Source organism: Rattus norvegicus, chromosome 8 (genome assembly GCF_021556685.1).
Source record: "Rattus norvegicus strain SHRSP/BbbUtx chromosome 8, alternate assembly SHRSP_T2T, whole genome shotgun sequence".
Lineage (NCBI taxonomy): Eukaryota > Metazoa > Chordata > Mammalia > Rodentia > Muridae > Rattus > Rattus norvegicus.
Window position 1 is genome coordinate 47,951,535 of NC_141541.1, and position 72,089 is coordinate 48,023,623.

The 72,089-nt window shown below is 38.5% G+C and overlaps 5 protein-coding genes across 5 annotated transcripts; 2 read left to right on the top strand and 3 right to left on the bottom strand.

Annotated features, from left to right (window-relative positions):
- The first annotated feature begins 10,106 nt into the window (after window positions 1-10,106).
- On the top strand, window positions 10,107-11,030 carry Or8g2 (olfactory receptor family 8 subfamily G member 2). The gene is given in 1 exon segment (NM_001000599.1): window positions 10,107-11,030. A coding segment is annotated over 1 exon segment (924 nt).
- A 17,182-nt stretch (window positions 11,031-28,212) lies between these two features.
- Window positions 28,213-29,145, top strand: Or8d6 (olfactory receptor family 8 subfamily D member 6). The gene is given in 1 exon segment (NM_001000791.1): window positions 28,213-29,145. A coding segment is annotated over 1 exon segment (933 nt).
- A 12,373-nt stretch (window positions 29,146-41,518) lies between these two features.
- On the bottom strand, window positions 41,519-42,448 carry Or10d5 (olfactory receptor family 10 subfamily D member 5). The gene has a single exon (NM_001000476.1). The coding sequence runs from the start codon at window positions 42,446-42,448 to the stop codon at window positions 41,519-41,521; it is 930 nt and encodes a 309-aa protein (NP_001000476.1).
- Window positions 42,449-49,229: 6,781 nt separating this feature from the next.
- Or10d5j (olfactory receptor family 10 subfamily D member 5J) lies at window positions 49,230-50,168 on the bottom strand. The gene is given in 1 exon segment (NM_001000790.2): window positions 49,230-50,168. A coding segment is annotated over 1 exon segment (939 nt).
- Window positions 50,169-61,678: 11,510 nt separating this feature from the next.
- On the bottom strand, window positions 61,679-62,617 carry Or10d5b (olfactory receptor family 10 subfamily D member 5B). The gene is given in 1 exon segment (NM_001000477.1): window positions 61,679-62,617. A coding segment is annotated over 1 exon segment (939 nt).
- Window positions 62,618-72,089: the final 9,472 nt, after the last annotated feature.

Consider the following 72,089-nt stretch of genomic DNA (forward strand, 5'->3'; position numbering starts at 1 on the left):
TTAAATCAGGATCTGATAAGCCATCTAAACAGTCCCATAATTCCTAAAGATAAAGAAATAGTCATTAAAAGTCTCGCAACCAAAAAAAGAAAAAAGAAAAAAAAAAGAAAAAAACCAGATGGCTTTAGGGCAGAATTCTATAAGACCTTCATAAAAGACCTAATACCAATACTGTCCAAACTATTCTACAAAATAGAAACAAAGGAACACTACCCAATTCCTTCTATAAAACCACAATTACACTTATACCTAAACCAACAGAGAAAGCAAACTTCAGACTAATTTCCCTTTTGAATATAATGCAAAAATATTCAACAAAATTCTTGCAAACCGAATCCAAGAAACATCAAAACAATCATCCATCATGATGAAGTAGGCTTCATCCCAGCTATTCGGGGATAGTTGGATATATGGAAATCCATCAGTGTAATCCACTATATTAAACAAACTCAAAGTAAAAAAAACCACATGATCATCTCAATAGATGCTGAGGAAGCATTTGACCAAATTCGACACCCCTTCATATTAAAAGTCTTGGAAAGATCAGGAATTCAAGGCCCATACCTATACATAGTAAAAGCAATGTACAGCAAACCAGTAGCCAAAATCAAACTAAATGGAGAGAAACTTGAAGCAATCCAAAAATCAAGAAGTAGACAAGGCTGGCCACTCTTTCCTACCTATTTAATATAGTACTTGAAGTCCTAACCAGAGCAATCAGACAACAAAGGGAGGTCAAAGGGATATAAATTGGAAAGGAAAAAGTCAAAATATCACTATTTGTGGATGATATGATAGAGTACTTAAGTGACCCCGAAAACTCTACCAGAGAACACCTAAAAATGATAAACAATTTCAGCGAAGTGGATGGATATAAAATTAACTAAAATAAATCAGTAACCTTCCTCTACTCAAAGGATAAAAAGGTTAAGAAAGAAATTAGAAAAACAACTCTGTTCCCAATAGACAAAATAATATAAAATACCTTGGTGTGACTCTAATCAAGAAAGTGAAAGATCTGTATGACAAGAACTACAAGTCTCTGAAGAAAAAAAAAATGAAGACGATCTCAGAAAAAGAAAAGATCTCCCATGTTCAGGGATTGGCAGGATTAATATTGAAAAAATGGCTGTCTTATCAAAAACAATGACTTTATGAAATTCATAGGCAAATGGTTGGAACTGGAAAATATAATCCTGAGTGAGGTAACCCAATCACAGAAAAATGCACATGGTATGCACTCATTGATAAGTGGCTATTAGCCCAAATGCTTGAATTACCCTAGATGCATAGAACACATGAAACTCAAGACGGATGATCAAAATGTGAATGCTTCACTTCTTCTTTAAAAGGGGAACAAGAATACCCTTGGCAGGGAATAGAGAAGCAAAGATTAAAACAGAGACAGAAGGAACACCCATTCAGAGCCTGCCCCACATGTGGCCCATACATATACAGCCACACAATTAGACAAGATGGATGAAGCAAAGAAGTGCAGGCTGACAGGAGCCAGATGTAGATCTCTCCTGAGAGACACAGCCAGAATACAGCAAATACAGAGGCGAATGCCAGCAGCAAACCACTGAACTGAGAACAGGAACCCTGTTGAAGGAATCAGAGAAAGAACTGGATGAGCTTGAAGGGGCTCGAGACCCCATATGTACAACAATGCCAAGCAACCAGAGCTTCCAGGGACTAAGCCACTACCCAAAGACTATACATGGACTGACCCTGGACTCTGACCTCATAGGTAGCAATGAATATCCTAGTAAGAACACCAGTGGAAGGGGAAACCCTTAGTCCTGCTAAGACTGAACCCCCAGTGAACGTGATTGTTGGAGGGAGGGCGGCAATGGGGCAATGGGGGGGAGGATGGGGAGGGGAACACCCATAAAGAAGGGGAGGGAGTGGGGTTAGGGGGATGTTGGCACGGAAACTGGGAAAGGGAATAACACTCGAAATGTAAATAAGAAATACTCAAGTTAATAAAAAAAAAGGCTGTCTTGCCAAAAGTAATCTACAGATTCAATGCAATCCCCATCAAAATTACAACTCGATTGTTCAAAGAATTAGAAAGAGCAGTTTGCAAATTCAACCAGTCTCTAGAACTTCTAGGGAGGTAGGTTCTTACCTACTGCTCTGAGTGTAGCAGATCCTCTGATATGCCTCAGGATATAGCCTCTTCCAAGGGGCAGACTAGCTAGCAGTCTCTCCCAGCAGCATATTTCTGATATTTGATGGTATGACTCCAGCACATAACTGACCATGGCAGATTCAGAAGTGCATTTTCTTACTACTGTATAAACATAATATATATTCAGATCTAGAAAGCAAAACTTGTAAAAATTACTTTCTGAATAATAACATATTAGAATTATTAAATGCTCTCATATTTTAAGAAGACTATCTACCGCCAAAAGAAAAGGGTAAATTGGGGACAAAGAAGGTGACTTCCAAAAAATAAATTCCCATTATTTCCCTTACCCAATTAAATTCCCATTGCTTCCCTTGAAACTGCAATCATAAAACCAAGATTTTGCTTCTGAGATTATGCTCTTCATATCAGGCCATCTCAGTGGCTCTAAGTGGCCTCGAAAAATACAAAAATACGTCAAGTCCCTTATGATGCCCTCCTGGTGGTAGCAGCATCTGGAGAATATTTTCTGTATGCACTAAAAGCACGACCAAAGAAGCTGGTTTCTTATTACTACTTCTAGATCGTAAGTGGTGATTGTGTTGTTTCTTATTCCTGAAAGCTCCAGAGCTTTGAAAAGTTTCATTAAGAATAATTCACACCCAGGGTCAACTAGATAACCTTGGTTAAACTCAGTTGGTCACAAAACAAAACAAAATGGCATGATCTTGGAAAGGTGACTTGTAGGAAGTACAGAAAGGTGGGGTTAATGGGCATTTAAGAGAGGGGGAAAAGGTGGGGATAAGAGTAATCAGGATGTATTGCATCATGTATAAAATTATTCTTAATTATACATGTATAAAATTATTAAAGATTAAATTTAATACAAAATCCTAACTTCATAATATTTAATGTGAAAGTTATAGTAAACTATCTTATTTTAATGGAGATATTCCTAAATAAGTACATGCTAAAACCTATATCCCATCTTGGCTGCCCCATACCAAGATCTGCAGCCCTCTCAAGCTGAATTCCCCAGCATGAAGGCTCCTTTCAATGCATGGCAGCTCTCCCTTTCTCTCCTTCCTCTGTCCCCTTGCCCGGGAATCCAAAAGGCTCGCCTCTGTCTCCCTGCCCAATCATTAGCCACATGCAACTTTATTTACCAATCTGAACCAACTAAGGGCAAGGATCCTCAACCTCCCTTGTGTAGATATGTGGATTCCCATGCAATTTGAGGGGCCAAATCCACAACACACATTTGCTAGATATGTCTGTGGGATAGGAAGGTTCAGCCCATACTTGCACTTTGGTTGGCGCCAATTGTAGGGTTATTGGGGTCCCCTGTGTATGCTCTGCCACATGGCTCAGGCCGCTTGGGGAGGCAGGAAGTTGACTGTACTTACCAGACACCTCCCCCTGGTGGGCTGTAGGAAGACACATGACACCACTCCAAGGGTGGGGAAGCACAGTCTGAGTGCAAGACACAGCCAGAGCTGGCTGGGGGGAGGGGGGTCCCTGGGCCTGCAAGGAGGCAGGCAGTCTGGTTCTCAGGCTCTTGGGCATCCAGGCACTGCTGGGATGCTGCGGATGAGCTGAGAATAGAGTGGCAGACTTCAGAGTTGGATCTAGCCTGGGACCGAGGTAAAAGAGGGGACGCTCCAGCTTGTCCCCGTAGGGACAGTTCTTGGATTGACTGTGGTAGACTACAGGTCACTGGGAGCACAGGAGATTAGACAGCAGCTCTGTAGACCAAGGCCTTCTGTGGCTCCCCATGGCGGATACTGAAGAAAAGACACAGTTCGTGGTTTTAAGGCCTTTATTGTCATGGTGGAAAGTAGATGAGTAAAACCATACCCTACTTCTCAGAGTGAACCTGAGATTAAATACGTCTTGCAGGGAGGATTGTCTGGCAAGCGAAATTCATTAGTCAAGCCTCCAGGTCTTTATCATTATAATGGAGATCTGTCTTGAGCCTACAGGACCCTGGTCACATCCTCCACCTGTGGAGAGACTTGTGGGCATTGCCCTTAGGAGGGCTGCCCGCTAGTGACCACCTGGTTTCCTGGGAGTCAGGCGAAACACCTCCATCCCTTTCAGGGTCACCAGGGTTTCAAACCTCCTCAACAGGGAACCACCACGGTGCCTTTCATGGTCCCACACATATACAGGAATTATCAAGTACAATTGCAAAATTACTCATATTATAAAAACATTAATTTAAATTTTTTCATAGAATACCCTGCCCACGGCTTCCAGTCTCGGAACGGGCAAAATCTACAGAGACTTGTATTTCAATAAGTAGCACTTGTGCCCACATGTCTGCCCAGCCAATCCTTGGGAGGTCTCACCACTCTAGCTCAAGGGATTAGCAGCCAGATCCTCCCTTTTGTGGTAAGAGACCCTGTGTTCACCAGTTTACAACTTCCAAGCTTGGCTGTGCTCCCCTCATAGCACTCAGTAGGCATTTTCCCTTATTCCTTCTGGAATCAAAATGGAAAACTTTCACAGCACAACACAATTTGCAGTGGGGTGAAAAATCTGTGGTTCATGTGGAGCGGTTCCCCAGAATATTGCCACTTAAGAAGAGAATGTGATTTTGTAACTTCATGCTGGGTTAAGGTAAACTGTAACTCCTATGCACATAGTATGTATAAGACAACTGGGGGAAAATAGGAGAGAGATGGCAAAGACTGTGAAGCACTGTCGTTAACCAGCACATCTTCCTCAGTGGGAAGGTTAAAAAACAAACAAAAACCGAACCAAAACAAAACAAACAAAAATTTCACAGTGTAAATATATTTGATCACTAAGTACTGTGATGAAAGAAGGTAATATTCTTGTTCAGGATGTTTCATTTCTCTGATACACCTATATATTATTGTCCACAAGGAAATGTGTTTTATATAAAGCATTTTCAGAAATGATCAGTTGTCACTAGAAGGAAACTTAGATACCATCATTTTGACACACACACATACACATACAAACATTCAGTCAAAAGGTCACCCACGGTGAAACTGCAGATACTCAGAGGTATTAATGTCTTTTGTTTATTGACTGTGCTATATGGAGTGTCTAGCTTTGGTCTCACACAATGGCTCTTTATGTGAAGGCATTCATCTCCAGTGCATGACAGTCAGTCATAAATCTACAGAAGGAAAAAAGAATGACTCATCAACACAGGAATGATGGAGCTGCTTGGGGATCCCATGGGGGTTGGCGAGACCTCCAGAGCCAGGGTCTAGCCTGTTTAGTTTGGACTGTCTTTTTAAAACTACGTGCTACATTTCTCCAATGTTGTTACTAAGAACTTAGCATTTGGATTTAGCATTGCATCTAAGAAAAATGATACTGTCAGATGTGACTAAAATATAATACATAAAGTGCTAATAAAATAAACAGAATTTCAGTAGCTATTAAAACATTTTTAGAAAGACCTATGTCATGTTAGACTCAGCCTTTATCTTTGTCTTTATTCAGGATGCTTTCCACACAGAAGATTCCATCCATTTCCAGCATTCATAAACCTTTCATTGACAAACATAAGTGGTTCCTTGCCAAGCCTTTCCTCCCCCTCCAGGTTTTAACTAGGCATCCCCCTATAGCATCCATAACACATGCTATAGAAATGATGCTATGTCTCTATGGGGTAGATGTCATATGATATGTCTTACATTGTGTTGCTGTTGCCTAGCAACATTTTTCTTGCTTCCTTTTAATAACTGTTCCAAGTAAGGACACCAGTGGAAGCTCCTACTCATGATATAGCTGGTATAGCTGGATCCCTGTTCTTTCCTGGCTACCAGGGACACCTCCAACACCCCCAACTATTCCCAGAATGGAGGCTATCAGCCTGTGTCAGTCAGCACAAGACCCATAGAGTAGGGCTGTCACAGGTCCTCTGCAGTCTGAGTTTTTATCTGTTTTATATTTTTAATTAGTTTGCTTTAAGTTAAATATTTTATACAATATATTTTGATCATCTCTTTCTCCATTTTGAACTCTTCCCAGATGGGAGGTGTTCATCTCCCACCTCCCACCTCTTGCCTCCCTACCCACAAATCCCCCCCCCATCTCTCTCTCAACAAAAAAGACTCCACTAAAACAAAGAAAAAACACATATACTGAAAGAAAACAAAATGAAGCAAAAAAAAAGAAACATGAAAAGCAAAGAAACAAAAATCAAAACTGAGTTTGTTTTATGCCGGCCAATTATTCCTGGGCATCGGCCCTGCCCTGGAGAGTCGTTGATATACCTGGTCATCCTCCATTTTTTCATTGCCAGAAGTTTTCAATTGCTAATAGCTTTATTTTTAACAACGCTGTTTAAAAGTTATGTTATTTTAACCAATTGAAGAAATACCCATACAAAACACATTAAAATTCTATATCAAATAATTTAAGAATTCAAAGTAAATTCAGTTACAAAAATTTATTGCATACATTTACCTCAAAAGTGTATGTTAGTGATTAGGGAATAGAGTATTAAATGTAACTTTACTTTAACAAATAATTTAGCATGAAAATAGAGTCTATAATGAAATATTCACGGTGTCTGTCCACATTTATTTTTAAATTTAGAAACTATCCTAATATCTGCCTATTAGTCTTGTTACAAACTCCTTGTATATCTTTAATAATATCTGAATATTTCAATGTGGAATCAAAGGGAAATATGTTTGTATTCACAATTTAAAATATTCTACTAATCGTTGTTTATGAATATTTTATAATATTTAAATACTGTTAAATTAGTGAAGTCAACAGAGGTAAACAAAAACACAGGAAGCATATGGCTTCTCTAGTTTCCTTTACCTGTATTCATGTTTGACGTATGAAATATATCGTTAAAAATATATTTTACAATTTTCATGACATTTTAAAATTTTTAAAGGCTTTGTCTTAAAATGTCTAGAACCCCAACAGTGAGAGCACTCACATCCTTCTGTTGTAATTCAGAGTCTAACTAGAAGAGCAAATAATCTCAGACAATATTACATACTCAACACTCAGTAGGGAAAACAGGATTTCTAATTGTTGACAGTTTTCATTCCAGTTAATACCTATGGGACACGATTCTTCTGAGAGGTCATTATTATTTTTGTTTTGAACGTGACTGCGATTAGCTCTAACATACAGAAGTGTAGCATCAACTGACATATACAGAAGAATGAACGACTGAGGCGAGAGTTCAACTATCAAGATCAGAGACTCAAAGATCCTTGAAGCTATCTCCTCACATTATCAAATACAATTTTCTATCCAGTGAAAATGAGAATAAAACCCTTCAACACTGAACTTGCTGCAAAAAAAAAAAAAAAGGAGGGTAAGTATGAACTCCCATCCTTGTCCTTTAAAACCTTAAGGCCTTCTGCTGGAGTATCTCTCCTGGTGCACACAAATGTGCATGGCTGTTGTTCCATAGCCACACTCGCTCTAGAGACCACACTTGTGCTCAGCAGCACAGACTCGTGCCAGACATGTTATTGTTCAGCCATTTTTAACTCTACCAGTGTAAACTTGGTGCCCCATTCTTTTTTTTTTAATTAATTTTTATTGGATATTTTTTATTTACATTTCAAATGTTATTCCCTTTCCCCGTTTCCCATCCATAAGCTTCCTATCCCATCCTCTACCACCACCCCCATCTTCTATAAGGGTGTTCCCCCTACCCAACCACCCTGACATTCCCCTACACTGGGGGGTTCAGCCTTAGCAGGACCAAGGGTTTCTCCTCCCATTGGTGTCCAACAAGGCCATCCCCTGCTACATATGCAGCTGCAGCCACGGGTCTATCCATGTGTACTCTCTGGGTAGTGGTTTAGTCCCTGGGAGCTCTGGTTGGTTGTTTTTGTTGTTCTCATGATGTTGTAAGCCCCTTCAGCTCCTTCAAACCTCTTTCTAACTCCTTCAATGAGGACCCCTTCTCAGTTCAGCAGTTTGCTAGCGTCCCATTCTTAAGGATTGTTTTAAAACTATGTTAAGTTTCTGTGAACAATTTTATTGACCACATTTTTGACACATGCTATATCCAAGGCAATATGCCAATCACTATTCACAACTACAATGGGAGCAACAGAAAAGCTGCTGACTAACTCAGCAGGACATCCCAGAGACAGATAACACATTCCCATGGAAACAACGTGGGTATCAATTAAGTTCATACTGTGACCCAGAAACTGTGTGCTAATTAATTTAATTTTTGACGTGTCAGGTATTTGAATGTCTACTTTCTGGATGGACAGAAGAATCTAAGACCACAGATTCCTGTGGTCATAGTGCCAATAGGATTTAGAGAGATTTGAACTTAGACTGTATAGTCTAATGATATTAGCATTATCAAGTCACAAAATACTAGAATTGGAAAAGATCTTAAAGTTGACTTCATATACAGACCACTACATCCTTGACCAATATCTGAAAAAGAAAATTGTTACATAGAAAGAAAATATTGTGCCATTAAGAAATTTATGGAAGATGCTCTTTTTGTTTCAGAAGCAACATACCTCTCTCCCTTACTTCAGGTCATTAATTTTACATTAAGCCTTTGAAGGCAGACTCAGTGAGACCAATACTTTTTAATCTAGGCAAATAAACTGCATATTTAGATACACATGTCATGTGATATGTGGATTTTTTTATTATATTGACAAATTACTCTCTATCATTTTAGATATTTCTCGACTAACGATAGTCATTGATTTCTTTTCTGAAATTATCTGGTTTCCATGTTCTTTCAAAGTATCCCATTCTGGTTTGAAAATAATAGTACAGATGTTGTTGAATGTTAAGACTATGGTTTTTTCCTGTGTCCTAGAATCTACATGTTTACTTTTCAGATGTAAAGTAAATGTGTGCGTTGGTCATTTTGAAAAGTTACATCATACCATTAACTTTAGTGAATTGAAAACATCTAACTTTATTGTGCAAGTGCTCTGGTAATCCACAAGCCACCATCAATAACATGTTAGAGGGTGTACATAAACATCATGATCACAAAATCTGGCCAGTGAAAAGTTCATCTTATGTTGGTCTTCCCAAACTATTCTCATATGAGGAGTAGTCTGAGCTCTACCAATTCAACAATGAAATCTAGTTAGCAGGGGTCATTATGGTCCATTGAGTCTTCACCAAGGAGGCAAAGTATGTAATTAAATTTTGCTATAGTAATTCTCCCCAGAAACTATCCAAGTTAAAACAAGAAAACACAACTCCTCTGCTGTCAAGATATAAGAAGAACATCTGTGTGGGAATTAAGTTCTGCCTTGCTTGGTGGCAGGATTACATACAGTATATGAGGGTCACGGTGTAGATGTTTCAATGGAGAAACAACTATGTTAAGTCAGCCAGTTGGTCAGCTAGTTAAAGTCAGAATTACTGTAAGGAAATAGGATGAATCTAGTAACAAATAGATGAAAGAAAACATTTCTAATTCTTTTGATCTTGTCTGATAAAATTGAATTACTATGCATTATAAACAGTAATATTCATGACAACATATATTGCAGAGAATTTGAAAGGAAGAGAAAAAATCATCAAAAATAAAACAAATAAACCTTTGTTTTCAACTGAATTTAAAGGACAAACCTTGCACTCATCCTAAAAGGTTATGATCAGTATACTGTCAAGGTCCTAGATGTCAGTTTTTCTTCCTCCAATCATGTAGTCATCTGTTGTCCCAAGGAAACAGAAGTAGTCTGCTTTGATGAGGGATGATGGATCCAAAGAATCCTTTAATTCTCTGTATTGTTGCATCTCTCTGTGTCTCCCCAAACACACACACACACACACACACACACACACACACACACACACAGAGTGAGAGAGAGAGTAAGAGAGAGAGAGAGAGAGAGAGAGAGAGAGAGACGCCAACACATAGACAGTGAGAGAGAGAATACAGATGATGCAGAAAAGTATACTCATCTCTCTGTTTCAAACTAGAAGCTTCAGACAATGTAATGAGAAGATAATGGAGTCTGGAAACCATTCGATGGTAATCGAATTTATCTTGGCTGGATTCTCAACCAAACCAGAGCTGCGGCTGCCCCTGTTCCTCCTCTTCCTTGGCATCTACCTCCTCACAGTGCTGGGGAATTTGGGCATGATCATCCTAATTATACTCACCTCTCATCTGCACACTCCCATGTACTTCTTCCTCAGCAGTCTGTCCTTCATTGACCTCTGCCACTCTACTGTCATTACCCCTAAAATGCTGGTAAACTTTGTGTCAGAGCAGAATATCATCTCCTACCCTGAATGCATGACCCAGCTCTACTGCTTCCTTGTTTTTGCAATTGCAGAGTGTCACATGTTGGCTATAATGGCATATGACCGCTATGTTGCCATCTGTAACCCTTTACTTTACAATGTTGTCATGTCTCATCATCTCTGCTTCTGGCTTACAGTGGGAGTTTACACTTTGGGTGTTATTGGATCATCGGTTCACACAGGCTTTATGTTAAAATTGCTTTTCTGCAAGACCAATAAGATTAACCACTATTTTTGTGATCTTTTTCCTCTCTTGGAGCTATCATGCTCCAGTATATACATCAATGAACTCTTGGTTCTTTTCTTGAGTGCATTAAATATCCTGACACCTGCATTCGCCATCCTTACGTCCTATATCTTCATAATTGTCAGCATCCTCCATATTCGCTCCACAGAAGGCAGATCTAAAGCCTTCAGCACCTGCAGTTCCCACATCTCCGCTGTTGCCATCTTCTATGGTTCTGCTGCATTTATGTACTTACAGCCATCATCGCTAAGTTCAATGGAACAAGGGAAAGTGTCATCTGTATTTTATACTACTGTTGTCCCCATGCTGAACCCATTGATCTACAGCCTGAGAAATAAGGATGTCAAAACTGCTGTAAAGAAAATTCTTAACAGATGAACATGGCGGACTCATGAATGGATTGTTGTCATATTAGAAACATGTATGTGTTTTGCCTGTATATGATGTGTGTTAGTCCTACTTTGCTTACCTACACTCTGGTAACCCTAAGCTCTTACAGTGTCATTATAGTCAGAACCATCCACATTCAGTTCACTGAGTTAAATCTAAGCAAATGCTTCACCCATATGATGGTGGTTATGACCTCTATTTTGGAGCATCCATGTACCTAAGACTAACGTAAGTCAGTTTCAGTCACCAAGGCAATGTGTTGTCTGTATTTTATTCTATCTTTGTGTTCTACTGAATTACCTGACCTATAGTAAGTATTAAAAAGAATTACATCAGTGTTGCCTAAAAGGGATACTGTTAACAAAAACTATTAAAGAAAAGATGATCTTGAAAACCTGTCAATGATTATTATATTGTTTGAGTACTCTACCGCATGTTGATGCATATATCAACCTCATCCCTCATTTCCATAATCTTGTCTTCCTATGAACGTTCATGTAATTTGCTATGTGGAACTTTGAGTTATTGGTATCATTGATGCATATATTAGAATAAATACTAAAATTACAAAGGACAGGTAATCCCAAATCCATTCGTGTTGCCTGTCTTTTTTCTACCAACTGATATAAATTCAAGCGAACTCTCAATCACAATGAAAATTCCATTATCCAAGTGTAAACACTAAGCTCCTTTATTATATGCAGTCAAAGATAACATAGATCAGGGTGAATAATAGCTTTAATTTCTAGGTTGAAAGCTGTATCTTACTGTGGCAACTTAATCAGAACTTAAAATATGAGCTAGAGATCTAATTACATGCTGTGATTGTGTCAGTCAGCTTGCCCTGTTTGTTTTTCAATGATCTAACTTCTATCTGTTATCTAGCTGCACTGAAAGTTAATTGATGCATGCTGTCTCTGGCCAGCCACATGGTTCCATGTATGCCTCTAGGATGTAAATTGCTTCCTGCCATTTGAAGTCCAATATTAATTCCTCTTCTAGAAATTTGAATATTATCTTTTAAGATGAACGTCTAAAAACTCTGTAAAATATATTATCTTAGTTAGGGTTTTGTTGCTGTGAACAGAAATCATGACCAATGCAAATTTTATAAAGGACAATATTTAATTGTGGCTGGCTTACAGGTTCAGAGGTTCAATCCATTATGACCAAGGCGGGAGCATGGCAGCATCCAGGCAGGTGTGGTGCAGGAGGAGCTGAGTTCTATATCTTCACCCTAAGGAAGCCAGGAACAGCCTGCATATCCTCAGGCAGCTAGGAGGAGGGTCTCCAAGCCCACCCCATAGTAACACACTTCCTACAACAAGGCCACACCTTCTAATAGTGTCACTCCCTGCACCAAGCATATGCAAACCATCACATGTATGTATAGTTAAACTCTATAATGTTTAACTTTGAAAAATTCCTCAAGGATTTTTTTTCAAGATAATGAGCACCATCTTACTGATTATGTACAAAAACATTAAAACCTTAACCCTGCATACTTCTGTGACAATTCCTAATAAAACGGTAACAAGTTCTTTTTTTCTTTTAATCATTTTATTTATTTACACTTCAAATATTGTCTCTCCTCCCAGAGTTTTCACCTCATCCCACCTCCCCTTTGCTTCTGAAAGATGCTCCCCTCCAACCTCCTTTACTCACACTCCCAACATCTCCCTTCCCTGGGGCATTAAGTCTCTATAGGATTAGGAGCATCCTTCCCACTGAGGTCAGGCAAGGCAGCCTCTGCTACTTATGTGCCAGGGCCGTTGACCAGTCCATGTATGTTCTTTGGTTGATGGTTTAGTCTCTGGGAGCTCTATGGGTTGTCCTCTTCTTCAGCTCCTTCAATCCTTGCCCAAATTCTTCCATAGGACCCCTCACTTCAGTCCAATAGTTGGCTTTTATAGTAAGATCTGATGATTTTTTTAATTACCTCAGTTTCTGTTGTTATGTCTCCTTTTTCATTTCTGATTTTGTTAAATAGAATTCCCTTTAATTAGTTTGGTTAAGGATTTATCTATCTTGTTGATTTTCTCAAAGAAACAGCTCTTAATTTTGTTGATTCTTTGTATCATTCTCTTTGTTTGTAATTGGTTTCTTTCAGCCCTGAGTTTGGTTATTTCCTGCTCTCTACTCCTCCTGGGTGTGTTTGCTCTTTTGTGTTCTAGAGCTTTCAGGTGTGCTGTTAAGTTTCTAGTGTAGGATCTCCCCAATTTCTCTATGAAGTCACACAGTACGATTAATTTTCCTTAGCACTGCTTTTATTGTGTCCCATAAGTTTGGATATGCTGTGCCTTCATTTTCATTAAATTCTAGAAAGTCTTTAATATCTTTATTTCTTGCCTGACCAGTTATCATTGAGTAGAGAATTGTTCAGTTTCCATGAGTACGTAGACTTTCTATTGCTTTTGTTTTGATTGAAGATCAGCCTTAGTCCATGGTGATCAGATAGAATACATGGGATAATTTCAATCTTTTTGTATTTGTTGAGGCCTGTTTTATGACCAATTATATGGTCAGTTTTGGAGAAGGTATCATGAGGTGCTGAGAAGAAGGTATATTCTTTTGTTTTAGGGTAGAATGTTCTGTAGATATCTGTTAAATCCATTTGGTTCATAACTTCTGTTAGTTTCACTCTGTCTCTGTTTAGCTTCTGTTTCCATGAGTTGTCCATGATGAGAGTGGGGTGTTTAAGTCTTCTACTATTATTGTGGGAGGTTTGATGTGTGCTTTGAGCTTTAGTAACATTTCTTTTCCAAATGTAGGTACCCTTGCATTTGGGGTGTAGATGTTAGATTTGAGAGGTCATCTTGGTGGATTTTTTTCTTTGAGTATGAAAGTGTCCTTCCCCGTCTCTTTTGATAACTTTTGGTTGAAAGTCTAATTTATTAGGTATTAGAATATGGCTACTTCTGGTTATTTCTTGGGACCACTTTCTTGGTATCTTCTATGACTGAGATTCTCTCTTCCATCTCACTTGTGTTCCTGGTTAACCCATTTCTTTAGTTTTCTGTTGTGATGAACCTTAATTAGGTTAAATTGGTACTCAGTATACATGTCTCCTACCAACTTGACATCATACATGTATATACTGTCCAATGTTTAAATAAAGTTAAATATATCTACACCTTCAAATATTCATCATTATTTATGGTAAAAAATAGTTTTAAACATTCTCTTCTAGATAAGAACATTACTGAACACCAAAATCTTTGCTCCTATCTAACTGTAACTCAGTATCCATTCAATAACCTCTTCCCACCTAACCACATACCTTTCCCTCTGGTAAACCCCATTTTAATTTCAGTTCCTATGAAGTCAAATGAATGATGTCCTATGGTGTTTAGTTTTCACAACAAAAAATAAAATGTCTTCTTACAAAAATATACAAGAATTTTCACAACAGTTTCCTTCACAGTGATGTAAAAAGGTAAAATAAGTAAGTAAGTAAATAATAGAGGTTGATAGAATAAAAATGATGTCATATTTCTGCCATAAAAATGTTACCAGGATATGAAAGGCTGTTTACTGACCTCTATGTACAGGCCTTAACATACCTACTTGCATGCATGAACACACACACACACACACACACACACACACACACACACACCCTAAATAAATAATTAAAAATTTTAAATGTGTATCCCAGACTGGCCTTGACTCATGATCCTCCTGCCTCTGTCTCCTTCAGCAAATCCTACTGTTGTGTACCACCACAAGAGCCTGATATAGCTGTCTCCTGAGAGGCTCTATCAGAGCCTGACAAATACAGAGGAGGATGCTCACAGTCAGCCATTGGACAGAGAAGGGGTTTCCCAGTGGAGGAGTTAGAGAAAGGACTGGGTAGATGAAGGGGTTTGCAACCCCATAGGAAAAGCAACAATATCAAACAACCAGACCCCCCAGAGCTCCCAGGGACTAAACCACCAACCAAGGAGTACACATGGAGTGACCCAGACTCTAGCCGAATATGTAGCAGAGGATGGCCTTGTTCCGCATCCATGGGAAGAGAGGCCCTTGGTCCTGTTAAGGCTTGATGACCCCAGTGTAGAAGGAATGCCAAGGCGGAAAGGCAAGAGGGAGTCTGCAAGAGGATGGGGGAGCACCCTCATAGAAGCAGGGAAAGGGGGGATGGGATAGAGGGTTCTGGAAGGGAATAACATTTGAAATGTAAAAAAAGAAAATATCCATTAAAAAATGTACCTTCACCCCCCAAAAAATTTAAATGTAATTAAGTACCAGGCATGGTACATTAGAGCTGGAACTCCTGTAGAGTTGCATACAATCATGTAAATAAATGTCACAGAAATCAGGGTGAGCTTGGCAGGTAGAGGTAGGCAGATCTCTTAAGAGTTCAAGGGCAGCCTGGTCTAAAAGTGAGTTACAGGACAGTCAGGAATATTACACAAAGAAACTGTGTCTCAGAGAGAGAGAGAGAGAGAGAGAGAGAGAGAGAGAGACAGAGACAGAGAGAGAGAGAGAGACAGAGAGAGAGAGAGAGAGAGAGAGAGAGAGAGAGATATCATAATTGACTTACACAGACGAAACTAAAAGAATGTTCATGTAAAGTAAAACTGATCTAATGTCAATCAATGAGACTGAGGTTGGATCTCAGAGGTAAAATAATTTCTTAATATGTGCAAGGACCTGAACTCATTTCCCAGCATGAAAAAATAAATCACATTGCTGGAGAAGGAACAGACATGGACCTGGGAATAAACTTCTATTGAAATATTTATATTTTTTTACTGTGACTATCAATCTGCACATATTTTCTTCACCAAAGAGTTATACCTTTTGTTACATGCAACATTTAATTTACATAACTTAAATTTTCCTAAATTATGAAGAATCATGTTAAATGTGCGTTGTTCTCAAAATGAAAAATCTAGAATGTTCAAAATGGCTGTAATCTCCTTTTACTGGCATTGGTTCCACATAAAACATTCTTTTTATTATTAGAAAATTGATTATTTTTCATTTTATTTCATTTTTCTAACCTAGCCACTTATACTTATGCCTCACAGTCTCTCTACAGGACAATGATGAATCATGCAGACAGAATTAAACACGTTCCTGTAGCAAAGTGGTTTATTTAATCAGTGCATTGACCTTCTAGTTGTAGACCTGTCTCCCATAGAGCTCGGCCGGGTCAACTAATGGATATCATCTTCTACTGTCCAAATGATGCTGTCATTTAAAAAAAAAATAGCATCGTGCTGCAAATCAGCTTAATAGGATGAGCTGCTGTCAAGTCTGTTCCCAACAGAACAAACCTGTCTGTGTGAAGACAGAATGAGAATTCTATAGCTGGAGAGTGGGAGCAGAGCCCAGCCTGTCACGAACAGGGTCTTGAACTCATGCTCGCTGCCTTTATAGTAATCTCCCAGACCTCTCCTGAAAAAGGATTGACCAAGCTATGGGATAGTATCACTCAAAAATTAGTCTGTTAGAGCTAGGAAAACAAAGGCTGCACTGTCTGTGGTGAAGTGGTTTCCAATGCAAATCTTTCAAATCCAGGTCCTAGGTACTTTTGTTTCTGCTTTTTCACTAACGTGACTCAAAAGGAAGCTGGGCACACTGAGGAGAGAACACAGGTGAGTCTTCCTGCAGCTTTGAAAACTCTCATTTTATATTCTGCACCCTAGTATGCATGCAATTTCTGTGTAAAATTACTGTGCTCTCATCCTTACTACTTTTTTGGTTTCCTTCTTTCTGCTGTTCTTTTCTTTAAGACAGGATCTCGCTGTTTAGGGTACAGTGGTTTGAACTCAAGACAATAGGATTTCTGCCTCTGAATACTGTGATTACAGCTCTAACCTACCATGCTTACTAGCCAAAAAATACATAAAAACACTGTTTTTTGTTTGTTTGTTTGTTTGTTTGTTTGTTTGTTTATTGATGTGCATGTGTGCTTGCATGTGTGTACATACTTATGTATCCGTGGGGGGTGGGGGGTGGGGGGTGGGTGTGTGTGTGTATGTGAATGCTCATACACATGAGTGTGTGCGCACACATCACTTTCAGGAAATCAGTTCTCTCCCTCTACTATACGGAGGCAGCAACTCTCTTGATGCTTTACTACTGGGCTCCATACTCCAGATTAACTATATATGGCCCTCCAAGTACTTATATTCTCTCTTCCTCCCATTTTACCACCATAGAAATGGTGAAGTATAGATGCAGACTGCCTCCCATTGTCTGCAAGACTCTATTGGAGAGAATTAATTTCCCCTTTGAAAGCATTTGCCAATTAGAGACAGATTCAGAGTTAGGAATGTGGGCTCATGTCTAGTCCCTGTCCACATGTGGCTTAGACCTATACTATGTTTTCTTTTGTGTATGCATGTTTAGTTTTAATTAATTTTTCAAACAATGTATTTTTCACAATTTTCTCCTTCCTAATTCCTCCTAAAACCTTCCAGAAAGCTTTCCCAAACCAATATGGAGCTGTGCTGGATTTACCATTCGAGCACATTTAAATAGTTTCCAGCTATGTTGAAAGACCATCTGTGTTCAGGGAAGACTAATATTTAGCAGTAAGTGTGGAAGCAAGCTTCCCTGTCTTCCAATTTACTAACAGTCCTTAAGATAATAAGAACAACAACAACAACAATAAATAAGTCAAGCTTCCTTCATCAGGGCCCTGTAGCCTGGCTGTATTGTCCTGAGTATCACACTATACTGAGGAAGGTAAACTCTTCTGGTTGTTTACTGACGGATAGAATTTCTATTACTTATATGAGTTGGATGTTCCCATTATTTATCTGGTTACCTATTACAATATTTTCTCTTCCTTTGCACATTTGTGGGAGTCTTTATAATTCTAAATACTGATTCTTCCTATGTATATAAGGTTCAATTGTTTCCCAGATAATAGCTTTTTTTAATGCATGATGGAATTTGTTGCATGGATTCTTACATAGCTAATAGATAATTTTACTCATCTTCTTTAAAAATCATTCTTATTTCAAGTCATCATATATATATATATGTGTGCGTGTGTATATATATATTCATATATATTCATTCCACAGAGACAAACATTATGAGTATTGTTTTAATAAAAAGTCATTGTTGAAGTAAGTTGCCTCATATTGAATGTGCAGATGGTTCTTTTGAAAAGCCCAAACCTTAATAAGATTTTCAAAATGGAAAATGCCGTGTGCTGGAAATGTATTTAATATCCCTATATTACAGAATGGCAATAGCTAGCCTGGCTAGCTCGTAAACATGCTCTTACATTTTGAATCAATTTGCTTGAGGGAAAATCATCTAATACCAAGATTACTTTATGCTAAAACATTAAACATATCAAGGAAGTGGTTGCATTCTGTGCCCATGTGAAGCAGAGAGCAGAGCACTGGTAGAGTGTCAGCTGTTTGCACTTGTGATAATGTGGTTGACTGGGAGCTCCAGGTAACTGCTGTTGCCTAGCAACGCAAAGAATGTTGTAATGCTATTAGCTGAGGAGGATGCAAAATTCAGTGTTTGAAATAAAATTTCTGGTAAATAAACATTACCTTTGAGCCATCAAAAAAAATCAGAAGATTTTAAGAGAACCTCTCTTATGTGTATAGTTCATTTGACTGACAAGAAGGTCAGTTCCATTTATTATCTGTTGTAAGATTTTGCTTTTCTGTTTTCTATTACAAATGCAATCACAGCAGACAAGCTTGTATTTTTATTTGTATAAGGACTAAAGCATTTTATACTCTGATGCATAATTCTTAAGAGGTGTCACTGCTATAAGATCTATATTGTGTTTTTCATTTTCTTGGTGAATGCATGATGGTATTTCCTTGTAATTAAAAATAACCTTCTCTTCATCACTACTGATGCTGAGAATAGATTAATGCTTTATTAATCCCCATATACTCTTAATTTTAAAAAGTATTCTATTCCTATTTAGTAGTCTTTTATAGTGCATTGTATTTTTTCTTGCAATAAATGGTATGAGTACAAAATGAACATGTTTGTTCTGTTTGTGTGCACATTCTACTTTTTCAGCCATACCTCATTTTGTGAATCATGGTTAGACATGTTAAATCTTAAAAGATCATGCTTACCATTTCCTTGTATTCTACTTGATAAAAAATTACCTTCCGCCCAGACACAGTAATTGTCCCTCTAATTTTTCTGTAATTTATTTCTAGTGTGTGTGTGTGTGTGTGTGTGTGTGTGTGTGTGTGTGTGTGTTGTATGAGAGTGGGGTCAACTTCAGCTTTTGAAGGCAGAACTCCATCCAATCCATTCCAAGGATTAAAATGTCATTTCACACTATGAACATGATGTACTTCCCCATTTATATATGTCCTTTAATTTTTGTTAAGGATGTTCTGGAATTTCAATGAAAAGGTTTTACCTATATTTTTATTAAGATATTATATTATTTCTATAATGGAGGAGTTAATGGATGGACTGACGGATCTGAAGGAGTTTGCAACCCTATAGGAAGAACAACAGTATCAACCAACCTGAACCCCAGAGTTCCCAAGGACTAAACCACCAACCAAAGAGTACACATGGAGGGACACATGGCTCCAGCCGCATATGTAGCAGAGGATGGCCTTAGCTGGCATCAATGGGAGAGGAGGAGGCCCTTGGTCCTATGAAGGCTCGATGACCCAGCTTAGGAAAATGATAGGGCAGGAGGCAGGAGTAGGTGAGTAGATGGGGGAGCAATAGAAACAGGGGGAGGGGGAATGAGATAGTGGGGTTCTGGAGGGAAAACCAGAATGCAAATAAATAAAATAACCAATAAAAATTAAAAAAAATTATTTCTAGGTATTCTGTGTTTCTGATGATGTCTTGGTTTCTTTTCGCATTTGCTGAAGTAACATATTTAACCAAAACAATTTAAGGGAAAAAGGATTTTTTTTTCTGTCTCACAGTTCAAGGAAAAATCATTTTAGGCAAGTCAAGGCAGCAGGAGCGTACGGGGGCTGATCACAAAGTATTCCTCATCAGAAAAAGAGCAATAGGACAATGCATGTTTTTTCAGCTCAATTTGTGAATTTTCAGCAGCCAGGAACCCCCAACTCAGAGAGGGGGCGGGGCCACAGATAAGATGGTATAACCAAGATTACCCCCACAGGTATGGGCCCAAAGACCCATTTTTCAGATATTTCTATATTCTATCGAGTTGGCAGGTAACACCAGTCTCCACGGATGCTGTTGCATTGTGCTCAATTGTATTTCCTATACAGTTTTGTTGCATATTGAGAATTTAGCTCAACCACTGATAAATTCATAAATTGATTGAAATAGATTTGGGGGGAATGATTTTCAATGTTTCATGTAAACAATAAAAGCAAGAATAAAATAGGATATTTATGCTTACTTTCCCCTTAATTTTCATCATCTGAAAATCTCTAATATATTAAATATGATTAGAAAAGTGTATATGGTTGCTTTGGTATACTCATAAAATACCTTCAATGTTTCCTTATTAAGTGTAGTGCCAGTAGCTGGTATTTGAAGCCTTCCTTTAATTGAAAAGAATCCATTCTTTATTTAGTTAAAGGGTGGGTCATGAATGGGGATAGTAGTTTGGCTACTACTTGGACTAGGTCTGTTAACACTATTACGTATTTTTACCTTTTTACTCTGTTGATATTAATACCTAAGTATTTACAAACATTAAATTGAACTTTCAGTATCAATATACATCTTATATCGTAATGGCATACAGTATACTTTGAGTATTGAAGAATTTGCTGATATTTTATTTAAAGTTTTCGCTCTTAAGTTCATGAAAAACATCAACCTACAATGGTTGTTTTGCCAACATCCTTGTCTGCTTGCGGGTCTGACTGTACAAACTCAACTGTTTGTTAATTTTCTTTCTTTATGATATTTGGCATTGCTGTTTCTTTTAATGATTAAAATATATAGAGCCACTTATGGTAGGATATTATTTTAACCATTATCTGCATTGTAAATTATTTATGAGAATAAAACTATAAACTCACACTTATTATGTGTTATATATAGTGTCATTATGGAAGCACTCAATTTTCTTACATTAACAGCTTAGTTACTAGAAGTTTAAAACTTTCTAGAATCTGGAATTTCCACTCACTTTGGCTGGTTTACACAGGGCAGAATGCTCACAGACTGGGAAATACATAGAAAGTTTACACAGCAGATTGCTAACAGTCTGGGAAATATATAGGAAGAACAACAATATCAAACAGCCAGACCCCCAGAACTCCCAGGGACTAAACCATCATCTGAAGAGTACATATGTAGGGAACCATGATTCCAGCCGCATATGTAGCTGAGGATGGCCTTATCTCTGGCATCAATGAGAGGGAAGCCCTTGGTCCTGCAGAGGCTCAATGCCCCCAAAAAGGAGAATGCTAGGGTGATGAGGTGGAAGTAGGTGGGAGGCTGGGGGGGCATCCTTATAGAATCAGGGGAGGGGGGCTAGGTGGTTTGTGGAGGGGAAACGTGGAGGGGGGATAATATTTGAAATGTAAATAAATAAAATAGCCAATAAAAATATTGTCTAGTTTCCTCTACACTGCTACAAATGTCAGACATGTTTCATTTGTGTCTAAGTATATATGTGTGGGGCACCACGGAGAGGAAGCATATGTGGGGAAGAGGGAAAAATTCTGTATTCAAACTTTTGAGTATTGCACTGATAGGTCTAATAAAACATATGTAAGGCATTCAGAAACAAAAGTACACTTTGTGTTTCTGCATCATTATCTACAGGGGTAGATTCTGTAGGTATTTCTGCCTAACTTATTCATAAATTCATTTAAACTTCTAACAGACATTTTAGAGAATTCAACATTTAAAATCCCAGAATTTATATTTGAAAGTGCAGAAGTCCAAGAATACGGAAAAGTGCTGAAGAGTTGGGCAAATGGCTCATCAGGGAAAGTCTTTGCAGGAGAAGATTCACAAGCACAAGGACCAGAGTTGGCGATGCTCAGAGCAAATTCATAAAATCCAAGAGAACCTAGTGGTCATCTTGTAAGAGCAGCTGCTGCAAATAGAGACAGAAATCCCTAGAGTAGGCTGACTAGCTAGCTATCAAGCTCCAAGTTCAGCCAGAGACTGTCTCAGTATAAAAGGTGTATAGCATTGGAGGAAGATACTGAACTTCAATCACAAGCCCACCATGACATGGCACACATATATATGTTCACCTGTAGACATATGTTCATATACACATCTGTTAAACCACATACATAGATACACATCGTACAGTACATATGCAAATGAGCTGAATAATAGGTCTTAGGTAATTCAAAACATACAAAGACAATGCCATATCAGAATCAAGATAAACAAAAATAGATCCACATAGTGGTGCCAATTTACATCAATAAAGGTTCTAGTCAAGCCCATCTGATGACACTATTCATGCAGGATCATGAGTGAATCTCAATGTAATTGTGCTGGACAAAGAAGCCAAGAAAAGGCTACATACTTAATCACCATATAATTTCAGAAATTCAAATTTGCCAAAACAAAAGTGGATTCCACGTTGCTTAGGAATGCAGTGGAAAATAGTGGATAGAAAGATTGTAAAGTACTTGATAAATATCATTAACAGGGAAACATGTTTGCTTCGTTATTCAGAAAATGACTTCATAGTCAAAACTGTAAGTCACAATAATCTAATAGGCACTCCAAATGTACTATTTGTTGATTAACAGTTACATACTCATAAAACTGTTAAAATTTTGATGAAGGAATGAACAAGAAACTCAAATACTTTAGAAGCCTGACAAAGAACAGCTCAGAAGTTCACATTTAGGTCTGAACTGAAAGTCACATGTACATGTGTTCTTTCCGTAGACGTACTTTTGAGAAAATTATTTAAACCCCAGGATATTTCAGTTGGCTACATTTTCTTTCTCATCACATATAATATTCCAAATACCAAATAGACTGAAAATAAATGAGATAGTCTCCAAATTTGGAAGTAGTGAAGTAGGGCTGAAATGAAGAAAACTTAGAAAAAACTAAAGATTGATGTTTAATATTGGTTTTGATAAAGCAACTTGATCATCCAAAATGTTCAAAAAGTTTTATATTTATTTTGGAGGCAGTTAATGTTTTCAGAATATATGATATACTTGATAGAAATTGGCTACATTTTACTCAATACTATGTACAATGAATATACATCAATAAATATTGGCAAACACTTGTAATTTATTATTGGCTCATTATTAATATCCCCAACACTCATGGGAGGAGGGAGTTTCTTTGTTTTAGACTGCTGAGGGATTAAGAGTGAGGCTGTTCCTATATTGCTAGCAGGTATAGATTTGGTAGTTATTTTCCCTTTAGAGTCCAACTCCTGGCATGACAAGCCCCTAAGGAGAACAGTCATTCACAGTTATCATCTCTAGTCCAAAATAGATCTGAATAGAATTTTCTCATAAGAAATTAGTAGACCACGGGACTGTTCTCACTCTACTTAGTTACTTATTCTTAAGCCAAATCCTTGAAATCTTATCCCAAGTCTACTCCACTACATGTTTCAGGATCATCTGGAAGACATTGGACTCAGTATTTGATGACCAAGTTATTTGGTAATTGTGTGGTTTGCACACAAACACTTTATTAAAATCATATATGACCAGCTATACTTTCCCTGCTGATAATATTCAGGTGAGTCATAGCTTTGATAAGATAGTGAGGTTAAAATTAAACTTTAAAAGGTTTAGACATTCTTAATATCTATGCTTATGAAACTATTGTTTATGTCCAGTGGAGGAGAAGGGACATATGCTTCATGACAGAAAGCAGGAAGTATAGTGAATACAGAACACTGCTCCCATGGGCTCTGCCTCTGTCCTAATCTCAAACTTACTGCTTTCTTCCCCATTACAACCACATTTGTCTTAATATTTATTATCAGCAGTGAAGTTTACAGAGGATTCTTAGAGCATTTGTTTGCATTAGAAGAAATACTGCAGTGCTTGGTCAGGTCATGAATCCCTTTAACTAAAAAGAAACTGATATTAACCTACATATTCTATATTTCCAGAGAAGAACTTAGTCAATCTTTAAACTAACACAAATAGTACTAACTCTTAGCGCACTTAATAAATTATTATTAAAGGTCAGAAAAGACACCTTTCTCTACTTACAATTAAGAATTCAGATTTCTTAAAAGCAATCTTACAAAATAGCAAGTCATTCCTGACATTGTGTAAGACCCCTTTACTCCACACAATTTTCTTATCTGTACCTTTCTCCCTTGATTATAATTTTCATATCAAATCATGGATATTTTAAGTAAAACTGCTAAAGTATTTTGAGCCTTGAACATAATTCTGACCCTCATCTTTCCTTCAAACACCTGTATTCCCCAGAATGACTATTATTAATGTTTCAAATATATTGAAAAATGCAAATGAAATTTGTATCTAATACCCTGTCAGTAAGAAAAAATCTAAATCATGTGTGTCAGTGGCACAGTCTACAAGAAAGTATATTTAAGTATTAAATTTTGGATATAGTATTCATTCATGCTTACTGTTTAAATTGATAAATAAAATGTAAAAATGAAAACATGATAAAGCTAATAAAAGCTAAGACAAAGAACAGAAAGAAAATACAAAGACTTTTGTATATTACTTGAGTAGTATAAGAATAGTCAGAGTGTTGTGGAAGCCAGTAGATCATCGACAGACCTTCCTGGAAGAGCAGAAAAAGAACACATCAGTACAGGGTACCCTCCTCAACTATGCCACTGGTTCTAGAATCTGCCAGTTCTTTACAACAAATGCCCAGACTATTACTCCAGACATATAGCAATTGGAAACAATTCAAGAAGGTAAATAAGTAAAACAAATAGAAGAAAAGAGAGAAGAGGCTTAAAGCAGCCTTAATGTCCAGCAGAATTCCTGATAATGACACTGGAAACCACTACCAAAATGTTATTCATAGTTTAATGTCTACCTGACACTATTATAATGTTTCCGTCCAGTCTCTTAGCACTGAATTTGTTCTGATGACTCAGAAGACCACATTCTAGGCAGATATCACTCCTGAGTTCTAAATTCATAAACAGTTTCTACACAACATGTCTATTCAGTCATGTAATAGGCATCAAACTGGGTATGTGCAAAGCAGAAAAACTACTTCCTAACCTTGCCCTCTGGTTGGGCTTCTCAGGTGATCATAAGTCATAGATATCATCCTTATCAAATGAATCTCACTCTTTTCTAGTTTACCATGTCTACATTACTAGTGTGCCCAAGCCACATCTACCTATACAACAATACCTCTATGTGTCATACTTCTCTGTGACACCATAATAACTATTCTTGACAGAATAAGCAGAGCCCTAAGAGGTCCTTGTGAAAGTGTAAGAGAAAGTGAAATGAACTACCATGTCAAAGTCCCCCACAGCAACCCAGCACAACTAGAATTAGATTTATGACTTTTATTTGCTTGCTTTCTGAGAGCAGGTCTGTGTCTCATTTAATATTGCAACTCTGGAATGTAGAAAGCCTCTCAATTGTCTTGAGTGAACAAGTGAGTGGACCACTGCAAAAGCCACAAGTTGTATGAATTACTCTTCTCTGTAGGTAGAAAGACTGAAGTTTACACAAGACAAATGACACCTTCATTGCCACGGGGAGGGGAGGTGGTCATGGCTGAAACTAAATTCAGTCCCATATGATTTTAAATCTTGAGTCCATTATCAACACCATGATCAAAATATAACATGAGAAAGTATAGAATAGTTGTTACTATAAGAGATCAAGATAGACGAAGTGTAGAGGAATCAAAACAAAAGAAATTTCATGAAACTACAAATTACCTGGTGGCTGAGATTTTTTTAAGTTGCTTGAAAAATGCAAACTATTTGAGGTAATGGGATGGATATTAGAATATGAAGATAGGAATGCTTCCAAAACAGAAAAGAGGAAACCTCTAAAACATCAGTTAGCTTTTTTTGCACTAGATCATTATTTAAGAAGTCTTAGAGAATAAAGCTAGTCACCTAATTGCTTAGCGCTATGTCTCATAGACCATCACCACTACAGTATTCCACTGACCCAAACCTAGGCTTAGTAATTCAGTAATATTTTATCTCAGCCTTTGTAACCAGTGGTCTGTTTTCTTATCATTCTATTTATTCATTTCAAAGATGAAGTGTTTCATTTCATATAATGTTCTGAAACTGAAGATGTTTGCATACTTTGGTGGGTCACCATTGTCCTATAACAAGTTTCTATTGTAAGACACAAGTGACTCTTGATACAGGTTAACCTCGGTATGTAAATGGACCCATGTGTGTTTTCTACTGCCATTTTTTCCTCCTTAAGGTAATTTAACATCAATACAATCATATTTAAAGAAACGAGAGGCCAAAGTGCTTTTAGTATTTAGTAAAGTGGCCAACAGACTTTCAGAAAGCTGCCCTAGATCACATGAAATCAAAATTAGAAGAAACAGTTGAGGAGTAAAAATGATGAGGACAATGCAGAACTTGTCATTCATTTTGTGCTCAGACTCAGAAGGAAACTGTCGTGTAGGTATTTTTTTGTTGTTGTTGTCAAATCAAATAGGCAAATAAAACCTGACCTTAACATTCCCTAGGAAACTTGGGAAAATCTCAATAAACACATGCAAATGGGGAAAATAATGCTACCTTCAAGCAAAACCATCATTCCCTAATTTCCCATCTGTAAAGCAGACAGTTCTCTCACGTGTTGCTCTGCAGCCTTCAACACGTAAGTGTACCTTCAGGGGTCTGGATCCCATAGGAGCACCTATGGCCTTGGTGTTTTCTTTTCCCTTCCCCACTTTCCTTCAGCACATAACAACGGGGTTCACAGTACCTATAAACCACCCTTTCAGAAAGGGCTTTACTCTTCTCACGTCTCTATGACTCATGGGTAGCAGCAAGAGAAATCAAAACCAGACATGCAAAAGGGAGGCAGAAAACTAAGAAAGAAGCCAAGCCCTTGTGATTAGAATCAGGGACTGTGAACAAAAATATTCATAGGAGGAAATACAGAGGAAAAAGTTTGGAGCAGAAACTGAAGGAAAGGCTATCCAGAGACTACCCCACCTGGGAATCTAGCCCATACACATACAGCCACCAAACCCAGAAAATATTGCTAGTGGCAAGAAGTGCATACTGACAGGAGGCTGATATAGCTGCCTCCTGAGAGGCACAGCCAGAGCATGACAAATAGAGGCAGATGCTCGCAGCCAACCATTGAACCAACTCCTCCCATTGGAGGAGTTAGAGAAAGAACTGAAGGAGCTGAGGGGTCTTGCAACCCCATAAGAACAATACCAACCAACCAGAACTCCCAGGGACTAAACCACCAACCAAAGAGTACAGACCCATGGCTCCAGCTGCATATGTAGCAGAGGACGATCTTGTTGGGCACCAATGAAAGGAGAAGCCCTTGGTTCTGCCAAGGCTGGACTCCCCAGCGTAGGGGAATGTCAGAGCAGGGAGGTGGGAAGGGGTGGGTAAATGGGTGGAGGAACACCCTCATAGAAGAAGAGGGAGGAGGGATGGTATAAGGGAGTTATGGACAGGAAACCAGGAAAGGGGATAAAATTTGAAATGTAAATGAAAAATATCCAATTAGAAGAAGAAGAAGAAGAAGAAGAAGAAGAAGAAGAAGAAGAAGAAGAAGAAGAAGAAGAAGAAGAAGAAGAAGAAGAAGAAGAAGAAGAAGAAGAAGAAGAAGAAGAAGAAGAAGTCAGTGACTAAGTGAGCAAAGTACAGGGGAAATCAATGGTCATTGGTAAGGGAAGTTCAACATCCAAATCATCAGAGATGACAGCTGGTGAAGACAGAATCTACCAAATGGAAGAATGTCTCTAAGCAGGGTCTCCTGCGTGGTGCTTTTACGGGAAAAGCTATAACTTCGTTTGTAGAGACAACATGAGTCTCACATTTAAATGTCACAAGAGGATAATAAAATGGAAACCCAATGAGTTTCACTTCTCAAGGCATGTAATAAAAATGAAGCCAAATGGAATATTATCTCGATTGTAGATGATGTTCAAACAGTACTAGTACTGTGTTGAATTTTGGTTCCTAGTGAAAAACAAGTCATTTGTCAAATTGCGAACTGCTAATTGCTGCCAATTGATAATGTTTGCCTCTCTCCATCAAAGCACTCAACTCATCACATCTGGGAGAAGAATGAGGCCAGGAAATCATTCTGAAACATCCTTATTTGTCCTTGAAGGCTTAACAGACAAGCCAGAACTTCAGATCCCACTCTTCTCCCTGTTTCTGTTGATCTATGTGGTCTCCATGGCAGGAAACTTGGGCTTAGTCTTTCTAATCAGGATTAGCTCTCAGCTTCACACGCCCATGTATTACTTCCTCAGCAACTTGTCCTTCATAGATTTCTGCTACTCCTCTGTTATAATCCCCAAGATGTTGATGAACTTTGTATCGGAGAAGAATTTTACATCCTTTCCTGAATGCATGGCCCAGCTGTATCTGTTCTCTTTCTTTGGTATTGACGACTCCTTCATGCTAACAGCCATGGCATATGATCGTTATGTTGCCATTTGCAACCCCTTGCTCTACAACGTCACCATGTCCCACAGAGTCTGTATGCTGCTGTCCACTGCTGTGTACATTATGGGGACCTTTGGGGCCACAGTTCATACCAGCTACATATCTAGCCGTTCTTTCTGTGGAACTAGTGTCATTCACCACTACTTCTGTGACATCCTCCCTCTTCTGAATATAGCGTGCTCTAGAGATTATACCAAGGAGTTTTGGGTGATGATCATTGTTGGATTTAATGTTTTTGCAAGTGTGTTTGCCATCTTCATCTCTTATGCCTTCATCCTTGCCAGCATCCTTCGAATACGCTCAGCTGAAGGCAGGTCTAAAGCCTTCAGTACCTGCAGTTCCCATCTTGCCGCTGTTGGAGTCTTCTATGGCTCCATCATCTTCATGTATTTTAAACCATCTACAAGTGACACAACCCAGGAGAAAGTGGCTTCTGTCTTTTATACCACAGTGATTCCCATGCTTAATCCCCTTATATATAGCCTTAGGAACAAAGATGTCAAAGAAGCCATTAAAAAAGCTGTGAATGGTGGGCTGTTCTCTTAGTCTGTGTAGAAAAGAATCGTCTTGACGCTACAAAATATTCATTTTGTCTTTTAAATTGTCTTGAATGCAAGAATAACTATTCCAAGTTGAAAGGTCATATCAAAATAAAATGTTTGTGGAGGTTTATTTTTGCTGAACCTCACTTCCCCATTTAAGTGTCTCCACTCCCAACTGAGCACTTTTCCTTCTCCTTCATTTCTCTCACCTACTTTCTTACCTCATGGTACATAAATGTATATGAATAAATGAATGTGTGTATGTGTGTATATGTGTGTGTGTGTGTGTGTGTGTGTGTGTGTGTGTGTGTGGGTGTGTGTACTCAACAAATACTACAAAGAAAAATAAGACAAATAAAAACTTAGAGATAAGTAAAAAGCTAGGTCCATTTTATTTTATTTTAAGAATTTTAAAAATTACATTTATCAATTTGTGGGAGGGGGCATGGCAGAGTAACAGAGGACAAGGTAAGAAGTTGGGCTCTCCAGAAGCTGGAAAGAACCCAGATGCCCTTCAACAGAGGAATGGATACAGAAAATGTGGTACATCTACACAATGGAATATTACTCAGCTATCAAAAACAATGACTTTATGAAATTCATAGGCAAATGGATCGAACTGGAAAATATCATCCTGAGTGAGGTAACCCAATCACAGAAAAACACACATGGTATGCAGTCAATGATAAGTGGATACTAGCCCAAATGCTTGAATTACCCTAGATGCCTAGAACAAATGAAACTCAAGATGGATGATCAAAATACGAATGCTTCACTCCTTCTTTAAAAGGGGAACAAGAGTACCCTTGGCAGGGTATAGGGAGGCAAAGTTTAGAACAGAGATGAAGGAACGCCCATTCAGAGCCTGCCCCACATGTGGCCCATACATATACAGCCAGCAAGCAAGATAAGATGGATGAAGCAAAGAAGTGCAGGCTGACAGGAACTGGATGTAGATCTCTCCTGAGAGACACAGCCAGAATACAGCAAATACATAGGCGAATGACATCATTAAACCACTGAACTGAGAACTGGACCCCCATTGAAGGAATTTGAGAAAGGACTGAAAGAGCTTGAAGGGGCTTGAGATCCCATATGAACAACAATGCCAACCAACCAGACTTCCAGGGACTAAGCCACTATCCAAAGACTTCCTGGGCTCCAACCTCATAGATAGCAATGAATAGCCTAGTAAGAGCACCAGTGAAAGGGGAAGCCCTTGGTCCTGCCAAGGCTGAACCCCCAGTGAATGTGATTGTTGGGGGGAGGGCGGTAATGGGGGGAAGATGGGGAGGAAAACACCCATAGAGAAGGGGAGGGGGAGGGGTTAGGGGAATGTTGGCCCAGAAACCGGGAAAAGGAATAACAATCGAAATGTAAATAAGAAATACCCAACTTAATAAAGATGAAAGGAAAGAAAGAAGGAAAGAAAGAAAGAAAGAAAGAAAGAAAGAAAGAAGGAAGGAAAGAAAGAAAGAAAGAAGGAAAGAAAGAAAGAAAGAAAGGATAAAAAAAAGAAGTTTGGCTCTCTCCTTTTCCCATGTGGGTTCTGGAGATCAGGCATTGGGCTTGATGACAAACTTCCTAACCCTCTAAGCCATCTCAATGGCCTACAGCCATATTTTAAATGACAAATAAATAAACAGGAAGACTGAGGAAAAAATATGAAAGTGAAAAGAAGAGGCTGAATTCAAAGGCAGTGAGAGGAGATAGATTTCTGGATATATCCTAAAGAGGATAGATCTACTCATGTCTTTGATTGAAAAAGAAGGATCATAATGGAAAAGCACTTCAATGTTTTGGACCTTGCAACTAGAATGTTAGGGCAGCAATTTCCAATGACACGGGAAATTGAAGAGGAGTCTTCCCCTGTGAGGAAACATTCAATTAACAACACTAAAAACGGATCTTCACCAAAAATTTCCCTTTAGGGAGTAGCATTTGTAGAGCACAACATATTATTCAGGCCATTTTTTTCCATGAAAAGAAAATACTAGTTAGCATTCATATAACTTCAAAAAGCGAGTGTAGTCGAGATCCTAGGGAACTTGTATTTCCTAAATAACTTCCATGTTTCATATAGAGCCTTTCCCCTGAAATGAGATTGGAATTAACAATAAAATAAAAGCCAGAGGTTTAAATCCGGAGTTGGAAAGAGCAGAAAGATATGGGATCAAAATAATGTGCTGTCTCTTGTTTTAGTGTCATATCTGAAAGTATCAGAAGAGAGTTCTTCTATTAGGATTTAGGAAATCCACATCAATATTTTTCAAAACAGCACTATTGACTTCTGCTGCCTTCTCTGAAGTTTCTTTATAGTCATTTCTTTCAGTATACCAGAAGTCTTCTTGTTTATGGGATCTTAGAAAAAATGAGGATGGCCAGCATATACCTTCTTTATGACACTTATTTCAACAGTAATTTAAAACTAGTTCTGATAAATGTTAGACTTGTCTGTCTGCCCATCTAGAAGGTAAGATCTCTGATAATCATAGATATGTGTCTTTTATATTTTGCTCCTACAGATGAATAAATAAATGAATTTCTGTGCATAAAAATATACACAAAATTAAAATCAATATTATTATATTATTTACAGTCATATATATACATACATATATACATATATATATATATATATATGTTGCATTCCTCTGAGAATGAATCTTCTTGGACTCTGTTTCTTATGTTTTTTTAAAATCACACAAATAGATTTCTGTAGCTTCTTGAATATTATTCCATGACTACATGACTAAAGGATACTAGAAAAAAAGAGAAAATGTGTAACTCAGTCATTAGTAACATAAAGATCAACAACTTCTTATTAAATACCATAAGTTATGATACCCTACAAAGACTTTTAATTAAAAATATCTTCTCCCTCTACCCATCTAAATATTTCATTGTGTAAATGTATCATGTATCCATTATCCATTCACAGGTTGATGGACATCTAGGTTGTTTCCAGTTTCTGGCTCTTATGGATAGAGAAGAAATATGCATGGATGGCACAGATCTTAGTTCTTCCTCCACCACCTCTTCAGCCATTCCTTTAAGACAAACTCTACTCCCCTTTCTACTTCTCCTGACCCTAGACCCACAATCTTTTTTAAAAATTCAAAGCACATTAAATGTCTAAGGCCCTTTTAAAATATACAAAGTCTTGCTGGCGATAGTATTCTTATATCAGTCAGGGTATGGTAACAAAGCAGATGGTCGTCCTTTGCACATCCTAGTTTGATCCCTGCCTTGATGGACAAAGCTGTCTTATGACTAGGACTCATAAATACCAAGTCAAGTCAAATTCAGGCAGCACAGCACAGGAAGAGGGAAACAGACAGAGAGCTGTGGATAGCCAGGCTACCCACAGACCTGCCCTCCAGCACATGACACAGGCAGACCATAGACATCTGCTTGTTACCATACCATGCCATGTAGCATGAATGGAGGATGTCATCTAGGGGCTTTCCAGCAGCATGACCAGCTTGCAGTGGAATATGCAAGTATGTGTTGGACAGAGAGGCAAAAAAGAGAAGTGGAGCACCTTGAACTGAGTGAAGAGAGATGGGGTTGGGGATTTAGCTCAGTGGTAGAGCGCTTGCCTAGGAAGCGCAAGGCCCTGGGTTCAGTCCCTGGCTCCGAAAAAAAGAACCAGAAGAGAGATGGAACTGGAAACTCAAGGGTGAGAGAAGCAGCCTGTTGTGAATGGCCAATCTCACTCCCTGGGCCATGGGAGAGTATTCAGAAAAACGGGCCCTGAACTTTGACTGGGCAGCTCAGTGGAACCGGCTCTGGAGGCATGGGTGCAGGTGAACAGCCCCGAGAGTCTGAAAGCAGTAGAGCTGTTCCTGCCTCCTGAAGATGGTGGCATTAGGTGGCCTAGCCAGAGTAGTGTCAGCGACGGGTCTGGGTGTACCTGGAAGAGAATGGGGGACAAGAGACGCAAAGAAGAACACCAAGACAAGAGTCTGATCAAGGCAACAATTTTATTTTTCCCCAAGGCTGAATTTATACCATAACATGGGTAACAGAGGGAGGGGGAAGTGTGAAACATTTACACAGGCCAAGGACACAGTATTCGTGTGGTCAGGGAATCCGCTGATGTTGACAGGATGTCAGAAAGGTCACAGGTTTGTCATATTATTAGTCAGCAGGAGAACTTTATCATATTATTATTTATCTTGACCACCAGATTTATATTAGTCTTCTGCAGCTGGCTGGGGATTTTCCATGAACCTAGTCATACTTAATTCTAACCATAATAATAACATCAACAATGGAGGGCTTCAAGGGCATCGCTCCCAACATCTCCCCCTTCCTTATAGTCCAATGAAAAGGTGGCCAAATGACCATGCTGTCCTGGAATGAGCCCCTCGGGAACTGCATCTTTCTTAGGTTGGAGTGATATTTGTCACATGGTCAAGAGAATCTTGTGGCCAGAGTGCATCATGGGATAAGGCAGCAGCTAATGGTGGCCCTCCTGTCTTAGGCCCTTTATTTGTGAATATATCACTCTCTTACCCATCATTGCCTGTCCAGCTCAGCACGCAGGGGTCACAATTCGTTGATGTTTCTACAAAGACATCAGGACAACAGACAGAAAAGAATATTGGTCTCATTTGGCTGAAGGACAAAAATGTCCTTGCCTGGGCTGGGAGGAGATGTTTAGGTGAGTTTGGCCATCATCAAAGGCATCCTTCATAGCTAGCCTATGACAATATACCTGAATAGGTTTTGCTGCCATATTATCTACCTGTTGTTAAACAAAGCTGGTTACACGATTAAATGTCCAAGGGCCAAAAGATATAACCAAAAGAAGGCCTACTAGGGGGTTCAACAGAGAGAGAAGCAGGGTGGACAACCAAGGGGAGGTGGAGAACCAATGTTGATACCAGTTCTCAGCTTTTTCTCTTTCTTGTTTTCTCTTTCCTAAGCCTTTTCTGACCTTTTCCATGCTCTCTTTAACCATTTTCTAAGAGTCAGGAAGTATCCAAGCACTGCCTTTCTCTCACAAACCAGAATTCAGTACAGTTGCTCAAAGTTGGAAAATTAAAGGTAAAAAGCCAATCAGAAATAAGTACACTTGTTAGCATACACGGCTTACATAAAAGGGGGGCAGACAATTGTTATTTCTGATTAACCTCTGACTCTTAAAGACACTGTGGGTCAAAATTAAAATAGTCAGATATACTTAAAACACTGCTCTAAATGTTTACCGTGAATTGTAAATGTTTACAATTTTTAACTCATATTAAACATCTTAAATAATTTGGAGAAACCTCAGGATTGAATTATAACCATCAGGAAAAAAAATAAAGACATACATAGATATCCCATGCATGTTATGTAAGAAATAAGCAAATCCCAACTCAGTACAGTACAGTATCAATAACTGAAAATTAAATAATATGTTGATACATAGAAGGAAAAGATAACATGTTGATTGCCATTGTCGAAATTCCCAAAATTAATTCCAATAGACAATTCGATTTGAGTTCCTGTAACAATCATAATTGCATTATCCAAAAAGCCAAACCCTACGAAAGTTATTGCATTGTGGAAGAATACATATCTCAGCTGTCCTGCAGTGGGTGGTAGAGCTTCCAATTCCTCTTGTGCAACGGCAGTGGACTCGAAGCAGTGCAGTTCTTTGAGTGAGCAGCTCCTTTCGGTGGAGTGCAGGCTGTAGATGAAGTCCCGTGTGACCTGTACTGTGTTCAGCACCTCCATGGGCTCCTTCTTGGGATGAGTGCCCAGAAGCTGGGAAGTAAAAATGTCCAGGTTCTTTTAACAATTTTATGGTAAATATAATCCCTGTATTGGCACCTGATTGAAACATTCTAAGACCCCAAGCATATCCACATGTCCAATCCTGGTTTCAACCCATGGAGGTAAATTTAATATTTAGGGGGATACACCATCCCCTTGATTTAGAATTAGAACCTTCACAACGGGAATCTGGGACATGCATATTAGCAGGACAGGAGGTATTATAAGTCAAACAACGCAGTGTATTAGGTGATAAAGTTCTTAAGAACAGAGGAAAGGGGCCAGGCAAGAAAGCTAGGGGTTGGCCTGGTGAGAGCTGGTGGAACAACCAGATCAGGTGACAAACAGCATTCAGTCACACAGCTAAACGAGGAAGCTTTCTTGGGATGAAAAGGCCAGTGCAAAAATGAGCGAAAGCTTTGTGCCTGTGAAACAGAGAAGCAAGCAGAGGGGCAGTCGGAGTCTGTTACGGGCTGTCTCTCTGGACTTAGATTCTCCCTTAAGGAGTAACTCTCTTCAGTGTCAGCTCAGTGGCTCTGCCTCTCAAGAGACCCAGCCTCTGAAGGACACTAGGCTTCCAGTAAGAACTAATAACAAAAGGATGGAGAGATGGTTAGGACCGGGTGCTAGATGCCAAACGACTGACAAAAGAATTGTATGGCTCGTCCACTTTAGGGGGGAAGTTTCTTCCAGGCTGTCAGACATGCCTGGAGACCTTGAGCCAAAAGACCAGGAGAAAATAGCATCTGAGTATTGAAGGAGGCTCGCCCGGGGCAGGGGGGGTGTGATCCGTTTGAAGCCTTGGGTATTAGAGAGTAAGCTATAGTCAGAGATAAGGACTCTTTCTGTTGCCGTTCCTGAAGCAGGTGTACACAGTTGAGCGGGGCTTCCTGACTCTTACATCCAATAAAGAGATTGCTAACACTGGAATACTGACCTTTAATAGAACTACAGCCCTCCCAGGACTGCAGTAGCAGTCCTTCACCAAGCTGTCTCACTGGGTCAGAGGGCCATGGAAAAGAAAACATTGATCCTGACCTTGGTCACAGCCTCCAGTTGGAGTAAGCTGAAGAGCCGGTGCCAAGACTTTCTCCTCTTATCATTGTAGGGTAAACAAAGTCAACAAAACAAAGTTACTCACAGTCTGCTGCAGACTCTTTCTGAAACTACTTTAGGGGTCCCTCTGCCCCCCCCCAACCTGTGGGCATTTTGACCACAGGGGCAGGAACTGACTGTTGCAGGGATAGGATCAGAGGCACTCTCTATGTCAATGATGACTAACGGGGAAGGTGACTTAATGCTGGAGATCAACTCCTCTCTTGGAATAGGGCCAGCAGATGAGGCAGGCTCCCTCAAAGAACTTCTCTTAATGAACGCTCTCCTGTGAGCAAGTGTTGAAGGTCTGGCTACTGAAGGCAGCAACTGGAATTTTTTTCAGGGCCAAAAGTCTCATCTTTAGAAGCTGTGACTGTCTAAACAACAGGGAGATCCTTTCTTCAGGATCCAAGGCAAAGCTTTCAGGTTCTTGTTAAAGCCTGCCTCAGACAGGATCACTCACTAACCTGGAGTCCTTCACACACATGTGTGATGAACTGTTAACTGCAGCTAGACTGGACAAGGGGAGCAAAGGCAGGGGCATCTCTCCTTAAGGAGGAGGCTCAAAAGACAAAGATAAAACTCCAGGGCAGAAAACAATTTCTCTCAAGCAAATTATTTCCAAGTTAAGCACCAAGAGGACCAAGTAAAATTCCTTGACAAACAAAACAAACAGTTCCATGATTTCAAACACAGTTATCAGTCCAAGTCCAAAAATGAAACAAAAGCCAAAAAGACACTCAACAATACCACAGAAATAAAGTAGACAAACAAGACCAAGACAAGGCTTCCTATAACCAATTTCCACAGATGCCTGATACCTTCAGTACCTGGCCCAAACTGCAGCTTAACCTTAGCTGCTTCCGGAATGAGGCAGACTGTCTGATCCCACCTCCCAACGGGATACCAGAGTGTCCTCTAGATTACTTTCTCCTCATAGAGCATCCTCTAAGGCCTGTGGCCTGTGACAACTAGCACATCTGCCTGTCACAGCTGTAAGCCCTTCACGGGACCCATAGCAACTACCGAGGGGACTCTAACCCCTCTCCAGGGGGGGCTCGAACCCCCCGCTGAAAGGACTCGAACCCTTCAGACAGCAGACACAGACAACACAAGACAACATGAAACAAAGACAAGACATGACACAGAGACAAAACAGAAAGTAACACAGAACACAAAACACAAATTTGCTCGAGCTTACCTCCGATCTGCTTGCCAACTGTGGTCTGTGGGAGCGCAGTTCCCAGCCGATGCACCAAAATGTTGTAAGACCCCATAATGGCCCTACATCAGGAGCGCCACCCACAGAGCACAGAGCAAAGTGACCATTGCAATAACATGAGGGTAAAAGGTTTTTAATCCATGTACATGGGGTTGCTCATCCATGCAGGGAGAGGCAACCTCAAACCCAAAAAGCGCACAACTTTCATTCATTACAGAGGGCAGACTTCAGCAAAAAGGTTAGCCGAGCCATTAAATAATCATTAACTCTGCACTATCTTTTGTATCAATTGTTTCCTTCTGGGGGAACTATGGACAAATATTTCCTACAAAGTATGAGAATTTCTTTAAATCTTTTTTCTTAACCCTATTCTTTGCATCCTGAATGACTGCCTGAGTCCTGTCACAAAAGGTGACTGTAGAATGCTTGTCCCATCACTCACCACTGAGATCTGTGTCGTCCGGGGAGAAACACACACCAAGCCTCTAAACCAAGGTCGGGCAGTCCATGGTTGGAAGAATTAGGGGAGCAAAGGCTCTGAGTGGGGAGTAAAGGCTCCGAGGGGGAGCAAAGGCTCCGACAAACAAGGAAGACAGGCCTGCCTATTCACGGGGGATGACGTTCTCCTCCAGGAGACCTCCAGCCCCATGTTGGGCGCCATTTATCAGCAACGGGTCTGGGTGTACCTGGAAGAGAATGGGGGACAAGACATTCGAAGAAGGACGCCAAGACAAGAGTCTGATCAAGGCAACAATTTTATTTTTCCCCAAGGCTGAATTTATACCATAACATGGATAACAGAGGGAGGGGGGAAGTGTGAAACATTTACACAGACCAAGGACACAGTATTCGTGTGGTCAGGGAATCAGCTTATGTTGACAGGATGTTAGAAAGGTCACAGGTGGGGTTGGGGATTTAGCTCAGTGGTAGAGCGCTTGCCTAGCAAGCGCAAGGCCCTGGGTTCGGTCCTCAGCTCTGAAAAAAAAAAAAAAGAAAGGTCACAGGTTTGTCATATTATTAGTCAGCAGGAGAATTTTATCATATTATTATTTATCTTGACCACCAGATTTATACTAGTCTTCTGCAGCTGGCTGGGGGTTTTCCATGAACCTAGTCATACTTAATTCTAACCATAATAATAACATCAACAATGGAGGGCTTCAAGGGCATCGCTCCCAACAGAGTAGTGCTGGAGAGATTGCCCAGGTGGCTCAGATAAGGGAGAGCTGGTGGGTGGACCAGCTCAGCTACTACCCAGGCCCAGATCCCATGCTGGGAATTGGCCACCTCCAAAATCTCTATTATCTGCGAATGATTGGGACATGAGAATGAGCCAGACCTGAGGTGCCAAAGCTACAGGATCTTTATGACACAGGGCAACAACAGAATAACTGGGAGGAGTCCCAATGAGGATCATATATTGATGGTATCACAGAAGCCAGAGATCTTGAACCAGACCAATGATTCACTGCAATGAACATTTGCAAGTGAAGATGTGTGGATAAAGGGATATATTGTGGGACACACTGTGACATACTACAGCTTCCATGATGAGATGTTTTCTATGCTGTTTGGTGTTGTTGCTGTTGTTTGTTTGTTTGTTTGTTTGTTTGTTTGCCTCTGTGTCTTATTGAGAGGGCAAGGGAGACTGCAAGGGTAAAAGGCCAATTTGAGGAGATGGGGAGATAAATGGGACTGGGGTGCATGATGTGAAACTCACAAAGAATATATATATACATATCTCTCTCTCTATATATATATATATATAGAGAGAGAGATTCAGTGCATATATACATATATATACATATTCATATTCTTGAGTTCTTATAAAATCAAAGACAACTCACATACCATCCAAATTAGAAGAATCAAGGCACTGTTACAAACAATTCTAAGAAAACCAAATTCCAGTGATGTAAATCTAATCTTGTAGCCCAAATCCTAGGTATTGGTCTCACACATGATCTTCTGGACTCCAAAAAGCATAGGTGCCCACGGTTTATCTCCTAGGTCCCTGCTGACTCACCTGCACACCTGATTCACCTGTCTCTAGTGTCTCTTGGAATCTCCCATACCCTGAGTCTCCACTGCAAAATATGCTTTGCCTTCAAGAATGAAGTCTCTCTTCAAACATTGAAACACTGCCACATTTTGCCAGGCATCTTCTGCTTTCCATGACTCCTTCTTGCCTTATATCTAAGCATTTAGATATTATTCATATGCATTCATATTGTGTATCTTACCACACAAAAACCCACATAAGGAAGCTGTGTTTGTGCATTATCATATTGTTTAAACACCAATTCCTGGATAAGACTAATAAATGAACATCTACATCAAAAAGTAACCAATGGAACTAGAGAGACAACTCAGCAGGCAAGGACATCTGTCTCTAAGACTAACAACATGAGGTCAATGCCCAGAATCCATAGGGTGGGAAGAGAGGAGCAACTCATTCATGGTATCCTCTGATCTCAACACATATTTAGGCAGGCACACACACACACACACACACACACACCACATTAAATAAAATAAAATAATTTTAAAGTAACTATAGATGATTTTATCAGATACTGCTGAATTACTCTGTCTCACTTTTATCAATTTATGTTCTCAACAAATTAGGTACAAGGTCATTTATACTCGTACTCTTATTATTGTTTTATTTATTATTGCACAATCAAATACCTGAGACTCTTTTTTTCTACCGAATCCAAGTATGAATTCTGTACAGAATATATGGCACTGCATATAAATACTCTTCACAGATAATATCAGCAAGCAGAAAGGGAAAAATGATACAAGGGGCCACTGGAGATCAGAATCTGTTACACTGAATTCTTATGTTACAGCTCTTACTGGTTTTATTTTAATAAAGTATATAAGGTTTCTTGCTTGTTGGTTGGTTGGTTGGTTGGTTGGTTGGTTGGTTGGTTGGTTTAAGACATGGTTTCTCTATGTGGCACCAGCTGTCCCAGATTTCTATTTGTAGACCAGGCTTGCCTAAAACATACATAGATCTGCTTTCTGCCTCTCGAGCGCTGGAACTAAAGATACATGCTACCACACCTGGCTAGAAGGTTTCATTTTAATGCCCCAGAATATGGTGCACCTTTCTCAAAGCTATTCTCCAGCCAGTTACAGATTACAACACCATCACCACCACCACCCCTGATTTTTTTTGTCATTTCTTGTTTGGTACCTAGTTCGGCCACTGCTTTAGGTTTAGTGTAGAAGTACATTCTGTTTATTCTTCTTTATAAAATACCATTCTTAGATTGGTAGTCCTCTTTCTTAGAAGGTACCATGTCTTCTCAGCTATTTTAGATGGTGTTTATATATTTCAGTTCTTCATTTTAATTATATATTTCTGACTTCATTCTATTTTGGGATATTATATTCTACTGCACACCCTGTATTTGATTCAGCACTAGCCTTTTCTAAAATTTTGGATTGTTTGTATTTTAATATCAGTTGATTATTATTTCTTCTATATCTTTTCACTTGCAAGTATTGTCTAACTACTTTTTCTCTTTTAAAAAGTAAATTTTAGCATTACATGTCCTAGAGGTACTGAAACTCTGCTATAGTGATATTAGCTCAATATAGACTGCCACTCTCAATAATTAAAGAAATCTGGACAACATACCAAGTAATCAAATTACATCAGAACCATGGAAGTAAATTAAAAGAGAATCCAAGTTTACTCCAAATAGACTGCAAACACAACTGTAAAATCAAATTGAAGGGATCTAAACTCATATACGTATATGGGGGTAAATATTCCTTAAAAATGAGAAATGAATACAAAAGAAAGTAAAAGAGGTGTTAAGAATGGAAGGGGACACCTCAGGGAACATCTTCCTCCGTAAAGGATGTGCCAATTTGTTGGCCATTGACAAAAGGTCAGTCTGAAAACAAACATACAACTAACATTATATAAATTCAACAGGTTATACTCAGGAATATATGCATATACAAATACATCTAGAGAGATATAAACATATGTGTGCAATAAAACAAGAGAACAAAGAGGCCATGAACTTGAATAAGAGGTGAAGGGGTATATATGAGGTTTTGGGGGAAGGAAAAGGAAGGAAGAAATGTTCTAATTATATTACAATCTTAAAATTAAAGAGTATACAACTGTGTGCTTCAATCAAACAAATAGCTGCCATCAACGAAGCATCGAGTATGGCACAAATGCTTTTAAAATCATACAAAAATAAGAGCAGCTTCCAGTGAGCAATAGAGACAAATCTGTGAGGAAGAGATTTTGACATAAAGCTTACTCCCCAGAAGTGTGCATCCCTCGTGTCAATGCCTTTCTCAAAGCCACCTTTACTTCCTTGTTTCTCAAGGAATATATCAAAGGATTAAGGGAAGGAGTAACAATATTATTCAACACTTGAACCACTGAATCCAGCCAAGGAGTAGAGGCAGGTCTGAGGTAAATGAGGACCACTGGGCCATAGAAGAGCAGGATGGATGTCAAGTGGGCACTGCAGGTGGAGAAGGCTCTGTGCCTGCCTTCAGAAGAACGGATTTTCAAGATGGAGACAACGATGCGAGAGTAAGAAATAAGGATAAGGAGGAAGCACACCAGTGCAACAAGACCTACATTGATGAAACTTACAGCTTGTGCCAGAGAGGTGTCTGCACAAGCCAGGGCCAGCACCACTGGGATGTCGCAGAAAAAGTTATCCACTTCATTGGGTCCACAGTAGGGTAACTTGAAGATGAGAAATGTGAGGACAGACGCATGCAGACAGCTCCCCATCCACGTGGCCACAGTCATGGAGCCACACACCCACGGATTCATTATGACCGTGTACCTCAAAGGGTGACAGATGGCTGCAAAGCAGTCATAGGCCATCACAGTGTACAGGAAGCACTCAGCACAGCCCAGGAAATGGTAGAAGAGCTGGGAGGCACAGCCCTGGTAAGAGATCGTGTGGCTGTGTCCCGTGAGGTAGCGCATCATCTTTGGGGAACTCACAGAAGGGAAAAAAATATCAAGCACTGACAGGTTTCCCAAGAAGAAATACATGGGAGTGTGAAGGTTGGTGGAAGTCAGGATGGCCAGCAGAATGAGTAGGTTTCCTGGAAGAGTGAGCAGGTAGAAGGCCAAAAAGAGGACAAAGAGCATCCTTTCCAGCCCAGCTGTGTGTGGGATTCCCATCAGGAGGAATTCAGTTACCAAAGTGCAATTCCTCATTTTCAAGTTCACTTACTCCTAGAAGACAAAAGGAAGGACCCATTTAGCTGAACTTGCCAAAAGAGTCAAAGCCTTTAGAGAACCCACTGCCAACCCATTCGTTGTTGAGGTTTCATCTAATACTGTCACCAATTAATACTTGATATTGAATTATCCACCCATTTTTAACTGTTCCCTAAAACTTAAAAAGGTGGACTTGAATTTAGACTTTTGAGCAGTGACAGTATAGAATAGTGGTTACAGCCTTCCTCATGCAGCAGCCCTTGTGTTCCTTATGTTGTGGTGACCCCCAACCAAAAGTTATTTTCATTGCTATTCCTGTAGTTTTGCTACTGTTATTAATCATAATGTAAATATCTGATATGTAGGATATCTAATAGGCAACCCCTGTGAAAGGATCGCTCAACCTCCAAAAAGGTCAGAACACACAAATTGCAAGCCACTGGTATAGAGTGAGACATCTGAGTTCAGATGTCACATCAGCTCCTCACTCTGAATCCAGGTGAATGTTTCAAGTATCTCTGAACTTAATGTTATTCCCTGTGAAGGACACTGGTAACTTAAGTTTTCTTATACAGTATAATGCTCTAATATACATAAAATACCTATGCAATTCTGTTCCTACGCATCTTTTTTAAAAACTACAAAATTCTAACGTTCTGAAAAAATAACCATGACCACTCGGGGACTAGGATCTATTTAAGTGTCCTGTTGATATGAGTGATTCATAAAGCTTTCTTTTCTTCAATGTCAGTACAACTGAAAAATGAAATCCAGCTGGCAGACACATAAGAAAACAAAAGAACAAACATAATATTCAGTGTGTGGAAAATCCATTTAGAGTTGACAGTGTTATTCACTGCTTCAATACTCTCAAAAGTCATGATCCAAACTATGATTGTGTGCTATCCACATGATTGTTTGTAAGGCTCATGGTCATCACGCAGATGGTAAGTTCATAAAGTGCCATAAAAGTATAAATTCATGCAGACTCAAGTAAGCACAGGCTCTTACTCCCTCATGGAAACATACACCTCGGGGGAAATAAAAGCATTTCAGGGGAAGGGGGCACTTACACACTGAAGATTACTGTAGAATAGGCTAAAACTCATGCCCACATCCTCCTTCTGTTATTAGAGGTATGAAACAGAACATCCTGACTATGACGCCAGGTGGAGTGAGGGGCTCTCAGAATAGGACGGAGCTGATGAAGCTTGGAATCTGTGACCCAGCAGGACTCATGCCCTGAGTGACAGAGCAGCCTCTAGCTAGCCACTAAAGAGCAATAAATAATGTTAGTCTCCTTTGGGACTCTCATCCCCCATGACCTGACTAGAAAGTGTAGAACAGAGGGATCAATTATCTGGGAAGGCCTCTACTTTTGTCCCTTCCTTCCTTCTCATCTCTACCCTTCTTCTTATACTCCCTAGAGTAGTAGGATATTCACCTAGCAGTTGTAAGGCCAGTTTTTTATGTAAAGCTCCTTTATTGTAAATCTCCAGTTTTCCCTGGAGGAGCACCGTCCCTGGGGTTCAAACACTTGCAATTACTCCACTCTTTGGGGATACAGACTGAATAAAAAGCAGAGATTAAAAAAACCACATATAGAAAAAAGGGAAGCACCTAATATTTACTGATTTCAAAAAGAAAAGGAAAAAGGAACACAACTTATTGTGTAACATTTTGTTGTGGTTTTGATGAGAAATATCCCCGTGCTCTCATACATTTGTATACTTGGTCTCCAGTTTGTAGTGTTTTATGAGGAAGTCATGGAATCTTTAGAAAGTGTAGACTATTTCTAGATAAAACACTTCACTTTAATTGAAGACTTTTCAAAGAGGACTTTGAAGTTTTATAGCCTCAATCTATTTCTTGTTCTCTCTCTGCTTCTTTCTGTCTAGGAATGAAATGTGATCAGTCTGCTTCCTGCTCTTTTAACATGCTGCCTCAATCATTATGGACTTTAAACCTTTGGAACTGCAAGCTTAAATAAAGCCTTTTTCTCTACTTACTTTTTATCAGAATATTTAATCACCATAATAGAGAAATGACTACCACACTTATTCTACCATAAATTTATATAATATCCCATAATTATTTCTTTAAATACTTGAATTCATATCTTATTTCTTACTTGAAAATGTTTTCTATTTGCCCTTAAGACAACTATTAATTTTTATCTGTGTATATTTTAATGATTTTAATGTACTTTATGGATACTTTGAGCCACTATGTAATAAGACCATAACTGTTATGGGGTAACTAGATGACTTCTGATTGGGTATGAGCCCTGAATTAAAGAAATAACTCATTCCTGGTACCTTAAACCTTGATAATATTTGATGGTTAGGAAGCATTTAAGCCCTAACTAGGAACCCATTGTTGTTGTTTGCTAATGTGATCAAACTACATTCTAATTATTTGTGCTAATGTTCATATATTTCTGCTATTCTCAGCCTTAGTCACAAATACTTATTTTTCCAATAGGCAGTGGTTAATGCAAAGATGTATATCTGGCCACAACACTGAGAACAATTGATTGTGAATGTTCAAACATAGAAGGAGCATCTATCTCCCCCAACTCCTACAGTTGAGGAAACATCATGGGAAAAGAGGCAGAATGAATGCAGTAGCCAGTGGATAGCAAAGCAGACTGTGAAAGGCTGTCTTCTGTAAATTACATGGATGCTGGACATATGAACTCACAGCACTTTGATTACCTACATAAGACGTAGACAAGGTCAACTTAAAACTCTAGCATGGCTTAAAAAGGGGGCTTTCAAGACCCCATAACTAGCTAAGAAACTATGGCCAATTGAAAGCTACTACAGAAGGAGAAACATAATTCAAATCTCATTTTTACTATATGCAAAATAGAAGAGCTAATGGTATCTGGAAGAACATATAGTTGGCTCTCACATGGATGTGTCTTATTCTAGGTGTTTCTGTGATAAACAATGGTAGTCCAACAAGATGATTCTAATCATGGAGTTGTTTGATTGAATATTAAAAGAATAAGTTCTGGGGACTGGAGAGATAGCTAAGGCATTAAGAGCACTGACTGCTCTTTCAGAGACTTAAGTTAAATTCCCAGAAACCATAGGGTGGCTCATAACCGTCTATATCATACTCTGATTTCCTCTTCTGGGTGAGACAGATCACTCATGTACAAATAAAAATTAATAATAATTTTTGAAGTATTACAAAAATAAATAGTACATTTTGTTCCTGTCATAATTTCTACTATTCATAATTCTATTACATTAGAGGAATAGTGCATGGTTACAAATAATGGGAACTCCTGGCTCTATAACATACTTTACCCCACAATGTTTAAGAATTTTTTTCTCGGGGTTGGGGATTTAGCTCAGTGGTAGAGCGCTTGCCTAGGAAGCACAAGGCCTTGGGTTCGGTCCCCAGCTCCGAAAAAAAGAACAAAAAAAAAAAAAGAATTTTTTTTCTCCCAGTTTACAGAGATAGAGTAATCAAAAGGAGACTTTTATGACACATAGGAGAGAATCTCAGTAGAGGCTGCCATTGATAGCCAAAGAACAAAATCCTCAAAGCGAACATTGAATTAGGAGGAAGAAGATACAGCAAAGGAAGTTGTCAGCAAGGTGTTGTCACAGAAAAATTCCAGCATAGGATAGCATTATCTCAGGTCACTAAGACTGGATTTTAGTTCTCTTTTAAAACAGGGTAATAGGTAAATCCACACCTGGTGTTTTCAACTGAACCTTCTCTATAGACTTCTCCAGGAACATGTTGGTCTTGAGTCAGTCTTGTATTCTGGTCTAAAATCCATTAGTTTTTGTAACTCTGTGTGAAACCATACTGTAAGAACAACGTGAGCAACATTTCACACTACCACATTTCACATTAACTACTCTGTAAATTGTTTCTTATATGGTTGTTATTATTTTCCTTTCACAAGTACTGAAATATTTTTTCCTTTTTTATTGGAATTTTATGTATTTACATTTCAAATGCTATCTCCTTTCTCCCCTCTCCCATGCCCCTCCTACTCCCCCTGCTTCTATGAAGATGCTCAGACTCCCACCCATCCACTCCCCCCTCAACACCCTGGAATTCCCCTACACTGGGGAAATGAGCCTTCACAGGACCAAGGGCTTCTCCTTCTATTGATGCCAGACAATGACATCCTAAGCTCTTATATTTGTCAGGAGTCATGAGTCCTTCCATGTGTACTCACTGGTTAGTGGTTTAGTCTCTGGGAGCTCTGGGGGGATCTGGTTGGTTGAAATTGTTATTCTTCATATGTGCTTGCAAACACCATCAGCTCCTTCAGTCCTTTCTCTAACTCCTCCATTCAGGACCCCATGCTCAGTGCAATGGTTAGCTGCAAGCATCCTCCATTTGGAATAACAAAAAAATCCAGAAATGAAAAAAACTATTCTCAACAATATAAAAACTTCTGGGCAAATCACCATCCCTGACCTCAAGCTGTATTACAGAACAATCATGATAAGAGTTGCATGGTATTGGTACAGAGACAGGCAGGTAGACCGATGGAATAGAATTGAAGATCCAGAAATGAACCCACACACCTGTGGTCGCTTGATTTTTGACAAAGGAGCTAAAAACATCCAATGGAAACAAAGACAGCATTTTGAACAAATGATGCTGTTTGAACTGGAGGTCAGCATGTAGAAGAATGCAAATTGACCAATTCTTATCTCCTTGTACAAAACTCAAGTCCAAGTGGATCAAAGATCTCCCCATAACACCAGATACACTGAAACTAATAGAAGAGAAAGTGCAGAACAGCCTCAAACACATAGGCATGGGAGAAATTTTTCTGACCAGAACACCAATGGCTTATGCTCAAAGATCAAGAATCAACAAATGGGACCTCATAAAACTGCAAAGCTTTTCTAAGGCAAAGGACACTGTCAATAGAACAAAAATGCAACTAACAGATTGGGGAAAGATCTTTACCAATCCTACATCTGATAGAGGGCTAATATCCAATATATACAAAGAACACAAGAAGTTAGACTCCAGAGAATCAAATAATCCTATTAAAAATGGGGTATAGAACTAAGGGATAATGAATGGCTGAGAAGCATCTAAAGAAATGTTCAACATCTTTAGTCATAAGGGAAATGTAAATCAAAACAACCCTGAGATTCCACCTCACACCAGAATGGCTTAGTCAGAATGGCTAAGATCAAAAACTCAGATGACACCAGATGCTGGTGAGGATGTAGAGAAAGAGGAACACTCCTCCATTGTTAGTGAGATTGCAAGCTGGTACAACCATTCTGGAAATCAATCTGGAGGTTCTTCAGAAAAATTGGACATAGTACTATCTGAGGACCCAGCTATACCACTCCTGGGTATATGTACCCAAAAGATGCTCCAACATATAACAAGGACATGTGCTCCACTATGTTCATTGCAACCTCATTGATAATAGCCAAAAGCTTAAAAACAAAAACCAGATGCCCTTCAACAAAGGAATGGATACAGAAATTGTGGTGATTTACACAATGAAGTACTACTCAGCTATTAAAAACAATGACTACATGAAATTCTGAGGCAAATGCATGGAACTAAAAAATATCATCCTGAGTGAGGTAACCCAATCACAAAAGTACACACATGATATGCACTCACTGATACGTGGATATTAGCCCAAAAGCTTGGAATAGTCGAGAAACAATTCACAGACCATATAAAGCTCAAAAAGAAGGAAGGCCAAAATGTGGATGCTTCAGTCCTTCTTAGATTATCTTTAGATAATCATAGGACTGGCTAACTTCTTTGATTAAAGGTGAAATAATACTTAATTTGAAGGAAAACATGGTGTACATCTAAGGAATTGAAGGGAATTCTAGAGCATGGAAAACGGGTTGTTACTCATGAGTTTTCCAGTAATAAAAATGTAAGAAGAAAAAAAACCTGTGTAGCCCTTGCACATGGTCCCACTCTTTTACATCACTGCATTGGCCTACCTAAGGCTCTGAGACGGTCTTTAGGAGAATGGAGCCCTAACCAACTTCTCATGGTCTGGCTTCTGGATGAAATCGATTTCTTTTACAGCGACATTTTTGTCCTGAATATCTGATTTTGAGTGGGGACTAGTCACACCAGGATGCTCTATTGACTCCCTTTGCTTTCTGGGAGTTCGTGACTACATTATTATGCAAAATTTAATTTTCTTATACCAATCAGAGTTCACAACAAGCAAATCAGCACCCTTGGACTTTACCCAATAAGACAGCATCTTGTCAGACAATAGAGAACACTCTTGAGGATATTTGAACTTGATGTCTCTCATACTTGGATTGTTTTTCCTATTGACATTTAGAATGATTGGCAAAATAAAGACACATTTATTGACTTCTATCCTAGTTTCAAATTTCAAATTTTATTAAAGACAATGACCCTAAAGTGGCATTTAGTAGAATACAGAAAGATAATATTGGAAAGGAGTGATGAAAGCAATTGAAAGGAGTATAAGTTACTTTACAGCTTCTAAAAGGTTCAGTTTCATTAAAAAAAATCAAAACTGAAGTTAACACATAGACTTTGAAGAGCAGAAAGACTCATTGTTTTGGCAAATTACAATTAATTAAAAACACTGGATTAATCTGCAAACTCTTCTTTCCAGTATAAAATTCACATATCAGCCCAAATAAACCCTGCCTTGTGAGGACCCCAAACAACTAGGTTTGACCATCTGACTCATTTGGCAACAGTAACTCATGAAGGAAGACTTTAAACAACATCAGAATTATATAGGAAAAGATTGTTTCTATTCCTTATACCCTAAAGGTTGTATTGCTTGATTTAACACCTTTCTCAGGGCTGATTTCACTTCGTGGTTTCTCAGAGAATAAATCAGAGGATTCAAGGAAGGCGTGACAATATTATTAAACACCTGGACAACAGAATCTAGCCAGGGACTAGAAGCAGGTCTGAGATAAACAAGAATCACGGGACCATAGAACAAGAGTATGGATGTGAAGTGGGCACTGCAGGTAGAGAAGGCTCTGCGCCTGCCTTCTGAGGAACGGATTTTCAAGATGGAGATGACAATTCGAGTGTAAGAAGTGAGAACAAGGAGAAAACATGTGAGTGCAACAACACCAACATTAGTAAAACTCACAGTCCGTGCTAGGGAGGTGTCTGCACATGCCAGGGAGAGTACTATAGGAATGTCACAGAAGAAACTGTCCACCTCATTGGGGCCACAGTAGGGCAACTTAAAGATAAGAAAAGTGAGGATGCTCCCATGGACAAAACCCCCCACCCAAGTGCCCACTGTGAGACCCGTACACACCCTGTGATTCATGATGATTGTGTATCTCATAGGGTGACAAATAGCCACAAAGCGGTCATAGGCCATCACTGTATACAGGAAGCACTCAGTACACCCCAGGGTGTGATAGAAGAAAATCTGCGAGGCGCAACCCTGATATGAGATGGTGCGGCTCTGCCCCACTAGGGAGTCCATCATCTTAGGAGAATTCACAGAAGGGAAGAAAATGTCAAACACTGCCAGGTTCCCCAGGAAGAAGTACATGGGGGTGTGGAGGTTGGGGGAAGCCAGGATGGTGAGGAAGATGAGCAGGTTCCCCAGCAAGGCAAAGACATAGAAGACCAGGAACAAGATGAACAGCATGCTCTCTAGTCCTTCACTGTTAGAAATTCCCAGCAAGATGAACTCTGTCACAGAGGTGTCGTTTCTCATGGCACAGGCAGCCCTGGAGAAGTGAAACAAAGGCATCCATGAGTAGCTGCTTCCCAACCAAGGGATTCCTATCAAAACAATAGATGCAAACAAAATAAAGCCAATGAGGAGGAAATGCCCTTGACATGCACTTAAGTTATGTGCCATATTGATCTCCATTTCTTCACACTTTATGTGGGGAAAAGACTGGAAACAATTGGTTCCTGTCACCCAATTGTTTTGTTTTTTTCACATCACATTATGATGATGATAGTAATAATAATAATAATAATAATAATAACAATAGTAATAATAATAATGGTAACAGTAATAATATTATTAAATTTGCCCATTTTACAGTTCCAATTTTTCTTATGGAAAGTGAACTACCAGATCATGACCTCATTTTAGATAGACAAGCTGTGCTTGAATTGTATGTAAGCCAATTGCCTCAATATGGGAGTATAAAACTGTGCCAAGGAAAGAAATTGAGACTCTTCTCTTTACTCTTTCCCTCCAACAATATGCTTTCTACCCTTTATCACTCATACTTAGAAAAATCGCCTGTTGTTTATACTCAGACTCTACTCATACACAGACACAAGGTAGACTGTGTCTTTGAAGAAAAAACTCTCAGTCAAGCTTCAATTCTATACTAAAAAGATCTCACAAATGCAAATTCCAATATCATTGATGAATCTTGACACCATTTCTTAATGATCCTAAGAATTTCTTCTGTTTTATGTTGCACATCAATATGTGGCCAAGCAGTTGTCAACTTGCTCTACTGTCACTAATATTTACTCATAGAAATAGCCTGACGAACCACTCACAGTGCTTAGCAGATTGCAGATCTGCGTTTATTTTGGTTTTGAACAAGGAAGCATCCTTGCTATACTTGAAAGCATAATTAATGCAAAGAATGAAGAGGAAGAAGGTTTCAGATAATCATTGTCCTTAGTGTATGATCCAGGTCTTGTCTGAACTTATCCAAACTGTATGATTAGATGAAAGACCAGCACAGACATGAACAGGAAGTAAAGGGACTCCATTCTAGCTATCTAGACATCGAGTCTGATTTAGCATTCAATACAATTTCACATACTTATTTTCTATACCATGCTAGAAATATAAAATAAATAGAATTCCTGTGCCTTAAATACCCAGAGAAATATAAAATCGGTTTCTGACCGTTACCTTCCAGTTTGCCCCTCTGAGCCCTGAAAAGCTTCATAGCTCAGAACCTCACCCACTCTAAGGAAGTTGGATACTTTCTATCTCTTAGGGTTTTGTCAGGATGGAGTGAGATAAAACTATAATGCTGAAAATGTTGCTGGTTATTTAGTAGGAAATACATAATGGAGTCAGTTTAATAAGTTACCTTCTAGCAATTAACCCTGAGGTAAGAGTGACTGTGCAGTAACACTCAGTCTTGGAGGTTAGATGGAAATTTAATATAAAACAGCTCGTAAAGAACCTGTGGGGTAGTTTATTAATATTCTAACTGTTTAGTTATTTATTTAACCAAACACATTTATGGAGCCAGTAGTTTAAGGCAAAAGAAGATATATTAATCTGGGAAACATTCTTTTCCTCTCACTTAAAAAGTGTGTTTTGGGGCTGGAGAGATGGCTCAATGGTTAAGAGTACTGACTGCTCTTCCAGGAGGTCCTGAGTTCAAATCCCAGCAACCACATGGTGGCTCACAACCATTTGTTATGAGATTCAATGCCTCTTCTGGTGTGTCTGAAGACAGTGACAGTGTACTCATATACATAAATAAATAAATCTTAAAAAAAGTGTGTTTCACGAAGGAACATTTAGCAGGTTACAAGTGCTCAGATCTTCTCTTTCTCACAGACTTCCTTGTGTAATTCATAACCAGATCAACACTGCAAAGAAGCACAGCTACCTTTCCCTCACCTAACCCAGGCAAAGAACAGAGTTCACAGCTGTCTTACACACACATTCAGAATCCTTATTTCTGGCTTTTGCAGACAGGTCTCAATACCATACCTCACATATAGGTGACCTAAGACAGGATCTGATATCAGAAAAGCTATCTTGAACTGTGTCTCATCTAATCATGGAGTCCCCAATTTCCCATCACGAAGCATCTCAAGTTAGAACCTACGTGTTCACCTCCTAGGAAGACAGAAGAGGGAATAACTTTTCTGAGAAAAGTGCAAAATTGATCTCTGTCTTAACAATCAGCAAATTCTAAATTTCACACTAACATTTGTTAATACCACAGTTTTATATGCACTATAATCACTTATATTTAGTTATCAGGATAAAATATCATGTGACTAAATAAATATACACTCATTAAAAGATGTACTCATAGGATTAGGAAGGGTAACAATATGGAAAAGAATATTTTTTAGCATCAATAATAAGCAAAAAAATAGGAGCCTATCTTCCTGATGTTACTCACTTCCCCTCAAGACATAACCACACACTCACACACACACACACTCACACACACACACTCACATACACACACACACAGGCACACACACAGACACAGACACAGACACATACACACAGGCACACACACACATACACACACACGCCCCTGACTCAGACAAATAATGGCACACAGACTCACACACACACACACACACACACACACACACACACACACACACACAAACACAGGCATACTCCTGAACATGCACACAGTCTGTATTTCTCCCATTCATTGTTTTCTTACTATTGCTTTAAAAATAGATCAATGAATACAGACATTTGTAATGCCACCAACTTTAGCACTATGTGGTTGAAGTAGGAACATTACTTAATTTCAGAAGTTAGAGACCAATCCCAGCAACATAGACTTCTCATGAAAAAAGGTTTCCCTTTATGCTACAAAATAATCTGCTCAACACACAAAAAGAATAGAAGAGGGAGATGCATGCCCAAGAATAAACAAAGCATTGAGAGCTTTATACACATACCAGCAGCTAGGAAACACATCTAATGTGAGCAGAGGATTTTCTTAAAGCTTCTAGTCAAAGAAAATGTGTTTCTGAAAACAAGAATGTATCATCCAGTGTCCCAGCGTAGAGAAAAGATGTCTCACCTTCTCTTCTTGAATCTACAATGTAGATTTGACACTCAGTTCTGCTGTTAATCTGACCTTAAAGTAATGAATTTCCTTCTAAACCAGAGAGTGTTCGTGGAACTGGTTCCTTTTAGGACAGTATCCCCAGTTACCCAAGATGAATGAATAACCATAGGGAATAATTAAAGGCTTTTGTTGTTTTCCTTTTACCCTTCCCTAGCCCCTCCCTCATTACTATGTTTACTGTGGAAGTAGTATGATAATTTGTAACTTATTTGTAAATACATAAAATTCAAGGAAAATGATTTTTTTCCTTCCTTATCAATTTTGAGACTCAGGGGTCATTTTCCCAATCATACCACTGCAGTTCTGACATAGTCTTAAGTACACTGTATACATGTGTAGCTTTTGTCTTTTGCTTAACCTAGCTTTAAGTCACATTTTTTCAAAATATTCCAGCCCTATGAATTAATTTTAGCAGTCACATTTGATGTACACAGGACACATATCTTCATATTCTAGATACTCCATTTTGTTTTGTTTTTAATATATTTACCTATTGTGCCAAAGCAAACAAATAAAAAACAGGTAGGTGGATATATATATGCATGCATATGTGTGTCAAGTATCTTTTAATTTTTATAAGTTGTCTACTTTTAAGACTGTATTAAACATGGGCTTGCCAGTGTAGAATTTCTGTAAAATTAAAGGGTACTACAATCTTAAAGACAGCTATCAAATTGCTGTGTTAGCAACAATACCTATTAAAGCGAATTAGACCAGTACTACATATGTTTAAAATGTTGAAAGGTTTCATAATATATTGAAAACAAAGTGTTTTAATGTTCATTGTTTGTTACCTAAAGTTAAATGCACTTATAAACTACTGTTTATTATTTCCTTTGTAGAAAAAAAGACAGAAGTAGTATCAAACAAATAGATAAATGGAATAAATGAACTAAAATTATGACAGTGAGTCTCTCACTTGCAATGAGAGCTGAGAGCAGTCATACCTAGCTGACAGGATGTATTTCCTAATGTGAATGTTTTCAATGTAAACGCTTGATTTATAATAAGTTCATATTATGTGTTTATATCTAAATGCAGTTATCTATCTACTTGGTGTTGCACAACACAAGGAAAATGACTAAAGTGAAAATAGTCAATTTAGAGTTAGTTTTATTCTAGCTCATAGAACTGGATTTATCTATAATTCCTCCTCTAAATGTATAGAAAACTGGACCAAAATATATAAATTCATATTTTGAAATATTATACAAACATTATAGGCAAACAGCCCATGACATCTTTATAATTAAAAATGCAAAAACTCTCAACAAAAATGTATGAGATAGAATCCAATACACATGAGAAATGTCTTCCATGGTGATCAAGTGAGACTGATTTTCAGGATGTAAATTGGCTGTAACATTTAAAATTCAAGTAACATTATTATTGTAGCCTAGAAATTAATAAGGAAATTATATGACCATCTTGATGTATATCCAAAACCAACCTTACAAATTGTCAGTTTAATCTCTGTTGGAATATTTTGGCTAAGGATGAATGGATCATCCCCAACTTGTCAAAGAAAAAAAATAAGCTAATGTCATATTTACTGGTAACAACCTGGTTGTCTACCTTCTAGAATTATCAATCAAGTTCGCTACTCTCTCATCTTTTCTACTTAATGTTGAACAATTTCTTCATAAGACAATTAGGTATGAAAAAAGTGAAAGATGGCCTTTAAAGAGGAGTAAATTGGGCTTGTAGATAATATGATCCTCTATACAGAATGTCTGGGGAAAATCTGGAAACATTTCAATGATTAGTAATTAGTCAGTAGATCCGCTAAGTTGCAATACTAGCATAGTTGATACAGAAAACTTTATTGTGACTATGTATATTATCAAAGAGTGACATTCTAAATAACACCAACATAGGAAATAATACTATAACTGGGCTGGCCCTGAAAACTGATATTATATATCTTGAAAGAAATAAAATGTGTACATTAGAGTCCTGGTTTATTCATTATAAAAATATCACTGGATTTAGTAAATCATAACCCTGCATAAGCAATAATTCTTAACGCAACCAGTAAATATCCCTGTTGGTTTCTTCTTGTTGAGGAAAGGTTCTGTTTCTGGGTTCACATGAGTGATCTTACTAATCTCTGAACAGCAAACAGATGGGTAGCAATACATGCAGTAGGACAGAAAAAGAACAGCTATGATGGCTGTTAAATTTTGAAAAAAATATATTACATAATTTCACACCTGCATAACCTTAAAGAACTGAAAGGAATGAGCAGCAGCCGTAAATATATGTAAGAGAGAAAGAGAAAGATGGGAGTTTAAAATGTAAAGCTTTTAATTTAAAACTTAAAGTTTAAAGTTTAATAATAATAATATAGAGTTTGAAAAATATTATATAAGAGCTAAATTGCAAGTAATGATTAATTTAGCATTTTAATAAAATATTGCAGTGGGTTTCTAGTCCAAAAAAACAGAAAACAAGGAAATGTAAGTCACAGAAGAAAGAGCAAGGAAAGCAAGGAAGCCGAGGACATGGTGTCCGCCACAGAGGACATGGTGTCCGCCGCAGAGGACATGATGTCCACCGCAGAGTAGAGTCTCCGAACTCAGAGAGTGAGCGGTTTGTACGTGGGATGTGTGTAAGCACTTAGACAGAAGTGCCGTTGTCAGCACTGATGTCCAGGAACAACCCAATTATCTGGGAACAAGTAAACCTGATTTGCTGAACCTAAACTTACATCACAAAATGTACTAACTGAACTAATCTCTGGGGCATCTTGTTAAAGGAAGCAAGTTTCTTTTCATGAGAGAGGGGGAGGGAGGGAGGGAGGGAAGGAGGGAGGGAGAGAAGAGAGAGACAAAAAAGGAAGGACAGAAGTAAGGACAGGACAGACCAGAACAAAGAGAAGAGAGAAGAGAAGGGGAGGGGAGGGGAGGGGAGGGGAGGGGAGGGGAGGGGAGGGGAGGGGAGGGGAGGGGAGGGGAGGGGAGGAGAGGTGAGGGGAGGGGAGGGGAGGGGAGGGAGAAGAGGGGGAAGGGAAGGGAGAAGAGGGGGAGGGGAAGGGAGAAGAGGGGGAAGGGAAGGGAGAAGAGGGGGAAGGGAAGGGAGAAGAGGGGGAGGGGAAGGGAGAAGAGGGGGAGGGGAGAGGAAGTAAGGGAGGGGAGGGGAAGAGGGGGAGGGGAGGGGAGGAGAGGAGAGGAGAGGAGAGGAGAGGAGAGGAGAGGAGAGGAGAGGAGAGGAGAGGAGAGGAGAGGAGAGAAGAGAAGAGAAGAGAAGAGAAGAGAAGAGAAGAGAAGAGAAGAGAAGAGAAGAGAAGAGAAGAGAAGAGAAGAGAAGAGAAGAGAAGAGAAGAGAAGAGAAGAGTTCAACTCCCTTCGTTCCTGAGTAAGGGGAAGGAATAATGAGAGTATGCGCTAAAGCCGACCAGAGCAGCAGCATAAAGCTGTACATTTGCAGCCTTCAAACATACTACTGGGTTCTGCAGCCAGTAACCATGCCACGCATTTTGGCTTGCGTCTAATCTCCTACCACCAGGAAGTGTCTGGCTTAGAGACCAAATGTATTCACTTCCACAATTGAGTCAGTAATTCAAGATTGTTCTCTGAAAAAATACTGGCACATTGCTTCCTAGAACTTCCATAAGCATTGTTGACCACACCCACACAACTATTATAATCGTCAACAATAACAACAAAAACTTCATTAATTTCCTTTGCAACTATTAAGTTCCTCTCAATTTTGTCCCAGGCTGTTTATCACAGCAAGAGGTCAGGCAGGATAGAGGATGTAATGAGTTTCTTGCGACTCAATAGCACCCTTTCTTGTAGACAACTTGTTTCTTTACCTTGATGAGGAAACCAAGCTGTAAAGCAAGATTTGATTGCCAAGAATGGAAATAATTTTCCCCGACAAAACCAGAAATTAGGAACCCTCAAGACATTTTTACAGTTCATGAGCAGATCCTTATTAAACTTATTCATGGGAGCTGGAAAGATGACTCTGGAGTTAAGAAAATTCCTGCCCTTTCAGAGGATCCCTAATGAGTTCCCACTGCCTGAAACTCCAGCTTTAGAGAATCTGACTTCTCCTGGCCTTCCGGTGTCCCATCTACACATGGCGCATGCGCGCACGCATTTTATCTTTATTTTATTATGAGGCCAGAAAAGGGTATCAAAACCCCCGGAACAAAAGTTCCATTGTTCCCTGTCGTGTGCATGCTGAAAATCTAACCCAGATCCTCTGGAGGAGCAACTAGATGACCCATCTCATCAACCCCATTTTTAAAGTTAAATTAAAACTAAATCTTTTTAAAGTATTTGTAATGATTACACTGAAAGAAGAAAGCAAGTTCAGCATCTCCATATTTGGTGTGAGGAACCAAACACATATGGTTAAAGCAGCTTCTTCAAGGAGGTACAGTAAGGAGGGTCACCGCTGAAACCCTGGAGTTATGCAGATTCCCAAACCAGAGTTTCTTACACTGTACTGAATGGGCAAATGACATTTCCATTCGTTCCTGTCCCCTCATTTAAGGCGTAGTGAAGACAGGAATACAACGTTTCCTCTCTATAGAATTTGAGCGTCGGTAGAGATATCCCATCTGTATAAGAGAAGTCTGTTTTCCAAGGGTTCAGCTTTTCTTCTTCACTGGAAGATTCTATTGTCACCAAAGGAATGGGCCACAACATTAACACACGGGCACACTACTCACACTAGTCACTAGGGAGAGCACTTCTTGGACCAAGATATCCTCTTTAAGAATTTAACATTCTACTGATTTATTTGAGTTAATTTTATACCCAGCCACTTTGCTGAAGTTGTTTATCAGCTTTAGTAGTTCTCTGGTGGAACCTTTGGGATCACTTAAATATACTATCATATCATCTGCAAATAGTGATATTTTGATTTCTTCTTTTCCAATCTGTATCCCCTTGATCTCCTTTTGTTGTCTGATTGCTCTGGCTAGAACTTCAAGAACTATATTGAATAAGTAGGGAGAGAGTGGGCAGCCTTTTCTAGTCCCTGATTTTAGGGGGATTGCTTCAAGTTTCTCTCCACTTAGTTTAATGTTAGCAACTGGTTTGCTGTATATGGCTTTTACTATGTTTAGGTATGGGCCTGGAATTCCTGTTCTTTCCAGGACTTTTATCATGAAGGGGTGTTGAATTTTGTCAAATGCTTTCTCAGCTTCTAATGAAATGATCATGTGGTTTTGTTCTTTCAGTTTGTTTATATAATGGATCACGTTGATGGTTTTCCGTATATTAAACCATCCCTGCATGCCTGGGATGAAGCCTACTTGATCATGGTGGATGATTGTTTTGATGTGCTCTTGGATTCGGTTTGGCAGAATTTTATTGAGTATTTTTACGTCGATATTCATATAGGGAGATGTTGGCCCAGAAACCGGGAAAGGGAATAACAATCGAAATGTAAATAAGAAATACTCAAGTTAATAAAGATAAAAAAAATTTAACATTCTAAACTGAGAGTCTTTGCAAAAATTACTTAAAACGATTATAGTCTTTATTTAAACCTTTTCCATTCTCATAATAAGAAACAAAGATTTTAGTAACTGAACCACAAAACATGAGAAAAACTCAGAGCAACTAGTGAATAAAATTTTAATGTTCTTATGACAAAGGAAAAAACATGCTGGAAGAAGTGATATATAGTATAGCAAATATATATATACATATATTACAGGAAATATATAATAATTCCATATGCTATATTTGCTATATTATGTGTATAATCATATATTGTACTTTTGTTTATATATTACATGTAATTTCAGGTAAATATTATTAGGTAATATTACCCTCTATGGTTTTTTGAACACCTTACTGTTATTATCATTTCTAATGTGCCGTTTCATTCTTTTCAAAGTGTGTTTTAACTCACCACCATCAGCTTGGAAGAGTTAAGGTCTAAGTGCACAAGACTGGCTTCATAGAGGCCGGAAGTGATGCTATGCAGCCCCAACTCATGGGTTTTCACTTTTGCTCATTTCCTAGGGTCCTTTCTAATTAAGCATTGCAGTTGACATCTACCTCTAGGTTGACGGCAGTAACCCTACATGTTTATTCTGTCTTGGCTTTTCATAGCCTACATCGAGAATCGCATCTGTGTGCAACTGTTTCCTCTCTCTGGGTCAGGAGCACTATGTCTCATAACTGTTAAACTACCAAGGAACACCTGACTACTCCAGTGGTTGCCCTGTGAACCAAATTTCATCTTTGCCTACTTGTAAACTGTGGAATAAAAAGCCACAAATTGTATATTATTCTGAGTCACAACTTGAAAAGAGTCACAGGTTTTATATTTTTAAAAATTACTTTGGGATGATGGGTAGCAAATGTTCTATGCAAATGAAAAAGACTGAAAACATCTAAATGATGTGCGGGAATTTATTTATTTATTTATTTATTTATTTATTTATTTATTTATCATGTGACATAGACCTGCTTCAAACTATGTAGACAGGAATAAATGGAATGGCTTATCTTCTCGTCTACACTACCTATGTTTTGAAATTGCAAGCATGTGATGTCATGCCTGATAAAGATAACCTGATAAAGGGTAACTTATAAATCTAGAAATTCCTTTAAAACATGTGTTAATCTAACAAACACTCCTAAACAGAAAGGTTTCCAATAGGAAAGCATTTATATAAATAGATCTGTGACTACACATTAAAAATGTGGCTGCATTTTTGGACATCCCTTCACAACTTGAAGCCTAGTTTCTCTCCACCTGAATGTGAATTATATCTCATGATCACTGAAGGGTCTGTATTTGATCCTGAAAGCAAGATTATAGAGACTTCTGCTTAGGCCTCCCTTAGACACTTTCTGTTGGGGAGACAGCTTCCAGCATGTGAGTGTGAGCACAGGAGGTGGGTAAAAGCAAATGCCCATGGAGTGAAGGTGGGGTGGAGGCCTCCTGACAATAGGCCTGCGATGAGCTACTATGCAAATGAAAGCTCCATCAGAAGTCTACCACCCAGTTGTTAAATGTGACAGCAATACCCTATTAGATCCTGGCCCAAGAACCCCATCTAAGCCACCCCCAATGCTCCTGACCACCTTTGACAATGTAAAATAATGAATTCTGTCCTAAACTGCCAACTTCTACAGTAAATTGTTGGGATAAAATAAGCATCAAATATCATACCATAGATAAAGAACTTAAGCTACTCCTGGTTGGCAATGTGGTGACATAAACAAGGTGGCTTTCACTTGCTTTACATGTATAATGAAGAGTGAAATGTTTTCCTAAACAACTTCATGTTTCATCTTTATGAGTCATTTGGTGAGCATGCTATCTAGTTCCTCATTAAACCAGTCAGGTGGAGGTTTTAATTTAACCCATAAATTTACATCAGAGTGAACAAATAAATATTACTTCAGAATGTGAACGAATTGAAATTATTATTGTCTCAAGAGTGCCAGAATCTATAAATATTACTGAGAGTCCTGCCCCACCTGGCTCTCCATGATGTCATTACTATATCAACAACCCTCTGCTTAGTTTTCTTATAGGAGAAACAGTAATGGTTATACTAGATACTAAACGAAAGTAAGGAGAGCAGTGAATGATACATAGAGGAGGATTATAATACCTCCACCCAAGTGGTCATTATGTGAAACTGACAACCCTGCAGCTCTCCCAGTGCAGCTGCATAACAAGGAAAGACGATGGTTGAGTTGCAGGTCCCAAAATACCAGCAATGAATATTCCCTTACTCACACTTTGTCTCACTGTAAACGAATGTACATTGAAGCTGTGTCTTAGGACACCATGACTGTTAAACAACAAATGATAAAGCAACCAAATGTTATCCCTGATCATATATATATATATATATATATATATATATATATATATATATATATATTAAATATATTGTATATAATATATATATGTTTGTATGTTTGTATGTATGTATTGCAGTTTTCAAGACAAAGAATGACTGCAATGTGTAGAAAATTCAGGCTCAAAAGCACTTTCTGCATTTATAGTCTCAGTTCTGCCATTTTAAAACATAGCTCATGGTCACCTCTGCCTTGAGAAATAAAGAACAATGTAAAAAACACAGTTTTACTGCATGCAAAGGAAAAGAGGGAATAAAGCTAGAAAGAAAGAAAACATATAATGTGTAGGCTCCATGCAATTCACGATAAGCCATTGAAATGGTTCAACAGCCACAGAGTACAGAGAACAGAAAAGATATACTAAAAACAGAAGAGCAAACTAAAAATAGAGAAACAAGGCATAATCTAGAGAGCATTGGAAAGATATAAATCTGAAACAGTCCATCCGCACAAATTCAATGACATAACTGTTAAGACTCTTCTGAAGGAAGACAGATTTACACAGTGGGCCTAAAGCAGCTATAAAAATCCTCAAACAGGAATTTCTCCTATTCCTTATACCCCAAAGGCTGGGCCTCTTGAGATAGCGCCTTCTTCAGAGCTAATTTCACATCCTTGTTCCTCAGGGTGTAAATCAGAGGATTCAAAGAGGGGGTGACAACATTGTTAAACACCTGGACAACAGAATCCAGCCAGGGACTAGAAGCAGGTCTAAGATAGACAAGAATCACAGGGCCATAGACCAAGATGATAGATGTCAGGTGGGCACTGCAGGTGGAGAAGGCTCTGTGTCTGCCTTCTGAGGAATGGATTTGCAGGATGGAGATCACAATACGAGTGTAAGAAGTGAGAATGAGAAGAAAACAGGTGAGCGCAATGACACCAACATTGGTAAAACTCACAGTCCGTGCTAGGGAGGTGTCTGCACATGCCAGGGACAGCACCACAGGAATGTCACAGAAGAAACTGTCTACCTCATTGGGTCCACAGTAGGGCAACTTAAAGATAAGAAAAGTGAGGATGCTCCCATGGACAAAACCTCCCACCCAAGTGCCCACTGTGAGACAGGTACACACCCTGTGATTCATGATGATTGTGTATCTCATAGGGTGACAAATAGCTACAAAGCGGTCATAGGCCATCAGTGTATACAGGAAACATTCTGTGCCACCCAGAGTGTGATAGAAGAAGACCTGGGAGGCGCATCCCTGGTATGAGATGGTGCGGCTCTGCCCCAGTAGGGAGTCCATCATCTTAGGAGAATTCACAGAAGGGAAGAAAATGTCAAACACTGCCAGGTTCCCCAGGAAGAAATACATGGGGGTGTGGAGGTTAGGAGATGCCAGGATGGTGAGGAAGATGAGCAGGTTCCCCAGCAAGGCAAAGACATAGAAGACCAGGAACAAGATGAACAGCATGCTCTCTAGTCCTTCGCTGTTAGAAATTCCCAGCAAGATGAACTCTGTCACAGAGGTGTCGTTTCTCATACTCATGGCACAGGCAGCCCTGGAGAAGTGAAACAAAGGCATCCATGAGTAGCTGCTTCCCAGCCAAGGGATTCCTATCAAAACAATAGATGCAAACAAAATAAAGCCAATGAGGGGAAAGGGGGCCAGGGATGAATCTGCCCTGGGCATTCAGTTAAGTGATGTGCCACATTCAGCCTCAATTTTCTCATGTGTTAAGTTATGTAAAGACATATCTCATCTATATATTTTCAAATGTCTTAAAGTAATCAACACTTGTCACCAATTCTATTTAGTCTTGTCCAATCTGGCCTTGCATCAAATAGACTGTCGTAACTCATGTAAGCAGAGTAAGTGTAACAAACAGAAACAGGACGAATTTTAACCGCGTACCAGCCAATTGGAATCACAGGGACGCCTTCCCGTCTGTGTTTAGGGCAGAAGGGTATGTTTCTATCCCAAGAGCATTTTTCATAAGATGGAGTGGCTCGGAGGCAGGACGCTGCGTCTTCTGTTCTTGAGTCTAAGGCATCGACTAGACACAACTGACAACTTTGCTATTAACACGGCCTCAATGACGGACTTTATAATACTTTCAAGCTGCAGAATAGTCATGTGTATGATTTCTTTTGAGACAACGTCCCCAAGGGCTCCATCCCTAGATAAAAGAACATGAAGGAACAAAGAGCATAATTACAGGCTTTCATCTCTTGCCTTATTCTGTTCCCTATTCCCCTTTTTATAATTTTATAATCTGGTATATTAATCACAATTATTCTTTTATAGACATATGCACTGAATTTTTATCTATAGCCATCTACTATCAATAGCATGCCAGAACTCATCTACGTATACTTCAGTACCCATTCACCATTTTACATTTAAGAATGACTACTGAATAGTCTAAGAATAACAGGTACTAGCAAGGATATAAAAAAGGAGAAACTTTATGCATTGCAAGTAATATAAATTAGCACAACTGTTATGAAAAAACCAGTTCAGAAGACTACCAAAAATTAAAGATGTGACTACTATATATGATCTGGCAGTCTCATTCATAAGTGTATATACAAAGCAATAGAAGTCTGTGTCAAAGTTATATCTGCCTCCCCTTGTTCATAATGGAACTAGTCACAATAGAAGCACTAATTAATTCTACCTATCGTCAATTAATGATAGTTAAACAAATGTGGTGTATTTACACAGTGGACTGGTTCTCATTGATTAGAAAACATAGCCTGCTATATGCAATAGCACACATGGAAGTGAAATCATTATGTTAGGTAAAATAAGCCAGGCATTAAGAGGCAAATGTTACATGGGCTCACTTATGTGTGGGGCCATCAGATGTCAATCTCAAAGACTAAAATATTATTTGCAAGAAGCCATAGACATAATCAGTGACATCTAAGCCATAGTTAGATAGAGTAAGACACTTTGGTATGTGCTACTAAAGCAAAGTAAAATAACCAAATTAATTGCTTACTTCAAAAGTCTAGTCAAAAACAATCTGAAAGTTTCCACCACAAAGAAAATAGATTATGTTCACCATGAATAAGTTATGTAACATGTGCATGCATCAAAACATTGCATAGTATAAAATTAACATGTAATTTTATAGTTTTGTGTTTCTGTTACAAACATGCTTAAAAACTTAAAAATGGAATTTGCTCAGAATTTATAAAAGTAACTCTTGTAGGGCTGCATACTCAGCTTTTACTAATATCCATACAACAAGCTCATGGGCACATTAAAACAGTTGGGTGTCCTGTGCTTTGAACAATACAAGTATAAAACATGACAACGGCATGGGTTTTAAATAATCCTAACAACATTTTTATCATCATTGTCTTGGTTAAGGAAAAGATATAGAATAGAATAGAATAGAATAGAATAGAATAGAATAGAATAGAATAGAATAGAATAGAATAGAATAGAATAGAATAGAATAGAACTTCCTGTCCCCATTTTGAAATAGTAGCTACGATATTTCAATAATCTGTCCTCTAATCGTATTGTTAGTCTTTCACTTCTTCCTTAATAATTTATAAATTAATAATTTATTCCACAATAATCTTGTTTTAAAAGAAGACAGCTTTAAAAAATAGAAAGAGATAAATTTAAGTGCTTATTTCAAAAGTCAGTCATAGTAATTGAATTTGATTTTTAGGTCACACAAGTTTAAAACTTATACTCAAATCTGAAGAAATAGAAAATCTTTTGAGTCTTCACTTTGAAAAGAGTAATATGCTTAGTTACTAATTCTTAGTTGTTTTTTATTATTCAACTTTATTTTTAAAAAAGATGTTATATTTGATTCTGTCTATTTTGCAAACTAATAATAGGTTTTTCTCTAAAGGCTATGACCTGTCTAGTCATAAGTTCTTGTCCTAAAGATGGTTCAAGGGTGGGTTTCTTCCTGTGGAGTATTACTTAAAGTCACTCAGTGACTAATTACTCCCTTCATGTTCACTCCACTATTGCACTAGTGGGCACACCTTTCCAGAGAAGTAATTTTTGTAGTTCTCAGTGTTCATATCTGGATATAATTATTATTACTTCTTTCTTCCATACATAGCATGTTCCAGCGCTATGAAAATTATGTTGTCCTCAGCAAGAGAGTCTTGCTGACAACTTTTGAAGACAACAAATAGCACTGGCACTAGTTGCATTGTTAAGGGTCTATGGGAACTCACTGGTCAACAATTCCAAGGGACATAACCCACTCATGACACTTAGTTTAATTTGTTAGACTGTGGGGTATAATATGGGTATTATCATCCTGTTACATGCTAACTCCATTTTATAATTTTTTAAAATGTGTGTGTGGATATTTTGTGTGTGTGTGAGTGTGTGTGTGTGTGTGTGTGTGTGTGTGTGTGTGTGTGTGTGTATGATCTCTACAATAATATTTCTCCTTTTAGAAACTCTCCTTTTAAGTAGATATAATTACAGGGATTTAAAAACCTTTACTAACATAATTTATAATACTGTAAAACTAACCATTTTAAACATAGAAATGAGAATTAGTAGATAATTTAGCATGATTATAGATTATGAGTTTGATTGGGAGCCCTTGACTTAGTGAGTATGGTTGAAGACCCATTATGAAAGATTCCCAATATCAACATGGAACCTTCACATGAAAACACAAACACCACACACACACACACACACACACACACAGAGAGAGAGAGAGAGAGAGAGAGAGAGAGAGAGAGAGAGAGAATGTAGAACTCAAAGTACTAAACTTACAGATAATGCAGATTTATAAATCCAGACAATCTAGTTGAAAAAAATACTTCCTTCACACTGAGAAACCTCACACCCATTTACAGTCCTTCACACCACTAACTTCATGGAATCACCAACTCATTCTTGACCTCTGCATACTTGAATTTTCAGGGAATTATTTTATGTGGAATTATAAAACGTGTGCTTCTTTGACCTGACTTCTTTAACCTTGTTTCTACATACACCGAACTAGGGTTTTGTTTTGGCCTTGATGGTAGACAATTTCCATTTGTGCTCCCTAGACATATGCTAACACTATAATTTCATTTCCAAGTCCTTAGAAGATACTTGGTACAAATTTAGAACCATTTGCTGACTTAAAAATCATTATCAACATCTACACAGAAATTAGTTGTTTTGGCTTGTAGTACTCTCTATTAAACACTTATGTGAATGATTGTAGAAAAGAATATGTATGTCATTGATTACCCAGTTCCAGATAATAATCTCAATTTCTTTCCTCTGGGTTACTATAAAAAGCAATATTGAGTTAAGAAAAATCAGTGCAATACTAATATAATTTATAATCACATCTTTTTCAGTAGCTTTTATTATAAATTATATTTTAAAATTCTCTAATTCAAAAAATTCATTCAGATCTAGTAATTGCTACCCCAAAGACATGCATGTGATTGCACAAACACACACACACACACACACACACACACACACACACACACAGCGAGAGGAAGAAAGAGAGAGAGAGAGAGGATGCAAACATCAATTAGCGTGTAATTAGCATGTTTATCTGTTTTGTCTTTATAATTTCCTAGAATTGTAGTTCTTGGCAAAACCCTGAGCCATTAAATAATGTGACACAGCAGCTGGAAATGTATCATTTATTACAGTTTTTGTTCCTCAGTATTAAATCCTTCATGCATTAATCAAGTTTCCTCAGTAAATGTTTTATTTGTCAGCCAGCCAGAATGAAGTTGGGTTATGGCACATTGTTTACAAAGACTTATGTGTAATTCGTGTACATGCACATAATTACTCTATGCACACATAAATGTTGTATCCATTCCTATGAAGCTTCTTTGAAGATATAAAGTTAAGGTAAGATGAAATTAGTTGCTATATTAAAATATTTGCTTTCTGACCCACTTTCCTTCACAATCAGAATTCTTTCCATGAGGCAGCAAGCACAGGGCATGCCTGGGTCTGCATCACATCCCCTGCATATATATTACAGCTTTCAGAATAGTGTTTTTATGAGACTTCTGAGTAGGTGAATGAGTGGCTCTCTGATTCCTTGTCTTCTCTTAGGATCTTTTCCCTCTGTTGGTTTGCCTTTTCTAATTTCCTCATGATGTTTTTTGTTTTATCTTAGCATATTGTTTGTTCGTTTTGTTTTTGTCTCTTAGAAACCCGTTTTTTTCCTAATGAGAAGCAGAAATGGGGTGGGACCCAAATGGAAGGAGAGGTAGGAAAAACTGGAAGGAGTAGATAGGAAGAATATGACTATTATCATACATCTCTCCCCAAAACAATAATGATGTACTCTCAGTATATGACCCACTTACTTTTTATACTTAACATCATTTTCAAAGATAACTAAAAAGCAATAAAATTTACCTACTTAAAGTGGAAATTGAATTTATAATATAGTTATAGGACATTTATAGTTTCCTGCAAATATTGCTTATACCCAAAGCATTAACAAGATCCTTAAGGTTCCTGACACCATTAACAGTCGGTTCTGACTCCTGCTCTCTTCCCAGGTAGCACACACCTGCCAAGTGCCAACAAAGATCTGTCTCTTTTAGATATTCATATAAATGACATAGTGTAGTACCACTTCAACATAGCCTTTGAAATTAGCATAACATTGTTAAGATTCATCTATGATATAAGTAAAACATTAAAATAAGTTATCTTCAACTGCTATGTAATATTACATTTTAAGACAATACCAAGTTTCATGTATCCTGAGATGATGCTAAAACAACTGTCCATGCTATAGAGGTGTCAGCACATGCCAGGGACAACACCACAGAAATGCCAGAGAAGAAATGTGAGGATGTTCGCACATACAAAGCCATCCAGCAAAGTGCCCAGTGTGAAGCAGGTACAGACACTGTGGCTCATGATAACTATGTATCTCACAAATAAACACAATGTAGTCCTAGGCCTTCATTGGGTACAGGAAGCATTCAGTGTCCAATCCACTCTCCCTCCTTGTCTCAAGTTGGGGATGAATCCCTGCTGGACCAGAGACCATACCAGCCACCAGAACTCCTTCACACCTCCTCTACCTTCTTTAACCCCCCAAAACTATTCCCAATCTTCCCTCTCTTCATTATCTCCCTCTAACAGCCTCCAAGTCAGATGGAGATTCCCTACTGCATCAGAGAACACACAGTCTACCAGAATTCAAGTCTCCATCTCAGGAAAAGACCCCATGTTCTACAATACAAAAACCCATGCTAGTCACCAGAAGTCCGGCCTCTAATTTGGGTAGAATCCTCCTGCTCAACATCAAGCAACATGGGTTAGGAAGACCATGAATGAAATAGAAACCAAGAAACAAAACACCCATACAAAGAAAAAGAAACCAGAAATCAGCACTTAGATAATTACCCAAACCCAGATGCCTAAACACCAGCATAAGGACATAGTCAACAAGAGCTTCCAGTCTCCATCTGCACACAGAGCTAAGGCTTTCTCACAGTTCTTTGGACCTAAAATCAGCCCACAAAAAGCAAGTCTTCCAAAATGGCTCTCACTCCTAAGTTCACAGTGGGACCCCACCTTCAGTCCACTGACTATCCAAGGAGAAACTTGCTGTGAGAATAGAGGACACAGGAGCCACAGAGAACCATGCAGCAGGACCCTTTCAGTCTTCATCGGCACCCAAAGCGAAGGCTGTTCCACAGCCCTCCAGACACAAAACCTGCCTGGACACAACTGGTCTCCAAGGAACACTCTCACACCTAAGATCACAGGCCCACACGTCCACAGTAGGGACAAGCTCCAGTCAGTAACACCAAGATGAACTAACATCAGAGATAACCAGAGAGCAAGAGGCAAGGACAAGAAACCAGGCAACAAAATTCAAGGCCACTTGGTGTCATCAGAACATAGTTCCTCCACTACAGCAAGCCCTGGATATCCCAACACACTGGAAAAGCAAGATTCGTATTTAAAATCACATTTCATGATGATGATAGATGACTTTAAGAAGGATATAAGAACTCCCTTAAATAAATACAGGAGAACACAGGTAAATAAGTAGAAGCCCTTAAAAAGGAAACACCAAAAAAAATCACTTAAACAATTATAGAAGAACGCAATTAAACAGGTGAAGGAATTGAACAAAACCATCCAGGATCTAAAGATGGAAATAAAAACAATAAAGAAAGCACAAAAGGAGACAACTCTGGAGATAGAAAACCTAGGAAAGAGATCAGGACTCACAGACACAAGCATCACCAACAGAATACAAGAGATAGAAGAGAGGATCTCAAGGGCAGAAGATACCACAGAAAACATTGACACAACCATCAAAAAAAATGTAAAACACAAAAAGCTCCTAACCCAAAACATCCAGGAAATCCAGGACACAATAAGAAGGCCAAACCTAAGGATAATAGGTATAGAAGAGAAGGAAGACTAACTTAAAGCGCCAGTAAATATCTTCAACAAAATTATAGAAGAAAATTTCCCTAACCTAAAGAAAGAGATGCCCATGAACATACAGGAGCCTACAGAACTCCACAAAGATTGGACCAGAAAAATAATTACTCCCATCATATAATAGTCAAAACATCAAATACACTAAACAAAGAAAGAATATTAAAAACAATAAAGGAAAAAGGTCAAGTAACATATAAAGGAACACCTATGAGAATTACATCAGACTTCTCAACAGAGACTGTGAAACTAGGAGATCCTGGACAGATGTCATACAGACCCTAAGAGAACACAAATGCCAGCCCAGGCTACTATATGCTGCAAAATATTCAATTACTATAAATGGTGAAACCAAGATATTCCATGACAAAAGAAAATTTACACAATATCTTTATAGAAATCCAACCCTACAAAGGATAATAGATGAAAACTGCAACACGATGAGGGAAACTACACCTTAGAAAAAGCAAGAACGTAATCTTCTTCCAATAAATCCAAAAGAAGAGAGCCACACAAATATAAATCCACCTCTAACAACAAAAATAATAGGAAACAACAATCACTATTCCTTAATGTTTCTTAACATATATGAATTCCCCAATAAAAAGGCATAGACTAAGATACTGGACAAGTAACAGGACCCAGCATTTCGTGGCATACAGGAAACACACCTCAATAACAAAGGCAGAAACTACCTAAGGAAAAAAGGCTGGAAAAAATGTCCAAGCAAATGGTCCCAAGAAACAAGCTGGAGAAGCCATTCTAATATCAAATAAAATCAACTTTCAACTTTTCAAATGAGTATTATCAAAAAAGATAAGAAGGAAACTTTATACTCATCAAAGGAAAAAATCTACCAAGATGAACTCTTAATTCTGAACATCTATGCTCAAAGTGAAAGGGTACCCACATTCATAAAAGAAAATTTACTAAAGCTCAAAGCACACATTGCACCTCGCACAATAATAGTGGGAGACTTCAACACACCACTCTCATCAGTGGACAGATCATGGAAACAGAAACTAAACAGACACACAGTAAAACTAGCAAGTTATGAACCACATGAATTTAACAGATATCTGTAGAACACTTCATCCTAAAACAAAAGAATATACCTTCTTCTCAGCACCTCATGGTACCCTCTCCAAAATTGACAATAAAATTGGTCACAAAATAGGCCTCAATAAATACAAGAAGATCAAAATAATCCCATGCATCCAATCAGATCACCATGGACTAAGGCTGGTCTTCAATAACAACAAAAACAACGGAAAGCATATATACAAAAGGAAGCTGAACAATGCTCTACTCAATAACAACTTGGCCAAGGAATATATAAAGAAATGAATTAAAGTCACTTTAGAATTTAATTATAATGAAGGCACAACATACCCAAACTTACAGGAAAAAAACTCATAGCTCTGAGTGCCTCCAAAAAGAAACTAGAGGGAGCATACACTAACAGCTTGACAGCACACATGAAAGGTCTAGAACAAAAAGAGGCAAAAATACCCAAGAGGAGTATATGGCAGGAAATAATAAACTCATAGCTGAAATCAACCAAGTAGAAACAAAAAAATCTACACAGAGAAAGACCAAAACAAGGAGCTGGTTCTTTGAGAAAATCAACAATACAGAAAAACCCTTAGCCAAACTAACCAGACGGTACAGAGGGTGTATCCAAATTAACAAAATCAGAAATGAAAAGGGAGACAAAGCAACAGAATCTGAGGAAATTCAAAAAATCATCAGATCCTACTGTAAAAGCCTACATTCAGTCTGTATGAAAGGACAATTTTCTAGACAGATATCAGATACCATATTAAAACAGGATCAGATAAACCATCTAAACAGTCCCATAACACCTAAAGAAATAGAAGTAGTCATTAAAAGTCTCTCAACCAAATAAAGCCCAGAACTAGATGGGTTTAGTGCAGAAATAAATCGAATCTTCAAAGAATAACTAAAACCAATAATCTTCAAACTATTCTACAAAATAGAAACAGAAGGAACACTACACAATTCATTCATTGAAGCTACAATTACACTTATACTAAACCACACAAAGACTCTACAAAGAAAGAAACCTGCAGACCAAATTCCCTCAAGAATATTGATGTGAAATTATTCAATAAAAGTCTCACAACCAGAGTCCAAGAACACACCAAAATGATCATTCGACATGATCAGGCAGGATTCATCCCAATGATGCAAGGATGGTTCAATATAGAGAAGTTCATCAATGTAATCCACTATATAAACAGACTCAAAGAAAAAAAACCACACGATCATTTCATTAGATGCTGAGAAAGCATTTGACAAAAAAAAACTTCTTTATGATAAAAGTCTTGGAAAGTTCAGTAGTTCAAGGCTCATACCTAAAAATAGTAAAAGCAATATACAGCCAACAAGTAGCCAACATTAAACTAAATGGAGAGAAACTTGAAGCAATCCCACTAAAATCAGGGACCAGACAAGGCTGCCCACTCTCTCCCTACCTATTCAATATAGTACACAAAGTTCTAGCCAGAGCAATTACACAATGAAAGGAAGTCAAAGGGATACA

Excerpts from the sequence above, each read along its gene's own strand:
- Or10d5 (NM_001000476.1), bottom strand. The coding sequence starts at position 42,448 with ATGAGGAATTGCACTTTGGTAACTGAATTCCTCCTGATGGGAATCCCA.